A 72,089-nucleotide genomic window follows, 5' to 3' on the forward strand; every position below is an offset into this window, starting at 1 on the left:
GAATGGCAGCAACCGAACAAATTTACTTTCAACCAAAGACATCACAGTGTTAAAGAATACACAGTTTAGCAAATTGGCAGCAACCGAATAAATTTACTAAGCAATCTAAGTGAAATGGCTAATCTAAGTGAAATTACGAGTAAATTTATCATTAAGTTAAATATGGAAAATCTTAAACTTACCTCGTTGCGTAGAGTATGAACCTCATTCTGCAACGATACTATCATCTCACGTAGAGCGGCAACCTCACCACGTAAAGTTGACACCTCCACGCCATGCACCATCGTTATCGCGTAGAGTACCGATCTCCTCACGTAAGGCATTGACCTCATCACGTAACTCATCCCGTGGAGGTGGAGAACAAGGAGATAAATGTCGTGGCCTCTTTACCGGTCACCTATCATGAGGTGATGGTGGAGAAGAGGCTCGATGATGTGACGGGATAGGTGATGGCTCTCGTTCTAGAGGTGTATAGTCGGGCGATCGGGTGATGGCTCTGGGTGAGGTGATGGCTCTCGAATTGGAGGAAGTGGATGCTGCTCATCATCCGTGCCATCAAAAAAACTCTGACTAGCTTGCCACCAATCAGTGGCAAGCTCTTCCTCCGTGGGTGTCAGTCTTTGTAATGGAATGTTGGCCTCCTAACAATATAAAAACTCAAACAAAGTTAAACGTCTACTATTAATAACTTGTTTATATATTATATGAAAGTATTTGTGTTAACTTACATTATTTATTGTCGCATATGGTATTAAGTCTTCCCAATCCAACAGATTTTTCCTCTTCCAGGAAATAGCCCTGGGAATATCATTTGACATTTTTATTGCATATGTACGCATGCTGGGGAAAGCCTCGAATATCCAAATCTACAAAAATATAATAACAAAATTAGTAATTGTTAAATAATTAATTATAATTTTAGAAATATTATAGAAATTCTTACCTTAAAGGCCCAAACAAAGCCTGACAAAGTGTATTTCGACCCATCGCCACGCAAACTTTTGCAGTCATCAAAGGCATAGACAACTTAGTCCAGGTAGCTTTCCATATATACGAACCCCATGGAAACAGATTCCATGCATTCAGGTCCTCTACCAATATTATTAGCTCCCGAGGAATAGGTTGTCTGGCCTCTCTACCTAAAAAGCTGGCATACAAGTAGTAGAAGGCATACTCGGACAACATCGACGTCATCCATCCGAGTGAAACCAGATTTCTTATTAAACAATTTTTTCAGGTCGTCGACGTGTAGGTTCGGCTTCTCCATTGACTCATCCGGAAAAACCTGGGATAACCATGATGGGCGGGCGATATGACGAGTGTACCGGCCTAATCATCGTGTCCGAATCGTAGACCAGTGATTAAGCAGAACTCCTTCCGCCCAAAACAAGTATACGCTGGTGGAAAATGAACCATATCTCTTCCTCACCACGTTGTATACTGTCGGGTAGATTTGATGTCATGGTCTGAAGCCACAAATGGTCAAATTAGCATCTCCACCCGGATGCTGTACTCTCAGCCATGGCCCGAAGCAGGTTTCCTCAAACAATTGTCTTTGTGCAGGTGAAAGCTTCGAAGCAATTGTAGTGGCTAGGCTAACTTTATTCCTTAATGTCAATGAAGCCGAAAAAAATTTCTACAAAAACAATAAACATACCAAGTTAGATATACCAAAAACTACACTGAAGATATACAAAAAACAATAAACATAAAAAGTAGTAGTTTATTCTTGAAACTAAAATTTGCAACACTGTTTTGTCTTTTGGTTGAAATGAAAATCGCAACGAGAGAATGACTGTCGCAACGAGAAATGAAAATCGCAACGAGAGAATCGCAACGCGAAATGAAAATCGCAACGAGAGAATCGCAACGCGAAATGAAAATCGCAATGCGATTTTGGTTTCGCGTTGCGATTCTCTCGTTGCGATTTTCTCGTTGCGATTTTCATTTTTCTCGTTGCAGATAGTCATTTTCACGTTGCGATTTTCATTTATCTCGTTGCGACTCTTCTGCAAATTGAAACTTGAATGGATTGCATTACTTCAACCAAAAGACAGAACAAAGACAAAGACAAATACTAACTTGAAAATCGCAACGAGAGAATAGCAACGCGAAATGAAAATCGCAACGAGAAATCGTAACGCGAAATGAAATCTAAGTGAAATGGTTAATCTATTATTGAAATGACCAGTAAACTTATCATCAGTTTCAATATGAAAAACCTACAATAATGCAAAAATTTCAAAATAAAAATAATTAAAAAACTAACCCTCGGAGGTTGATTTTCCATTTCTGAATATTGTGAGGGATTTCTGACCGTGAATGGTTGTGAGGGATTTCGCCGGAGATGGGGACGGAAATCTTCGGAGATGGGGACGGATTTCGCCGTAGAGAGTGAGAGATGGAGATGGGACTGAGTTGTGATTTTAGGTTTTAGGTTATGAGTTGCGATTACGGGATTTTGTCTTAATATTCGTCTTTGTAATTTGAAAATAAAATACGCGTAGCGATTATAATGGCGCTTTAAAAATCGCGTTGCGATTTACGGATACGCGTTGCGATATACGGATACGCATTGCGATTTACGGATACGCGTTGCGATTTACGGATACACGTTGCGATTTACGGATACGCGTTGCGATTTATGTGTTCGCGTTGCGATTCTGGAAAATCGCAATGCGAATTTGTACTATCGCATTGCGATTGTCAAGAATCGCGTTGCGATTTTGGAAACTGATTTGCGATTCTGGGGATCGCGTTGCGATTTTTATTTCGCGTTGCGATTTTTATTTCGCGTTGCGATTTTGTTGGTCATTTTGGCAAATCCAAAAAAAGTTGGTTAAAATCGTATATTATAAGGCATTTTTGGTCACTGAGGCGATTTTCTCTTTTTTTTTTACCCAAATATACTTTTTAGGATCATTTATAGAATTAACCCTCAAAAGTAAAAACTAGTTATTTAATTAAATAATATTATTTTATTATTTAAATGTATGGATGAAAATGTATTTAATTAATTATATATTTTAAAAACATTTTTAAAAGAATGTATTTTTCATAATATTTTATTTAAATAATCCCAACTTGTGTTGATAATAAAAAATACAATGATTAACCACACAAGTCTTACTTACCGAATAAAGTATTATTAATTAATTAATTAAAATATATAAATGTATTTTAAATATACTCAAAATCTATAAAATTAAATAAAAGAATCTATCTATCATTTTTTAAGGGTTGGAGGGTTTTATTAATTTTGAAGAATTTATGGCGATTGTTCGAAAATTCCAATGATGAGAAGTATTATTTTGAAAAGATGAACAATATACCTCAAAACTAGCCTCATACGATTATCAAAATAGATCAAAGTATTAGCACATCAAACTTTTAAATGATTTTTCAATGATTTTAAGTTGATTTCTTGAAAAATTAATATTAATAGAAGAAAGAAGAATGAAATGCGATCATTTTGATATTGTTGCGAAAGATGATCGATGATGAACGATAATTAACTATGAAGACGATAAAAAAATATAGTGTCAAAAATAAAATTATTTAAAAGGTTAGTGATAAAATTGATAATCTCTTAAAATTTAATGTCCAAAACGACATTTTTAAACAATTAAAATCGTAATAAAAAATCATTTGTTAATGTTATCATTGTGACAAAAAGATCTGTCAAGATCATCTTATGATTAAATTAAACTACTAAACAACATAATTAAAATTAAAACTAAAATATAATACTATAATTGAATAAATTAAAAATTCAATAAATGATATACTATAAATGAGATATGACCTAAAATTAGTTGGTATGTCGTGTAATTTACCCAAAAGTAGAAAGAAAAAGGACAATGCAGTGCAGGAGACGCCTCACTATCTCAGTCGTGAAGAGAAACATGAGTGTTACTGTTTACTCAACCCTCCGCTTCGAGCTCCTCTCGCTCAGTGTCAATTTCCAACTTTTTCTTCTTCTTCGCAGATTTTCATTCCTCGAATCTGAATATGTAAGTAAAAAAGTTTTAAAAAATCCATTTTTATTGCTGTGATCTGTTGTTTTCTTCTTTAAGACGAAGCAGTGTTGAGAGAGTGGCAGAGAGAACAATGGCTCCAAAAGGACGTCTTAAAAAGGTAATTTTTCTCCATGTTTTCCCTTTGATTTCTCTCATGCTTGTTTCCCATCAGTCGTTTATTCATTTTTCATTGAAAAAAGCTTCTTTTTTGTTTGTTTGTTTGTTGCAGAGGGGTAATACAAGAAAGGATGCTGCCATTGATGCTATGAAACCATATGGATTCCCTGTAAAAGTGGTTAAAGAAACCATAAAGGAACTGCTAAATGTGGGGTTTTTGATGTTGTGAATTCTGTTTTGGAGGGGGTTTAGAGAAGAAGAAATTTAACGAAAGTGTGGGTTTGTTTTGTTTTCAGGTTTATGGGGAAGATGGATGGCCCTTCATTGAAGATTCTTCTTACAAGGTTTTGCTTGAAGCCATACTTGAAAAGGTTGTAAAGGTGGAACCTTTCTTCTGCTTTTGCTTATAAAAATTGCATTTTTATAGGAGAAAATAGATTTGTTTAACTAATCTCTGTGCTGATATGATCTTTTCTCATTCCATTGCTGGTATGGTGAGGTTTTTGTTGTTCCATTGACTATGTTGTTTGAAGTTTGAACATGTTCCATTTCATCAAACAGGACTTTGTGTTTTGTGTTCAACTTTCATGCATTTATCTCTAGCGCTGCTTGTGTTATTTTCATGCAAATTATGTGCTTGTTAGGCTATGCCTGAGTCATCTTCCTTTTTTATGAACATATCTTGAGCATTGTTGTTGATGTCATTGATTAGTTTGGATCTTTGTTTGAAAGAGTGATTCCAAGAAACCAGCTGCTGCTGAGATCTCTAGTACCGGGACTGCCCTTGAACCCGCATCATCTGATGTGAATACAGATGGCACAGAGTCCCACACCGGCCATGGCTTGGACTGTGCATCAAATGCTAATGAGGCTATGTGCACATTAAAACCGAGGGATAAATCCGGTAACTGGCTTTCCCTTTCCGTTTATTCTCATCAAAATTTACGGGTTCGGGTCAATGTTTTGAGTGAATCTAATCAGCTAGCAACCTTCAATCCATTTTAGTTATTCACTGTGATTACACCCTTGTTTTCTGAAGAAGGCAAGCATCTCTCACCGGTTGAAGCGGAATGCTCCACTAAAAGCGATGTTCAGTACCCTAGTAGCAGCGGCCACTTCACTCCACCACCACCACTACAAATTGGAAACTTGACGGTGAAGCGCAGGCCTTACCATGGCTGGATTTGCAGTGACGACGAGGAAGATCTCGTGGAGTTGAGACCAGGACCGATAGCAGAAGAAATGGAAAGTTTTCTTAGGAGTTTCACTAAGAACAAAAAAAGATGGGATATGAAACCTGATGATATGTGAAACTGTTTTAAGGTTATATTATCTTAGATATGAATGCTTATATACATGTTCCCTTTTGAAGATAACATTGAAGCTAACCAATAGGTATAGCACAAGGAGAGATGATTAGTAGTGTTATCGAACACTTTCCCATTCTCCAATCTTCCTACATAACGTGATTGTTCCATTTATATACTTACATATATACATTGAACAATCATGCTTCCATACTCGTTGCCAGTTAAAAATCATTGAAATAAAGGAATATTACTTTGTTAAAACTCACGCTTCTATAACAGCTTCACCACTAGGATCGGGTTGTGGTAGAAACTGCAACAAAACATTAGTAATCCTAATACTAACCTAGACCGATCCATTCTCCTCTTCAACAACCCTATTAGCTTTCCCATTTCGTTGTTGCGCAACAATGTCTATGGAGCTCAATTTAGTTTAGGGTTCATGATTTATGGTTTAAATTTTGGAGTTTAGTTTAAGTCTATGAAGCAATTCGTCTCATAAAGTTATATATATATATATATACTGGTTATAATAATAGTATTTGTTAAAAATCCATTCGATCAATTAACAATGAATGCACACACATACAGGCGAAGCTACTCGAACCCAAGACTTCTTAAGAGAACAATTTCTATTAACTACTAAAATTAATTTATGAGTTTAGTTATATATAAATAGGTAGATAGATAAAAAAAATAGAAAAATATATAAAACCGAGATGTCAAATTTGCTTATATAAAACCCATTCGAATAAATTGCTAGAACGATGCAATTAGAGCATGCCTCTTCAGGAATAGAAGATAATATCACTCTTTGTAAAAAAAAAAACTTACACAAATCTTCAGGTGTGCGATTTATCCATTCCTCTCTTTCAAAGTCGGAGAAGGTACGTAGTGAAGGAAGGGGAAGACTGACTCGACAAAGGATTAAACAGTTGAGTTTCGAGATCGAGGTCACATTTTTTTTTGCTCAGCAAAAATAGGAACACCCTGACTAACCCCAACATAACTAGCCATATTGTCAGGGCCGGTCCAATGAATTTTAATGCTCTGGGCGAGATAATAATTTTATGCCCCTATACTTGTACCGTATTTCTTGTTTTTGTTTTTTTCGTTTTCTATTTCGGGCACCCGATGGTTGTTTTTGAGGTAACATATTTAAAAGTAATCAATAAAACAAATATAGTAGCAAGTAAATAATAAAACATATATATTAGCAAGGAAAGATACAACCTGACCGATGACCGAAGTTTATGTTGTTGACTTGTTCTTTCTCACAATCAACTGATCTGGAAAATTAATGATGAAATCAAAATAATAAGAAGGAATCACTCTAAAAAATGTCTTGAACGAAAATATTTAGCCACTGTTTTTTTACATCAAACTAAGTTTGCCACTACACAATCAAAATTCAAACAATCAAACTATAAGCACTAGATTTGTTAAACAAAGTGAACCAAATTCATAAAGCTTTGATTCGAGATGAAATGGGAACTTAATACATTTTAAGCCTAAGTTTTACGTTTTTTCTACAACTAAAACTGCATTGCAGAAAACCTATTTCTATTTTACCTTAACTTCCCTGAATAAAGAAATGCAAATAGAAATCAAAAGTCATTGATGTAAATAAAGAAAACAAAAGAGGCTTGCTTTTGAATATTCAAAAAGAAAAACCCATCACCCAAATATTCCAGATTGGTGTATTCTCAATACTTTTCACCCAAAGAAAAAGAATGCAACTTTTTTTTTCAGACTAGTAATATCATCGAAAGAATACCCATTAACTCATTTTGTCCAAAAACTCCAACGAAAACCCAACGATTATGTATTTTTTTTTTAAAAAATAAAGCTAGAAAGAGAGAAGGAAACCTAGAGATGGGTAATCCTTTACAAAGTTCAGTGCTGCAAGACAAGGCTCCTTTGTGGAGCCAAGAATATGACCAAATATATGTGCAAAATTGATGCCCCTCAAAATATTGTTGCCCTGAGCTAAGGCCCAGGTGGCACAAATATTGGGGTCGGCCTGCATATTGTGAAATAACATCACATGCTATACATTCAAACACAAAAAAGACCATACCACAGACTTACAATGGAATTCAACCTGCTATCTTACCAATTTGCTTTAAACATAACATTTCCTTTTGAACTGATTTTAGCAAGGTGATCGGCCATGTTGTTGCTTAATCTTGGCGTGAACTCAAACCTAACACCCCTTATTTTCATCACCATCCCATCAATTTCTTCAAAAGTTGCTCCCCACCTCCAAGGTCGATTGGAATAAGATTGTATCCAATTTAAAACTACTGAAGAATCAGATTCTATGATTAACTTAGCCTCCCCCAACCAATTAGAATCGCAAAAATAATTCTAAGGAAAATTTAATTGCTAACAGCTCTGCAAATTCAACATTAACCTCGGAGACAAGCCCGAAAAACATTGCTACCACGTGCCCTCAGAATTTCTTAACACTCCACCACAACCCGCTGCCTCTTTTGTAGCAGACCCGTCCATATTAAACTTTATTTGTCCCAATCCCGGAGGATGCCAGATTAACTTTTGTCTGTTCTTCACAAGTTTCAACACTAGATCCCAGACTAACCCACCAACGTTTCTCATCAAGATCATTAAACTCCTTGAGTGCCTTACACCAAAGCTCTTATTTTAACTAGACATATAACATCTTTAAGTTTTGCTCTTTTATCCCTGAAAACAAATTCATTTCTGACCAACCAAAGACTCCACAACGCTGCTGTAAAGCTAACATGCCATGCTAATATTCTTGAATCAGACCATTGAACCTGGAACCAAAATTCAAACAACTCATCTATAGTTAACGCGTTACATCCTCTAGTTTGCCATCATATGCAAAAAGAATTCCAGAAATATGCCATATAGATACAAGAGACAAACAAATGATCTGAATCTTCTTTTGCAACGCCACACCATGGGCATAAACATTGATTCCCGACTAATGTAATTCCTCTGCTTTTAAGGAACGCTTTTGATGGCACCATATTCTGTTTTAGCATCTATAGAAAGTATTTCACCTTCGGGGGAACCTTAAGACTCCAGATTTTATCAAATTTGGGTTGGTTGGCTTCTACGATGTTATCATTACTAAGCAGTAATTCTGTCAATTTTTTAACCGAAAAACTTCCCATCCTTCTCATTTTTTGAATGAAACTCATATACCTCATTAAAAACCCCTTCTAAACCTAGTAAGGGGAAAAGAGTGCCCAACCTATATTAATCAAAGATCAATGACATCGTTTTTAACATTCTGAACAATGATGTCAGGACAAACCGACTCAAAAAACAAAGAACCACCCGAATTTAAAGCTAGTTGGCTAATACATGAGCAACTTGATTACACTCTCTAGGAGTATATAAAATACAAAAATGAGGATGATCCTGATTAAACCCATCTTTCTCATGAATCCAAATAATACGGTCAGCCACACCGGGTTTGATTTTAGCTATGTCTACTTCTCCTTTAATTTCATTGACTATGCTTCTTTCCCTATCCAATAGCTGCATGTCGAATATAACTTATGTATCTTGCCACTCCCCTTCGCTTAGCACCTCAAAAACCGTCCGAAATTTTCTTGACACTAGCCTATAAATTCGAGGGAACCTATTCATCAATGATTTCTCACCTAACCAAATGTCCTCCCAGAACCATGTTGTTTTCCCATCTCCCACTTGCCATCTAAAGGAATCACCACTCATCCATATTGATATCTCTGCACTCTTTAAATTGTTAATAATCTCCATCCATGTAATGGAAGCATCCTTGATTTTATCTTTACTCACCATCCAAGGCAGCCCATCCGATCCATATTTATAACTTATAACTGATCTCCTCAAAGCATCTCTTTCATTTGCAAACCTCCACCCCCATTTTGCTAATAAGGCCTTATTTTTTGCCCTCAGATCAATTATTCCTGCCCCTCCTTTCTTTTTCGGTTTACACATCCTTCCCCAGTTTACTCTTGACATCTTATTATTCGTTCTATCTGAGCCCCAAAGAAAACCTCTTCTAATTTTATCAATCTTCAATAATACTACTTTTGGGACATGAAATAACGACATATAATACAATGGCAGCATAGATAAAATAGAATTAATTAGTACTACTCTCCCAGCAAAGGATAAAAATTTGCCTTTTCAACTCGACAATTTTGTTCTACATTTATCAATTATCAGATCCCACACTGAAACTATTCTCGGATCAACTCCCAAAGGAATGCCCAAATATTTAAATGGTAACTTGCTCGTAGTACATCCACACAAAACTGCTAATGGACAGACTAAATCCTCTTCAAGCCCACCCCTACTAGACATGACTGTCTAAAATTTATTATTAGCCCCTGAACCCAACTCAAAACATCTTAAGATTCTCTTTACATTTCTGAGACTTCCTCGATATGGTCGGAGAAATAAAATTGTATCGTTCGCAAATTGCAGGTGCAAGATAATTACATTTGGAGCTACATTATGAATGCCTTCTATGTAACCTTTACTCACTACATATTCCAACAGTAGATGAAGAACCTTTATGACCATCAAAAATATGAAGGGAGATAATAGATCTCACTGCCTTAATCCCCTATGCATTTTGAACTCTTTTGTAGGAGAACCATTTAGCAAAACGGAGGCTCTTACTGTTGAAATATATTTCCATATCCACCCTCTCCACTTGCTTCTAAACCCCATTTGATGCTAAACCAAATCTAGGAACTCCCAACAAACATAGTCATAGGCCTTTGCGAAATCCAATTTTAAAATCAATCCTCCTCTCCCAGCTGCCTCCTTACACAAATAGTGAATGATCTTGTTTACCACCAAAATACCATAAAAAATATACCTTCTCGATAAAAACGCACATTGAGTCTCGCTAATTACTTTCCCTATCACTCGTTTTAGTCTTCTAGCCAGTACTTTCGCTATTATTTTATATAAACTGCTTACCAAAGAAATAAGCCTATATTCTGAAATTTCGCAAGGACTATCACTTTCGGAATCAACGCTAAAAAAAGAAGTATTAACATTCTTTCCCAAATCTGAAAAAACGCTAAATTGTCTTAATTAGATCACCTTTTACCCATTCCATGATTTTTTTAAATAAAAAATAGCATATTAAATCCATCAGGACCGTGCTTTGAACTCATCACAGCTCCACACAACTTCTTTAATTTCTTCAATTGAGATTAGAGCTTCCAACTCTTTAACATCTGCCATTGACACTTGCTTGAAAGAGAGGTTAATCACCGTATTCCACTGTTTCTTTTTGCTTTTAAAATGACTGCTAAAAAAATTAAAAACTTTTTCCCTCAATTTTGAAGGGTCAATTTCGTTTGTCTCCCCTAGATTTACACCTGAAATAAATCTCTTTTTACTTCTTAACTTTACAGCTTTGTGAAAGAATGCAGAGTTTTCATCCCCAAGTTTCAGCCACTTCATCCTAGATTTTTGTCTCCATATCTCCTCTTTTTCTCTCAGCATATCCCACAGCCTTCTTGTGCACTCTACTACCTCCTTCCTCTCTCGATCATCCAATCCATATATATCTCATTTTCTATCTAATTTATTTATCCTATGCTCCATTCCTTTAACTACATTATCAACATTCCAATAACTGTCTTTATTCCATTATTACAGAGCACCCTTCACCCTTCTAAGCTTTGCACTCAAATCTTTATTATGTGAAAGATCAAGCTCTAATGTATCCTTAATGACCTCAATACAACTCTTCTGATCAATCAAACTATTAATCAGCTTGAAAGGTCTTGGCCCCTAATCTATCAACTCCTTGCCCAATAAAATAGGTATATGGTCGAGACGGTTATCAGTTAACCCCACAGCGTTGCTTCACTGTTTTCATCTAACCAGTCATCCTCCACAAAAGACTCTATCTATCTGACTTCTCATGTTTCTCGGTCTAAACCAAGTAAATTTCCTCCATGCTAGTGGCATATCCAACATATTGCAATTATCTATGAACTGATTGAAAGTTTCGATCTCGACCTTACTAAAATGACATCCACTTCTCTCACTTCGATTTCTAATAGTATTAAAATCTCCAGCCATGAACCATTTATTATTTCTTTTCTTTTCCATCACTATCTCATTCCATAAGGTGTATTGGTCTCTAACTTCACAAGGAGTATAAACATTAACTATTGAAACAACCAAATCATCAAATGTACACTTCCCACTTATCAGTATGAGTCTATCATTAGTAATGATGCCTTCCACCTTGAATCTATTTTTATCCCAAACCAACAGTAAACCCCCAGATTTTCCCACTGTTTTTGAAAACCTAAAATCAAAATCATCATCACTCCAAATGCTCCCTATTTCAACTTCATTAAACTCCTCTTTCTTTGTTTCTTAAATCAATATAAATTTAATCTTATGAACCCTAATTATCCTCCTAAGTTCAGAAAATTTAACAGCATAACCCATACCCCTTATATTCCAGGATAAAATCTTCATCCCAAAACTTCCCCTCCAATTTCAATTAAAAGTCGATAGATTGAGATTGGGATACGCCTTTTGATTCCTCTGCTGCTACAATTTCCCAAACTAAAATCTCTTTTAGACCTTCAAACTCTATTCCCAACTCTCTTCCAATTTGCAGTGTTTTCTTTGCTTCCCTCTTTAATCTCTGCCATCTAGCTTGAAGATTGGAATCTGATAGAGACCTTCCTTCTAGTTCAGTCTAGTCTTCCTCGCACTCTATATCTTCTTCTTATTTTTCTTTGCACGGCTATTTCTGCTATTCTTTATAATGTTAGTAAACCGTCTTGAATGCATTGTAAAGAAACATATCTTTTATTTTTCCCGACCTTTGCTCTTGGATTCTGTCTGTTTTTATTCGATTTAAAATCCTCACTCAAATACATTGGGTCATTTAACATCTGGTCCAGATCATCCCCTTCGTTCCCTATTTTGGACTTTCCTCTAATTTGATCTGCTAGCAACCCATCCACTTGATCTTCCTCCATCTTGTTAATATTTTTAACAATTATAATTTTAAGGCTCATACACATAGTATCCTCCACTACCCTAGTATCAGATGTTTCATCCCAAATAGATAAATTTCTATAATTATCATCTTCTTCCAAATTGACACGTATTTGATCATTTAAATACTTTCTGGCAGTAACTTTGACTCCCTCCACGTTTTTCACCTCATCATTACTTCTCTTCTGCATATTCCCACTGCCATCATCATTTGTTCTTAGCCCCATAATTGCTTCTTCTCCAATATTCCTTTCCCCCACATCCTCACCCGATAAGCAATCGCCTCCTGATATATTTCCCATACATTGTAATTGGAATTCGTCTTCCTCAAGCCACCTTTCTATAGTATATTCCTCCGATGAAGACCAACTTTTTTCGGCCGAAGATAGAGAGTCACTGGCCATCTCAAACTCTTTTTTATCTCTCTTTCAAACTATTGTTACATTGTTGCCAATAATCTGTTCTAGAATTCTAACTTTAAATAAATCTCGACCCACTTCCAAATCGAGCACATAATCAATGGACTCTTTCCTATCTGTTGCAATAAGATCTGTCACCTCGTCTCATCCCATCTCTTGCAAAGCATTTTCTTCCATCGCTAAGAATTCACCTCATTGTTCTGCTATCCTCTTAAACGTAACATGGTTCCAACAATGCAGGCACACTCCAAATAATTTGATCCACGTTACTCTTTTTGAGACGATCTATACGATTCTGTCCAAGCTTGTGCATCCAAGAAGACTTCCTTAAGATACAACCAGCTATTCTCCTTCAGGATCCTGTGTAACTCATTGTCCTCGATCTCTATTAAGAAGTCTCTCCCTCCCAGAAATTTAGTTCTTATTTCTCCTAGGCCTCCAGCCTATAATATATCTTCCACTTGACTCGAAGAACAAACCGTCACCAACGTCCCTACCAAGCATTTTTGAAGCTTTCGTACAACGTTCTCATCTACTTCCCCCTGAATAATTTTACTGCTTCTCATTGCTTGCTCCTCCGTGCTAGCTCCAGAAATACTATTCTTTTCTTGTCCTACCGATGATACAACTTTGGAATCTGATGGCGTATACAATTTCCTACTTTGGCTCTTATCTCTGTACCTAGCTTCTTTGACTGTTAACCGGTATCCGAGAATCCATAAACCATTTAACCTAAAAGCTTCTCTATCTGCATCGTTTCTGTTGGAGAAACTGACAAAACCAAAACGATTCCCTGCTCTATCATACTTCATCACTATGAACGAGCTCATCACATCTCCATGCCTACCAAAGAATTGCCTCAATCCTCTCCAATGGTATCTCGGTGGAATATTCTGAACAAACAAATTTGATGTTTCGCCTTCCTTCCTCTCCATTACCTCGAAGATTTGGTTAATCAATTAAACAGTAAGATTGTTGTTTGTAGAGCATTGACCAGAAAATTAAGGGTACCAACCAAAAGAACTCCCCCAAAATCTTCTTCCTCGTATCTCTCCGGTAAATCCAACTATACAAAGAATTCTCCTGATACATTATAAAGACAACGTTTGTCACTGTCCTTTATCTCTGCTAAGAGTAAACAAGCAGGAAAATTGAGTTTTCGATCCATGAGAAATCTTGCCAATACCGACAGACTGCGAACATACGAATACGATCACGAACTGATTGTGTCTTATCTACAATACATCTCACAAGATCTCCGGAAAGATTAGCCCATAATTCTTCTCTCCGGAAAGATTAGCCCATAATTCTTCTTGCATAGGAAACATGATGTAGTATAAAATATTTGCTTCACAAGAGGTTTTGACTCTCTCCTAACATAGTCCTTTATATGTAGTGTGATAAAAGAAACCTAATTTAATTAAAGTTAGGAGGAATAGAAAGACTTATTTTTTCTCAAAAAATAGGAAATAACATAATATTTTTAAAGTATATTTAAACAAAGTAAACCCTTTTATTTGTTACTTTATGTTTAATTACTCTATAATTTTCTTTTCTCATCCTTTATTTTAGTAAAAAGAACATGAGTTGAAGTTACATAGGTATTCTATACTGGTATAAGAGTATGTGGTTCAAATTTAGTAAAAAATGAACTTAAAATCGAGGATGAATTAAAGAAATAAGGAAACCGTGAAAAGTTGAGGGACTGAATTGAAAAATAGAAAACTTTTTAATAAAAATAGGAATTTGGATGACATAGGTATTCTACACGGTTTAGGAGTACGTGGTTCAAATTTAGTAAAAATGACTTAAAATGAATGAGGAATTAAATGAATAAGGATATCAAGGACTAAATCGTAAAACTATCAAAATACTTAACCAAATTTTCAATCTTTCAAGTGACTCAACAACTCAACTTGAACTCAAAAACTGACGATAATTCGAGTTAACTCAAATAACTCAAATTTTTTTTCTGAGTCTAGTTCTGCCCACCCTTCATCCTCTTCACACCAAACATCAATATTCAGATCAAACAAAAACATATAAATCATATAAAAAGTATGATCAAATCCACCATAAAACTTTATATCTCCATAGACCGGGCCTATCATACTGCAACATTAAGAGACACTCATAAAGGCACTAAGAGGTATAAGAATAATACGCCTAAATTCACAGTTCACGAGCATAAAAACATACAGACACCTCGCATCCGTAGAATAAGTTTCAAAAGAAAACAATAAAACTACAAATAAACAGTATCATTTTTGTACAATCTCCAAAGTTATCAGAATTTCATAATCGAAGAAATACCATTGTATGCCCAAGAAAATAATGCCATCATAATCCTCTTCATAGTTCACACAAAACTTCAATATTCGGATCAAACAAAAAACAAATATAAAGCACGGAAAAAGTATGATTAGATCCACCACAAAACTCTATATCTCAATAAATTGGGGTTATCACATTGTAGCATTAAGAGATACTCATAAAGGCACTAAGAGACATTAAGATGTGCTTTGATACCATGTTAGTTTTTCAAGAACTTTTCAGCTTTTATATTCTTTTATTAATTCTTGAAGAGTTACAAACGTTAAGCAACAATATCTATTATATAGCTACGTTCCCATGCAGTCCAATCATGTAACGTAATACAATATTAATTTGACTGACTCAACCACCCAACACCTCACGCTAACAACCTGCGCACGCCACCATAATAATTTGCATGCATTCTCACTTAGTCCACAACCTCCAATCTCATCGGCAACAATGACAACTTGGCCTCACTCAACGACAAGGAGGTTTGGAAAATTTATGTTGACACCTTATCGAAATGGGTGGTGAACATGTAGAAGGTACAAGCGAGTGTGTTGGAACGAAGTAAGGACCCTGGTCGTCATTCATCACTGTCGTCGGTCACCGTTACTAGAACCTTAGACTGTGTCGTTTGAACATTTTTCACTTCATCAAACAAGACATTATGTTTTGTATTCAACTTTCATGCATTCATGTGAATTATGTGCATGATTAGGCTACGCCTGAGCCATCTTCCATTTTTAAATAACATATCTTAGGTATTGTTGTTAATATCATCGACTATTTTTTATATTTATTTTTTATCGAAGTAAACAGGAGAAGAAACAAGTGAACGTTAAACCCAACAAGCATCTACTTGACCGCAAGTTCACCCAATGAATAGTCCACCTGACAAACTGCCACCAGAACACTACCTGTGAACGTTAAACCCGACAAAAAACAAAGCTACAAATCGTGACACTAATGTGATTTGACGAATCCAACGATCACCTCGATAGTAAGGGAGACGACGACAAACAACGTATATGCCAAGGGCGCTAACGACCATGGCATGGAAGGGATAAAATAAGGCTAGAGTTAGAGATCTTAAGGTTTAGTTTAGGGATTTAAGTTTCTTCTTATATAATTTTAGAAAAATTAGAGTTTTTTAAATATAAAAATATTTTTAAATTTATATTTAAATAAAAAATTTAAAATTACAATAATACGACACATGTCACTTAACATAATTTTAACGGCAATTACAATTGAGACATTTAAATGGTAATGTTTGTAATATTAGACACTTGAAATGACCGAAATAAATTTAACACTTCATTAATACAACTTTATTTTTTGGTAATGTAACACCCTAATCCGATCCAACCCGAAAGCCGATGGACTATGATGTCACACAGAGCCACCTAAGTGACCAACTTTTTTTTTAAAACATTAGATCAAAGAAAAATAATAAATCATCCAAATACCATATGCAACAAAATAATAGTAGTTTAAATACGGGAGCTCCCCGACATAAGTCTCCCAATACGATATAAACAAAATATAGAAATCCGATCCAACCCGAAAGCCGATGGACTATGATGTCACACAGAGCCACCTAAGTGACCAACCTTTTTTTTTTGAAAACATTAGATCAAAGAAAAATAATAAATCATCCAAATACCATATGCAAACAAAATAATAGTAGTTTAAATACGGGGAGCTCCCCGACATAAGTCTCCCAATACGAATATAAACAAAATATAGAGTTACTACTCAAATACACATAAGGTTCTATGACGTGCTCCTCAAACTGGCACTAAGGACATGCGCACGAAAACACATTCCACACGTTGAGCTCACAAGCTCAGTGCCACATAAATAATCCTACTATACTACATGCATCCAATACATAACCATGATACAATATGGTCATGAATGATTGTAAACACTTAAGCTATCATGGTGTAGTTCAGGGTTACTTAGTCTCGCAAAACTCACACCCGTCTTTACTTACTACCACACTTAAGGAAGACTTGGGTCTCATAGCATCAATGTCTCATTAAAATCGGGTTAAGTCCAGGTCACAAAGAGTAGGGACTTACTCGGCTAATCTACTTCTCTAGAGTACTCGGGACGTGTCCGGGTCACATAGCATCGGTACAACATCCAACTAGCAATTAGAGTGCCTAAGCACTTATTTGGAATTATCCCGATAATCCTTACACAATCAACTATCATCATTAAGTAACTCGGGTGTCCTCATCATTTCCCGAGCATCAAACAAGGGCATAAGTCTTATGGAATCTTACCTCATTAAGATCTTATGTTATCACACATTGATTATAGTTTTCTATCGTAATCTTATTAACAAATAACTCTTAACTCCTCTCGGGTCACTTGAGTTAATTTCCATAATTTTTATCCTACTTGTTCCAATTCTACCCATTAGTATCTATACTGATCCTTCAGTATCGATACCCATATCCTGATCTCGATACCTTATGCGAGTCTCGAAATAAAAAATGGCTACTGGAATTTGGGTCTTTATACCAAGCTTGTCGGGTCTCAAGACTGTGGCCTTGGTATCGATACCCATGAACGAGTATTGAGACCGTTGCCCACAAAACCCATAAATTGAAGAACATTCTCGATACTATTCTTCCAGTATCGAGACCGAACCTGTAGAACACATTGTTTTGTCACGAAAAAGCCTAAATTTCTATCCCAAAACCCCTAGAGGGGTCCTCAATTGATGTTTAATGATTATTAAATCCACAAGGGGCAATAAAGGGCTACTACTCTACACAAGAACACAACAGAACCCATTTTCATGCTTTGAATCCCCACCCAAGTGCACACAAAGGTTCTTACACATAACATGCATCAAAACTTCACATTTTGAATTACAAATAGTAAAGGAAGGTTAGAAATGTGTTACCTTGCTATTAAGAGTTGTAAAAACAATCCCAAGTTCACCTAAGAGTCTCTTTTCCTTTGCTTTGACTCTTCGAGCTTTGACCAACTTCTCTCACTAGAACAAACAAAGCAAGAGAGTTATTAACTCTCTCAAAGGCTTGGAAACGTTAGAAGTAAAGTTTTTAAGGTTTGGAAACGTTCTATAGTTATCCCTAAGCTCTAAAACTCAAAACCCTCCTAAAACCCAACCTTGGCCACCATGGCTAAACCTCAAGGTTGTGAGCTCAATATGTAGCTCTTGAACAAGTTTCCACCTTTAGATTTCTCACAACCAAAGAAAGAAGAAGAAAGGAAGAAGACGACAAAGGATAGTGAAGAAAAATAGATTGAAGGACTTATTCCCAATTTGGTGAATGCCTCTGTCGTGACTTCATCAAACAATTAAGGGAATTCAGCCTTTGAAATCTCTTATAGCCCATTTGGATCAAGGAATTTAGCATTCCCAGCAGGCATATTTGTTTCCTGATGAAGGATACCCATGTTTGGTTGGGGTATGGTTCCCAAGTGAGGGTAATGTTATAATACCAACAGTAAATTTTAGTGTTTTATTCCTGGGAATATTATTCCTACATGTGTGTTAGGTTTTATTTTATTCCCGTGCTAAGGGCTAAAATACCCCTCTTTTCCATCTTGCCTCTGCGCGATATCTTCTTCTCCCTCGTGCTATGAAAAATTCATCATTTCCCAGTGCGATTCATCATTTGCTTTCTCTCTGCTTACCTCTATTCAAACACATTGTAAAGGTACATTATCTTCCTTCTCCGTTTCTCTCTATCATTTTTCATGTTCTTTCTTCTGTTTCTGTCGTTCTAATTTCAATCAAATCATTTTTTTTGGGAAACTATTAAGTCTTGAAATACCCTCACTTTTAGTGCATGATTGTTTCATTTGCTTCATCTGTGGTGTGTTTCATTTGTTTACTTTTGTGATTTTGATAAGGTTGTTATCTCAATTCTCTCTCTTTGTTTTGTGTGTATCTTGGTCCTCGATTTATTGTACTTTTTAACCCTAAACTCTTTTGTTGATTTGTTATTTAGATGAATGTGGAGAGGCTTACGAAAATGGCTGGTGCGGTCCGCACCGGTGGGAAGGGTAACATGAGGAGGTATGTTCATGGTTTGAATCTTCCTTGGTAGGTTAGCTATAGTGTTTAGATTTTTGTGAATATTCAAGCTGTAGGAGTTTTTGGAGTGGCTATTAACTGGGACAGACGAAATATTTTATGTTAAAAGGGAAGAATTTATACAATTTTAGGGGCAAAATAGATTATTAATAGAAAATACAAAGAAAATATCTAAATTAGATTAGAATTTGAAATTTTTAGGGGTCGACTGCCCCGCCAGCCCCACTTGGCCCATCCCTAGCTATGTACTGTGTCTGGGATTGTAGAAAGATTAATAGGCATTACATTAGTTTTAATGATGTGATTTCATGAACAAGAAGAGCATCCTAGTGTTTTGATCAGTGTGATTTGGCTTCGATTGGTTGGGGGCAGAATGAGACATTGATTGTTGACTCCATGATGCATTTTTATGTTAATCTTAACATTGGTATAAAAATATAGACTTGAAGAAGGAGTTTCTATCTTGGCTTCAAAGATGCAACTTTGAATTGAATAAATGTGAATGCTAAGCTAACTCCAACATTGCACAGTTTAATACTTTAATTGTAGAGAAATTAATGAGCTTTTTTCTCATTTCATATAAAGGTATTCAATCCTGATTTCAATTGACTTTGGAAGAAACCTCCACCATCTCTCCAGAGTTGCCTTCTTCTTGAGATTCAAATGGACCCTTAATTGTACTTTGTATATCAAGCCCATAAAGAATTCTCCTTGATTAATCTAGGATATGAATTATATGTTGATTTCAGAATTCTCCTTAATTGTTAAGTGTGATTGAAGTTTTTATATATGTGTTGACATTGTAATTTATGGAGGGAATCCCCAATGTTATATATTTTGTTATGCTTCTGAACACTGGCTGATGGCAGTGATGTATAGACAGATTAGCTAAAATGGGTATTTTAGTCTAAGCATTGTTAATATAGGGTTTAACATGCCACCTATTTACAGTCTAGATCGTCAATTGCTGTTATGAACTCTGTGATGGTTTCTAGTGATCTGATTAAAGGTAGTTGAATTCTTGAAGACGAAAAGACATGGATATAAATATTACTATTATGGTTAATGGCATGAGAAATGGAAATACTTTCATGGTTATCCTATGCTATTTCTTAGAAAAATTATACACATACACGTATTGAATTTACTATTTTGGTTTTTCTTCTGGCTTTTTTCGATTGCATAATCTCTCATTTCTTCCTCTCAATCCTCTCTATATTAGTAAGTTAGAGGTTTAGGAAATCCATACCTGGAGTTATAGTAGCACACTTAATTGCTATATTATACCTACAATTACATATCAAAAGCAATTAATACCAAAGAGAAGGCATCAAATGTTGCATACAAATACAAACATACGAACACTGATTTTAAAGCCATACTTAAGAGTAGCTTCAGCACTTGCGACTGTAACTTCATCATTCGTGGCATCACGATTAAGAAGACCAAGGTCAAAATACTTTATATCCAACTCCAAGAAGGGAAAAATTAGTTGAGAACATTCATAAACCAAAAAAAGGTATGAGAAAATGGAAGGAAAAAAAAAAGCAAAACAAAACTGAAATAGAAAACAAGGAAAACCACCTACTCCTTTTGTGGTTATTATATGTATACGCTATTGAAAATGATACTGCTATGAGCAGTATGTCTATTATTAAGTTACTAATGCAATGAATACATATATTATTCCAATGCCATCTAAGATAAAGGGAAATGTTATAGAGTAATGCAAGAATCTTAGGGCAGCAGATGCATAGTATAATCAATCAAACATGTGCCTTATATCACAAGACTATTATTTTCTTACTTATTTGAATTAATTATATTTTTGTAATATAAATTCATGAGATAAATAATAGTGATAAAGTATGCAGAATTAAGTATAAATATAAAAGATAAATAAATAAATTATTGTATATAGAAGATATAATAAATATTATATCTTAGTTAATAAAAATAATTTACATCTTTTTATTATTATGAATATCTATGATAAATTATTGTATATAGAAGAATGTAAACCTTGTCGATTGAAAAATACAAGAAACCTTCCAGTGAATGTGTCACGTATGAACTGAAGCTAGTTTCTACAATGTAAACATTAGTTAAATGTTGATGTAATTTACATAAATTACGTAAAATTTAATATTAATTAAATTAAAATAATACATGATATATTTAAATACTCAAGTAATATATTATCAACAAATATAATTTTTATATAAATAATTTTTATTTAAATATTTAGAATTTTACTTGTTAAAAATATAGAACAAGGACAATTTGGTAAAATATACATTCCAATAATCTTTTATTCCTTCAATCAAACACGGTAATCTTACATTCCTGCCAAACCAACCAAACACAATAATATAACATTCACAGTAATCCTATTCCCTGGTAATCTTTTATTCCCACTGACAATCTTACATTTCGTGAACCAAACATATCCTTAGGGGTAAATTGCACTCCTAGTCCACCTTATTTGATGCAAATTTTAAAAATACATTTTAAAGCCTTATTGGGCTCAAACCCAAACTAGAACACCCATACATTGATCCCAAACTCTTAAATGGTCTCTCCTTAGTCCATTTAAACCCATTCGAGTTTTACCCGAAACTACTAACCCATAAATCGAGGCGTTACATGTAATGTTTGTAATATTAGACATTTAAATTGATTTTAACTTTATCTTTTACAATTTCATTAATCTGAAATAAATTGTACCATCATTAATACATATAGGTTATATAGCATTGGAAATGAATAAAGTAGATGTAGTGACCTCTCATACTGTATCCGAGCTCCGGAGGAAGCCTTAAAGTTTGATTTCACCAAAATTATGTTGAAAAAAACAAATGAAAATGTTTCATCTTAATAGTCACTATTAATTTAGCATAATGAATTAAGAATAAGATTAAGATTTGCAAGAAACAATGGGAGGGAACTCCATCACCACCTAAAATTCCCAATCCCTAATCACCTGTAACAATTGCCAGGAAATACCTTCTGGTTATTGTATCATGGGGGTACGATCTTTGGAACTTAATTTGCAGTTTGAGTAGGTGTGGTTCGTTTTAAGCTACATATTTGAGAGGGACGTCTCGTTTGAAAGGAAGGCTCAGTTGATGATGATGATGATGATGATCTGATTTCAATGCTTCCTGGTTTTGTCTGCTAAGAGAGCATGGTTTTAATGTTGATTGCATAACTTTTGAAACAAACCCTCTACATGTCACTGGTTCAAGAAATAGTTCCTCCACATTTAAATTTTCACTGTCATCTATAGGAGCTAACACTTGAGAAAAGTAAGGGTCCTCAAAATTTAGCCTAAATCTTTTTGTTTTATAGGGCTGAGAAAATTGAGCCTCCGCATTTGCGTTTTTCCTTGGAGACATAAGCTCAACCTCAACCATGTTTACATCGTTATACAACTTTGGATTCTTAAGTTCTGAGAATTGTTCCACTTTAATAACTAGTCTTCTACGAGTTGTCATGCTAGGACGAACAAGATTGCCCCTTCGAGTATGATAATTCCTCCATTGATGAGCTAAACTTCGGAGCCTCCATAACAAGAACATCGTTAGATAAAATAACTGAATATTTATTTTAGTCAATATTTGGGTCCTAACATTTAACAACTAAATGAATAACTAAGCATTTTATATGGTGACCATTGTTTTTTTTAAAAAAAGAAAAGAAAATAATATGAAATCCATCTAACTAATTTTCAATGGTCACGTTTAATAAAATTTAGAATTTCTCCATTTTCACATTGCATACAAATTCTTAAAAAAAATCTTTTATTCTAATTAAATGCATATAAAGCCAAAATTTGATTGATTACATCTTTTTCATTTATATCCGTACATCGAATACAGATTTAGTAAAAAGAGTCATATTTTTAAACCTAATCTTAACATGTATTTACTTGTATCCATCTCATTTTTATCCGTATATGCCGAATAATAGTGTAGTGAAAAGAGTTATATTTCTTAAACCTAAGGTCTTAACTGGTATTTATTTATTTAGTATGTGATACACCTCCAGCTAGACACTAGTTGGTTTAAACTATTAACATGTTCATTTCCTGCAAAACAAATAGATATAATTACATTAATATATTAATAAATAAATATTAATATTAATTAATATTAAAAAAATCATAAAAGGAACAAATTAATAATATGAAAATTAAAACAACATAAAAAAGAGAACAAATTAATGAAAAATGGTCTCAAGCATAAAAAAAAGCAGCATGCGAACACCTCGCATCCTCGGAATAAATTTCAAAAGCAAACAACAAAACTCTAAACAAATAATATCTTTTTTGTAGAGTATCCAAAGTAAACATGAAAAAAGGATGATCAGATCCACCACAAAATTCTATATCTGCATAGATTGGGGTTATCACATTGTAGTATTAGCAGATACTCATAAAGGCACTAAGAGGCATTAAGAGGTGCTCTGATACCATGTTAGTTTTTCAAGAGCATTTTAAATTTTATATTCTTTTATTCATTCATGAAGAGGTACAAACTTTAAGCAATAATATATATTATATAACCATATTTTTATGTAGTCCACTCCAATCATGTAACAGAAGACAATTGTAATTGGCTGACTCAACCACCCTTACGCTAACAACCTACACATGCCACTAAAACAATTTGCATGCATTCACACTTAGCAATCCATAACTTCCAATCTCATCAGCCACAACAGCGACTTGGCCTCACTTAGCGGCGATGAGGTTTGGAGAATTTATGGTGGTAGCTTTATCGAGAGGGGTAGTGAACACGTAGAGGGTGTGAGCGAGTATGTTGGAGCGAAGAAGGACCATGGCTGCTACTCATCACCATCGTTAGAACCTTGGACTGTGTTGTTTGAATATTTTTCACTTCATCAATCAGGACATTATGTTCTTTATTCAACTTTCATGCATTTATCTCTATTGCTGCTTGTGCTACTTTCATGCGAATTATGTGCTTGATTAGGCTATGCCCTAGCCATCTTCCATTTCTAATGAACATATATTAGGCATTATTGTTGATATCATCGATTATTTTTTTTCCTTTATCGAAGTAAATAGAAGAAGGAACAAGTGAACGTTAAACCCGATAAGCATCTACCTGACCGTACCTTCACCCATTGAACAATCCACATGAGGAACTGCCACTAGAACATTTCTGGTGAACATTAAACCTGACAAACAACAAAGCTACAAATCGTGGCACTAACGTGATTCAACGACTCCGACGATCAACTAGATAGTAAGGAAGACGTCAATGGACTTTGACTGAGGTTTATTTTTTTGCCACTTTTCTTGTTTAATTGCTAGCTGTTTGTTCAAGTTTTATAATAAATTGGGTGATTTTACATGTTTTTTTGTGCAGGACGATAGTTTATGGGAAATGTGCTAAAAAGGGCAAAAACTATACTTTTTGTTCTAGAATCAAGACTGGAACAATGGGCATGAAATCGGGCATGAAATGCTGATGTGCCAGTGAGTCAGTAGCTTCTAGAAGGTCCAGTCAGCATCCAGTCAACAAGCTTCTGGAAGACGTGCGGACGGCTGAGCAATTCAAATTCAAGAAATTAGATTTATCTTTTAGAATTAAAATCAAACATTTTTAGGATTTATCTTTTGTAATTTATTTGATTTATTTTCAGTATTTTTAGGGTTTTAAAGGCTATAAATACCCACCTCGGGTAAGCCATTTGGATAATTCAATATCTCGAATCATCAGAATTCTCTTGTTCTTTCTTTCTTGTTTCTAGTTTTAGTAAACTTCTTCATTTACCTTCTCTGTTATTCTTCTTTTAAAGTTTTTATTTTTAAAATGCTAAGTATGAATTTTGTCATGCTTTGTTAATTTTCCTTTTTAGCCACGGGTAAAAGATATGACTCAATTCTGACGAGAGAATTGAATAGCATTTCAATAACTTTAAATTTTTCTATCATTCTCTGCGTTTATTTTTATAAAATCAAAAAAAATTCAAAACTAAAGATTGACTTCAGTCTTGATTATTGTCACGATTATATTCGTGGGAAGAATGATCGACTCAAAGCACATTCGACTTCAAGCACATTCGACTTCATAGGAACACAATTTAACAAGATTACTTTGTTAAGTGGGAATTGAGATCGGGGAAGCGATTATTAAAACATCTTGTCCGAGTTGGTTGCAAATGCGCTTGGATCTTGATCATTATCAAGATTGCTTTGGTTTGATTAATTTCAAAATCGAAATCGAAGATTGACTTGGGTATTCAGTGTACAACTTAGTCGCATGGATTGCCCATGCTTGATGTTGTAACCGACGTAAATCCCGAAGGGTAAATCCATTTCGATGATCCGAAGAATTTGAGTCAGAATTATTACCCAAGGCTGCCTAAATCAACTGAATTTTTAGATTTTATTTTCTTTAATTTACCTTTCTATATTTTCTTTATTTATTTTTCTTCTTTAATTTCTTTACAATCTTTCTTTCAATTTTATTTTTAATTCTCAAACCGTCAAATCCCTCTATCTTATTTACTTTTCAGGTAAATCACACCTAGGCCATAATCAAAGACGAAAAATTCATCAGTCTCGTTATTCCCTGTGAGATCGACCCTACTTCTCATATACTATTCAATTTAATTTCCTTTATTTATTTTTTTATTCGAGAAGGAAGAATATTATTTGACTTAAAAAACGATGCACGTCAAATTGGTGTTGTTTCCAAGGACTAACGACAAGAACTAATATTTTTATTGAGTTTTTTTATTTATGACCAGGAAGAATCTGGGAGAACTGAACCAGATGATGAGCTATCAATATGAGGTTGCAATCACAAGAAAATCAATCTTTCCAAATAGAGCTAAACCCGCGCGTAAATGTGAGTTTAGTCACTCTCCGAAGTGGAACATAAATCAACCCTGAAGACCCAAAAAATAGGAGAATGCGCATAATGATAATGAAGTGGAAGCGCCAAATCCCAAAAGTTTAGGTAAATTATCTGTGCCTACCCCTTCTTTATTTCCTGCCAAAATCGATACTTCTACTTCTTCCCCATCACACGAAACCGTGCCTCCCTTTCCTTCAAGATTGGTAAAACACAATAAAAGAATCAAGGAGAGGGAAATTATGGAGATTTTCGAAAAAAAATCAAGTTAATATACCACTCCCCGAAGTTATCCGCCAGATCCCAAAATATGCACGATTCTTGAAAGAACTTTGCACCACAAAGAGGCGATTGGTTGGTCGCGAGGAAATAAGTCTAAGTGTGAACGTTTCGACAATCCTGAAAATTCCACCAAAAATGAAGGATTAAGGTATGTTCGCCATATCATGTGAAATCGATAATTTTAAAATTAAACGTACAATGTGTGACTTAGGAGCTTCGATTAATGTAATGAAATTTTATATTTATAAAATTCTTACTAACGAACCTTTGAAAGAAACTCAAGTGACCATACAGTTGGCAGATTGTTCGGCATTTACTCGGAAGGTATGCTAAAAAAATGTTTTAGTAAAGATAGAAACTCTTATTTTTCCTGCCGATTTTTATATAATCGATATGGAAGAAAATAAGATGGATGCTTGTTCTGAAATTCTATTGGGTCGACCCTTCCTAAGCACGACAAGTACAAAGATCGATGTAAGAAGCGATATTCTTACAATGAAGCTTGAAGAAGCGATATTCTTACAATGAAGCTTGATGTGAGGTCATTGAATTTAATGTTTATAAGGATATGAAGTACACAAATCAAGTTAAACAAATTGATTCGGTTGATATGATCGACCCTTTAGTTGACAAATTTATTGAGACTATTTTTTCTTATAATTTGTGCAGGGACCTTGAGCTTTGTCATAAAAAGGATAATAAAGGGAGTTTGAAAAAATTCTTTCGATTAATTCTAGTTCAACTTTACCTTCTAAAAATAAAATGTTACCTTCTGTTGTTCAGGCACCCGAATTAGAACTAAAACAGTTGCTAGAACACTTGAAATATGCCTAGAACCAAATAAAAACGTGTCATGAATACATAGTTATTAAAAACTAAAAAAGAAAAGAAAATGAAATATGTGATATAAAAAAACTAAAGAAAAAAAGAGAAAATTCGATGACAATAACCAACACTAAAATTGATATCGTCGCTTATCAACTAATGATGAAGAGAAAAGTTAAACGATTATTAAAATTTTTAGAACGAATATAAATATTATACATAATTTTTCTATAAAACTAATGGAAGTTTTTGACTTATATCGTACAAGTTTTAATCTTATTTTCCCCAGTACTATTTTATGATTGGGTCTTTGTGGTTGATGGATGTTTAGTTCTCTCATTAATTAACCTTATACTTTGGACTTTTAGTTTTATGATGCTCATAATTATTGACAGAAAAATACTTCATGTATAAAATTAAAAAAATCATTTATATAACATTGAAGAATTTAATATAATACATATAGCAAAGTTACAATTAGCCCTATCAAATAATAACCCATATGCATAAAATGGATTGAGAAAACAATACCCAAAAACATGAATTTGGGCTTAATTGACCCAAAATCAAAATTGTCACTTAAACATGAAACGTAAAATACCCAGAAAAACAGATTTGGGCTATAACTGGCTTCTTCTTCAAAAAGGGCCTCCTTGTGAGCAAGACAGGATATGGAAAGTTCTCACTAAGAAGTAAACTTTGCCTAAAATAAAGATCTTTGGTTGGAGAGTGTGTTATGAAGTCATCCCCTCAGGTGAAACATTGAAGAATGCTCGTCTTTCTGAAGAAATTTGCCCCCTTTGCGAAGGAGCTCTGAAAACTGCGTCACATGCTCTTAAAGATTGTCTAAAGACGTGTTTCATTCTGTTGATTTCAGGCCTCAAAACTTTTTCTTGTTGATTGGCAAGGGGCTTCTTACAAGGACTGGTTGGAATGGCCCACATCACAATTGGACCTGGTTGGCCTTTCAAGGCTCCTGGTGCTTCTTTGGAACGTTTGGAATCGAAGAAACAAATGATTGCATGATGAAGATAGAAGTATGATGGCTACTGCATGGGAACTTTGTGTTGAATAGTCCGAAGCCAATTCAAGCTGAAGTTGTACCACTCCCCCACTGATTTCAAAAAGGCCAACCAATGGATCCATCCTAAGTCAAATGCGATCAAGATCAATGTTGATGGGGCTTTCAGTGCCACCAATGTCACAAAGGCAATTGCCATTGTGGCAAGAGACTCCAATGGAATGGTAGTGAGAGGCATGTGCTGTCAAATTGACCGTTTAATCCTCAGAAGTGGTAGCTTTCACCGAAGGGTTAATGTTTACAATCGAGAGCGGATGGATGGACGCGATTATAGAAGGTGATACAATCTTCATTGTGAATAGATTTTCAAATCGATGAGAAGACGTCTCAACCATCGGATTATTGCTCAACGAGACATATAAGATACTTGCCAGTTATCGATACCTCAAAGTGATTTATGTCAATCGTGAAGCCTATCGAGTTGTCCATTCTTTGATCCAATGAACTTTGTCGAAATCCAATCTGTTATGATTTTATTATGTCGAACCCGAATGTATTAAGTCGAATATAATCATTGACCCTATTTGAATCTAATGAAATTCTTCCTTAAAAAAAAAAGTTATTCCCTTCCTTGGTAACAAACGGCGTCGTTCAAGTCTCCACCACCGCTTCAGTAGCTACAAAGCGTAGCCGTTTAGTTCACCTTTCGAAACCCATCTTCTTCTCGACGCCATTATAGCAGGAAAATAAAGCTCGACGCTTCCACTCTCACAAACAAAGAAGACCGTAAAACTAAAATGAGGTTCCAATTCGAATTGACGGAATCGACTGAGGACGATTCTCGAAGATCCTCAACACCTAAAGAAGAGCTCCATTGGGTCCCGCTTAAAAACCACCCGGTTTTCACCTCCGCCGACGGAGGAGAACGACCGTCGCCGTTTCTGCACCAACTCGAGGTGGTAAGAATCTTCTAGCTTGGGACGGAGCCTCAAGACTTTATTATTGGGACTCTAATACGCAATGCCTCCATCAAATCTCCACTCGCTTGGGCGACCCCGACCCTACCTCCGTCGTAGCTGCCTCTCCCTCAAAAGTATATTCTGAAGCTTAACATAAGATAAGAAAATTAGGGACATTGTTTACTTAGCTTGCTGATTTTACCACTGAAATGTTGTTTAAATTTTTAAAATTTTTATGTTTGTGTAGAAGGAGATTGAATTTGAAGAGACGATTAGGTTTTATAGATTTTGGATGGTTATCTCTCTTTGGCTTTTTTATAAAAGGGAATAGGGAAAAGAAAAACAGAACTATAATAGAAAGAGAATGAATTTGAATCGAATTAGTATATATATGAAAGTAAGTAAAATCACGCATTTTGGAATTTAAAAGGATTACATTTTTTATTCTCTTCAAATTCTGTTTCCTCTGTATGACTAAACTTGCCTTTTTGTTCCTGAAAACCTTTTAAATTTGCAAAGCATAGGAATTTAAGAACCTTGGCATGCTTAGAAATCTGATAGGCAATGGTTGCCATTACGCAATGTGTATGGTCATAAGATTCTTCCTGTACGCTTGACTTGTTATGTTTATTAAAGTTGAATGATGTATATGTTTACAGTGTTTGAATGCAAATGACGAAATGGTGATAATATATAGGTGTTGCGAGTGGCAGCTGAATTTTGTGGTTAATAAAATCTCTGTCAACAGGAATGAATCAGCTTTGCTCCTAGCCGGTTCAGATGATCTATGTATCATGTATCTTTATGGGTGTTCTTCTACTAAAGACAATGCTACCATTTGCAGGTAATTGTGTGAACTAACTGGTTTATGTATTATGCATGCTGGATTTTGTTTCTTCTGTATTATGACCAACTGAGGATCTTGTTGATTGTAGCTACATGTTTTGTAAGTTGATATGTTTGAACTCCAATTAATATACATAACACATCTAGATTGTAGTTTGTAGAACCTCTCGCTCACACAAAGGTTTGTACTCTGCTTGTGGTCCGTCTCTCTGTTTCCTCGGATGTTTCCACCTAAAGGTTGACATTTTGTAATGCAGGACTGTTTCAATTGGTTCACAAGTTTATTCTAGTGAAAGCAGTGCAATACGCATCCTTCAAGTGTCATGGCATCCCTATTGTGACTCTCATGTTGGAATTCTCTCTTCTGATTCAGTTTTCAGGTATATAAAAATCATACTGTTATGTTCAGTTTGCATTAATTGATTACGCTCTGGGGTCTGCTGATCATATATTACTTCCTCTGAGATTATACATTGGCTTAGGAGCAGAGGTAAAAATTTGCAATAAAACTTATAAGAAATGAGGATAAATTTATTTTAAGGAATCGAGGCTTATTTAATATATGGGATTATGGATGCTGTCATCATTGTCCATTTATATTTATTATATTTGGTTCATTTCTTTCTAGCTTCACAAGATTTCAATCCCATTTGAAATTCTCTCTCTCTCTCTCTCTCTCTCTCTCGTGGGGTGTGTTTGAGTTTGCAGATATAGCATGTAAGTATTTTTATAGTTTGTTACATCTGTCACATTCCTTCATTGGTTATATTATTCCACGTCTTGGAATGCATTTTTATGGTAGTCCTGTTAAAAAATATATATGCATGGTAATCGAGTTTGATTAAACTATGTGTTAACTTCTTATTTTCACTCCTCTGCAGACTCTTTGATTTATCCTCTGATGTGGTGCAACCAGAACAAGAGTATTATCTGCAGCCTGTTGAACCTGGTAGATCTAGGAATGCCACATCAATCTGTCCTGTTGACTTTTCTTTCGGGGGTGACCACCTGTGGGACAGGTTTAGTGTAAGTTCAATTTATTCTAGCATGTGAAGTATTTTTATTGCTGTTGCTGTGTTGTTTTGAGTAATTGCATAATTGGCGGTGACTTAATTCAGGGAAATCATATTACTTGATTTTTCCTGTCCTGATCAATGACTATTTTCTATCTTCCTTCGAGTTCAGTTGCTGAACTAACTAGGGATTGATGGGTTGATGTTTCTTAGCTTTATTGATGAATCTGTCTATAATTCTGCCCTGCTGGTGTGTGCAGTGTGCAAAACCTTACAAATCTTATTATACAGTATAAATGTGGCTAAATGATTTGTTGCCTCATTGGTCTTGCTTCTCTGTACTTAATGAAATTGCTACCACACTTTCTCTTTTGATTTTAATAACTTCTATGATATCATTTTCTTATTGCTAAGCTTGTTACATCTTGGAATTAATTACCATTTACATACTGTGGCAATTATTGAATATAACTTTTATCATTTTAAATCATTTAGGTTTTGTATTATTCAGCGATGGATCTATTTACATTCTCTGTCCAGTTGTTCCGTTTGGGAGGTATTCAATATTTTTTAATTTTTTTTTTCTTTTTCTTGTTTTACTTATTTAAACCATCTTCTTAAACGCTGCTGTGCTTCTAAATTCATTTGAACTATGTCAGTACTGATGTTACTGTTGACACTTGCTATACTTCGCTTCAAATAAATATAGATACTTGGAAATTAATGGGGTTAAATCATGTGTTTCGTCATGTTTGACGCCTGCCATAGGTCATGGGGCTGTATGTTTTAATCGTTTCTTCATGTTGATGTTGTTAAGTTGATACGGGCCTATGGCTGCTGATCATTTCTATCGTATGCCATCTGTGGCCTAGAAATTTATCTCATGCTTTCTCTCACATCTTGCTATTATATAACAATGCCGTTGCCTAAGAAAAGTTTGATGTTATTTGCTACTTTCTCTTGTTATATTTAATTTTGTTACATTGATTGATCTATTTCTAAGCAGTGTTTATAAATGGGAATCAATATTGGAGATATATAGCGATGCTCATACTTTTGGATTGAACTCGGCCAATTCAGCAGCTGTTTGTAATTCTAATATGGCAATCTCGTGGTTAGAAGAAACTTTTACCGAGCTAGCTCAACAAACAGCAGATTCGGAAAACCCTTCTACCATAAAAGCTCATTCTCATGCTTTATTTGATGCATCACTTGCTCTGCAGGTATGTGAAATAGTGTAATTGTACCCAATCTAAGGGATGCATTTAGTTTTGACCAGATATTCTCATTTTGTTTGGATATGCAATTTATTCTTTCAAAGAATGAGCAATTTAGGTCGATCTCTGTATCATAGCATGAAAATTTCACCGAGAATATTGTAAGGCTTTGTTATATGATCATTTCCATATCAATTAACCTTTTGATCTGATAACCTTTTCCAGAGGCCATGTATGCTGTGCTGGAGAGGATGAAGCTCTAGCAGTTAGGGGTGCCGAATGTGAAGGCCGTGCAGTCAGTTTTATTTATAATTTAGTCAGCCAAGACTCGATTCTGGTGACTGCCTGGAGTGGTGGGAAACTGCAAATAGATGCCCTAGCTGATGAAATCCAGCCAGTCGGGGTAACTGGTAGTGCACCACGTCTTCGTGTCGATTCCCATGATCATGTTCGTGGGATTGCTATGATCTGTGAATCAATCGCTACCGAGCATTCCATTGTGAAGCTTGATCAACCACTTGATAACAGTGTTTGGTTGGGTCATCCACCTCCATTGTTGAGACAGGCGATTGTGGATTTGGCTTTGCTAAGGAGGACCGAAGGCAGTTCTCTTATCACAATGTTTGCGGATCCACTTATGCCCGAAAGAATATATCCTCTTCATGAGGGAGGGGTAGATTCGATAGTCTTGCATTTTCTCCCTTTTACATCCCAGATCAATTGGAAGGATGAGAATATCAAAACTCCCTCTGTGCATCCTGTACTGAGTACATGCCAGGGAGAGACCTCTTCACCTTCTCCTCTTTTTGGCTTCACCTCACTGTCTGATTCATTCGGATATTGGTGGGTTGTGTTAGTTCAACTGAAGAATGTGTTGTGCTCGAGATGAAAACTTGGAATTTGTTGCTTCCCATTCAAATCGACCAAGAGAAGCCCGTTAGCTTGGAAGAGAAAAATACTCCAGATATCATAAGCAAAGAACTCCTCAGTGGTCCAAAGTCGGTTCTGGTTCCTCAAGCCTCGCCTAATCTGCGTTCTATCTCTGCAGATTCTATCGAGGGTCGATCTGCTCTTCATCAGTACTTCAAGCTTTTCCATGAAAATTATGTCGAGTATGTGCATAAGGTGAGAATGCTTCATTTAATTGATATCCATTTACTGGCATCCAAGCAAAGCCTATGTGCGTGTTTAGTTCGGGGAATGTGGGATTCCCTCGGGAATAGAATCCACATTTCCCTTTTTGGTTAGCCAGTAATCTCATTCCCGATTATGTTTTATTACCAACAGTGGATTTTTTGGGATATATTACTGGGAATGTCATTACTCAGGTATTGGATTACCGGCGATTTGGACTAAAATCCCTTAAATTTTTTTCTTCAAAAATATCTTTCTTCTGTCATTGAATAATAAAAATTCTACGAAGGTTAACTTATAAATTTATCCTTAAACTATTTTAGATTTACAAAAAAAATCTATAATTAAAATTTTATATAAAGTTTAGGATTAAAATAAAATTTTACTCTTTCATTAAATTTTTTTATATTTTCAATTTTGTAAAAACAATTATATAAATTTTATAAATTTAAATTTTTTAAAGAAAATATATAAATATCTTATAGTAATATTATAGTAGAATTTAACTTGTTAAAAAAACAAATATATAATAAAATAATTTAGTTAAATATATATTCTAATAAATTTTTATTCTTTTAACCAATTTTACGTTCATGCTAAACTAACCAAACACAAAATACAACATTCTTAGTAATCTTATTCCCTGACAATCTTTTATTCCCACTGATAATATTACATTCCGTGAATCAAAAACACCCTAAATGTTGAAAAGGTTCTTGCTCATATGTAAAAGACTTTTCTTTTTCCTCGTAATGGGAATTGAAAGTCTCAGTTTTATTTTTCTTGAGGCTGATGTTTTCACGGTTTATTGTTGACATATCATTTTTCTTCTTGATTCTAAAACCTGCTTTGCCTATGTCATCTTGGAAAGCTGAAGAATTTATATTAAAAAGCCACCGTCTTTATCATTGATTTATTCTTTTCTTGACTTCTATAGGTGTACTTTGAGCTGAAACATCATGGACCTCGGTTGGTGAGAATCATAGACGACCAGCGCGCTCAGTTGAACGAGGCACAAAAGAAGATGTTGAGAGTTGAGGCGAAACAGTCTATGTTGAACGAGAGGATTGATCGTGCAGTCCAGCGACACAATTTTTTGGAACAGCGATTGCAACATCAGTGAGGACTGCCCGGGGTACAAAAGAAACCATTGTCCAGAGCAGAACAAGAATTTATGTCTGAACTCGGTAATCAAAATTTCATACATCACAATATATTTTACTTAGCATAGCATGTTGATAAACACCGTTTCTCGTTCAACAATTTGTTTGATCATTACGCAGATGAATTCACATGAGTCGAACTTGATGCTTTAAAATCTTCAGTACATTAAAAGCAACGACTTAGAAGGTATACACAATATTCAAAAGACAGCGTAGCGAACCAGCGAAGGAAAATGCCCGGTCGGAACAATTTGCAGGATACCCAAATCTCCTCGAGAAACTCTCACTGCTCAATAGCGAGAGTACAAAAAAGGTCGAACTCGTTGAATCGGCATTAAAGGCCAGAGACAGCAGCTGAAACAAAACACCATTGAAAAGTTTTGTTCTCTAAGAGAGAGCTTTTCAGGCTGGGGAGTTGACACATTTATGTATTATTACAAGACCAATTAATGCATTACTTTTATCTTATCATCCACTCAAATCCATGGTTTTTTTTAGCATCTCAGTGGAAAACAGAATTTCTGACTGCAAGTGTGGAGAAATCTGAAAAAGTTGGTTTTACCAATGACAGAAAATAACGGCAAAGAAAAAATTGAATACATAAAGTTACATTCACTAAACTCTATTTGTTGCACACCATCCAAAATTTATTACCCCTCTTCTTCTAACACCTTTATCTTTACATTGGCTAAGAAGATGATGCATTTCGACACCTCACGTTGATCGGGTACCGCTTCTGCGTTCTCGTGGTCGGAAAGAAAACTAGCTTATCCTCCTCGGCAGGTTCCCAACTGTTTAGAAAACAAAAAGGTTACTTGAACAGCAAGTTTGCATCTAAATATGGAAGATGTCACGAGCAAAAACAATTGGTTACCTGAACCGAGTTACTAGGTGGTGCAAGAATACAGAGAGTTCTACTCTGGCGAGCTCATAACCCGGGCACAGTCGAGGCCCTCCTCCAAATGGTGTGTAGACGTTTGCGGGGCAGCTTATCCCCGAGTTATTCTGTTTCAAATCGTTTGTCGCTCATTAGTAAAGGTTCCCAGGCACGGTTGATCCATGGACATATACGAAAATGGGGAAAACTTACCTGCCATCTCCATGGATTGAAAGTGCGAGCAAGTTTGAACTTATCGGGGTCGAGATGTACGGCTCGAAATGATGCGAAAACCTTCCAACCTTTTGGGATTGTGTAGCCTGATTGAATGAGTCCGGTCAGTAAAGACAAAGGTAGCCTTAAGTTTATATTAACATGGTTATTATTAGACTGTGGTAATCAAAGCGTATCCCTGACCTTTTATGTTGATATCTGTCATTGCTCGTCGGAAAACTCCACTGATTATGTTTGCAACCCGTAACGTCTCGTTAACGATCTGAAACACATTCAAGATCAATGTCATGATTAGAAAAGAATCGAATTTCAGTTGTTCTTTGAAGTCAACGATTCGAACTTACACATTGAGTGAATGTCATCGACTTGTAATCACTCCATTGTAAAGCCTCAGATTCATTTTTTTTGGCCCTAATCCCCTCGTGCTCTTCCTGCCACCATTGAAGATAATAACCTCATTAATCGCATTCCAAAAGACAGAAAAGAATTAGGCACAAATATGTGTATGACATATACTTGAATGTGTCAAGCACCAATATTAAAGTAATTCCATGGGCCATGTGGTATTCTCATTAGCCCAAATGATTCAAAGACCCATGGGCCATGTAGTGTTCACATGATCCCAAATGCCCTTAAATGGTCCCACAAAACCCTTGCTCAAAGAAAAATCATACGTCAAGGATTCAAACCATCACGTGGATCCACATAAATGAGGGTTTTTAATATATATATAAAAAAGAAGCAATCCTAGGAATCAAAAAGTTTCTAGCTTTTTTTAACTTATAGGGTTAGTGACCCTAGCTTTTCAAAACTTTTTCACCACCGTCCGATGGTCCTTTCCCTTGAAATCAGCACCCTCATTTCCCAAGGTCCCACCTAGGAACCAAAGGTCAAACTACACCCTATTGTGCACGATAGCATCCCAATTACCCAAAAATGCCCTTCGGAATCTGCGAAGCGTGGGGGAGAAGGGCTCTATGGTCATTTCAGGAAAGACAAAATGGTCAAAGAACAAGAGTCATCAGAGACTCTGACAAATGGGTCAGACTTTTCGTCTTTTTCTTTAAAATTATTTTTAATAAGATTACATTTAGTAATAAATTAAATTTTAAATAAAAAACAATTGCTATACCAAAACTTTTATCAGTCCATCAATTGATAATAACTATATAAAGTCCATGGGATCACATGATGGGAACAATTAAAAGAAAAGGGATTATAATAACAAAAAAACAAAAATTCCCGTATCAAACTCACGTGTGGCAAAGTATGTTTTCCCAAGTACATCTTCGTTCATATAAACATATAAATACCCTATTTAAAGTAAGGAGGGGCCATGTGAATTTATCATCCCACCCATCCATCTGTTAATGGTTCTTGAGGATGAAAAAGAAAAGCAAGGGCCAATTTGGATGATTATTGTTATCGAGGTCCCACAATGAAAGTTTTGAGGTCAAAAGATGATGTTGGTCCCTTGACTTTATTCAAACTAAAGACTTGGTTTCTAAAATCCATTATGTTATAATTGATTCTTACCTTTCCCTACGTTAACTAGATAGCTAAAATATATGGATCTGATGAGTTTCGACTCCATCTTATAGTATCTTTTATTCGAGTCCACAACGAGTTTTGTGGATGAGATATTTGAGGTTAGATATAACTGAACATAGGATAAAATCTCAAATTCACACACAAGAGGGACTGAAACCATAATTGAACCAAAAATTAAAAAAAAAAAAAGCCTACCCTGAGTTGAGCCAAAGCAAGAGGAGTCTGAGTCAAGAACATGACAGCAAGAGTCATGATGGTGGAAGTAGTTTCGTAGCCAGCAACAAGCAAAGCCACCAAGAAATCAACGATCTGTTCATCCGAGAAGTTGTCATCCCCCGCCAGTAATGCTGCCAACATGTCATTCCTCTTCTCCCCTCCCTCGTACTCCCTCCTCCTCTCCCTCACTATCAAGCTCAACGCCTCCGCCACCTTGGTCCGTGCCTGAAATTACCCCAATCCCATTCATAAACCCAACATTCCCATACAATTCAGGATAACCAAATGCTATTTACTTACTTTGATTGCTCGACGGTAAGTGGTGGAAAAGAGAGGGAAAGGAACAGTGAAGAAGCCTTCAATAACAAGCACGTATTCTCTTCTTAAACTTTCACTCCATTCACCCGGATCAAAACTCATCAGCTGCTTCACTGTTAACTCGAACGTTATCTATAAAAATAATGAATTAAAAAGAGATTATAATAATGAATATTATGCTTTAAAGTTTGAAACAAAATGATTTCAGCCGTATACTTTTTGGTTTCCAGGGAATCTGAGTCACCACCGCCATTTTTAACGTGTTTATAATCATTGATATCTCAACTACCGAGTCAACTCGGAACTATATAAAGTACTGTTTTTTTTACCTTCTTGGATTCTTCCATGAGGAAGACACGGTCGGTCCATGAGTCCATGTTGAGCCGGACTAACCGGTCTATGTCGACCAAGAGATGATCCCGGATTATTGACGAGTTAGCGAAACTCATGGTGAGGGAATGCATTCTTTTATGGAGGCGTCCTTTCATTAACAGCAACGAGTGTTTCCCGAGCAAATTCGATATCGAACCGGGGTAACTGCAGTCGAACAGCTTCCCTTCGTTCTGCAAGATGAACCGGTTGGTTTCCGGGTCGGCTGAGAAAACAGTCGGTTCGCCAAATACATGTGTGGTGAAGATCGAACCATATCGGCTCACCCTCTCGTCGATGAAGGGCTCAGGGTTTTCAGTCTTGTAAGCGGCTATAAGCTGTAGTGTCTCGCCGACGAAAGGTAAACCCAAATTTCCCGGCGGCAAACGGAGGCGCCGGATACGGGAGGCGCGGAAGAGGAGGAAGAAGACGGCGGAGATGATGGCGGTAATGAACAGATAGTGGAGAAAGAAAGCCATGAAAAAAAAAGATCCCTTTTTTTAATATGAAAACACGAATTCAAAAAGGTTTTTTTTCTTGAAAGGAGAACAAATGGTGAGTTTATAAAGGAGGAGAGAGTGAAAGGGAAGATAGTAAGAGGAAGCACACGAGGGGTGGTTCCTCATACCGGTAAGAATCTAAAGAGGTGGGGATGAAAAGGAAGACGTTTTTCCCGAAATATCACCGATAATTAGTATATTTATCGATCTAACATCGGTTAGATTATATTTTTTGATCTAACACTCGTAGCAGTAAAGCGCGGTCCTTGCACCGCGCTATACGCTGACTGGGTTACACGTGGCTATAGCGTGCCCCTGCTCCGCGCTATACCTATTTATCTGACACTAGGGTATAGAGCGGTGCAGGGGGCACGCTATAGCTTTAATTACCCGGTCGTTCACACCCCCACCCTTTCCTATAAATACCTCATCCTCAATCATTTTATCACACCAAATTCTCTTAAATTCTCAAATTCTCTCAAATACTCTCTCGTTTAAGGTATATTTTATAATATTTTTAATATTCTGTATTTAATTTATTTAAGTATTTTACTTTATTTAATATTTTACTAATATAAATTTTTTAGAGATGTATAATGAAAGGCAGTCTACTTCGCTTGGATGGAAATCATATATCTTGACACTTTGCTGATACGGTACCATTTTAACGTTTTAATTTAATTTAAATTATTAGTAATAATTTGTTGATTTATTTAATGCATGATTATTAGATTAAGAATTAATTTTTGTAATTATTTATTTTTAGGAGAAGGACCGTATATTATATCATTTTATTAGGAATATTAAGTTAGTGATACATAGCTGTGTCTTGTCGTATTTAGTAGAAGCTGGATTTGGTTACATAGGTAGATATCAGGGTCACTATAAGATAGAACTAGACTTTATTTCTGCCTTAGTAGAGCGGTGGAGGCCGGAGACCCACACATTCCATCTTCCGTGCGGAGAGTGCACGATCACGCTTGAGGATGTTTCTATGCACCTGGGGGTTCCGGTGGATGGAGATATGATATCAGAGATAGCTTCCGGTTCTTGGACTACTTTGTGCCGGGAAAATCTAGGACGTGTCCCAGAAAGTTTTATCGGATGTAGGATACCGTTAAATTGGTTAGATGCCAATTTTCAGTAGTTGAGCGCAGACGTCTCTAAGGATGAGGTTAAGATGTATGCACGGGCATGCATATTGCAGTTGATAGGAGGGTTGTTAATGCCGGACAAATCGCGCAACCTAGTTCACTGCATGTGGTTGCGACATCTTAGCGACTTTCGTCTTGTCGGATCATTCAGTTGGGGCTCGACAGTTTTGGCTTTACTGTACAGGGAGATGTATGGAGCCACTAACTACAGGAGTAATGCTATCGGCGGATGTCTCCTGCTGCTGCAATCTTGGGCATGGTATCGATAGCCCTTTTTATGTCCCGTTGTGAAGAACCTATTCGTATTTCCACTACTTCTGAGGTAATTATAAAACTAATTTTGAATATTAATAATTTTATACAGCGTATAATAATTTTTTTCCTGAATAGGTGGTCTACTGATAGGAAAAATCATCAGGAGCTACCTGATGATTTAGAAAAAATTAGGGTGCTCATCGATCAGCAGGCTGGCACACAGGTATGAATTTTAATGTTTAAAAATCGATTTTAGATTATAGTTATATAATTAGATTATTATTTTGATAAAAAATTATATAATATTTGTTTTAGTTTGAATGGGTTCCATATTGTACTGATGATGTGAGGGCGGTGATCCCACCTGAGTTGAGGGGCCCATCAGATGTTTGGATGGCGATGGTCCCTCTGATCTGTTATGCGACCGTCGAGTGGCACTCTACTGATCGCGTGCTCCGGCAGTTTGGTTGTTTTCAACCAATTCCGGAAGCACCTTGTAATATGGACGAGTTACATAGCTTAGATAGACGCGGCAAGACAAATACGGATTGTTTGGTGAGGCATCATGAGTGGGTCGTGTTGTGGGAGGATTGACATCGGCGCCTTCCCCGTAGAGAGCCCATTTTTTATGACCTCTTGATGTATGCTGACGGTTATTATGAGTGGTTCAACAGTAATGGGAAAAAGTTTCTATTTCCCGAGGATGCACAAGGGCATACCTTTCTGCGACGTCGACAGAGACGTGATCCAACACAGCACCATCGTCCCCCGACTCGTGGACGGAGAACAGGTGCTTCCGGTTCATCCTCAGCTGTACCAGCAGGATCTTCACAGCAGCCACCGCAGCCATATATGATACCGTCATCGTTTTTCCATTACCAGATACCGCCGCCGCCTTCACCTGGTTTTATGACCCCGCCGCCGCCACCGTCACAGATGACCCCTCTTGGAGGCTATTATGGGTCTATGTTTGCAGATCTAACTTGGGGTCATATGCTGGATATTTGGGGGTTCAGCCTCATCACCCATGGCCGCAGCACAGACACCTCCTGTACAGTTTCACACTCAACGATGTCTGGGTTTTATGAGTTTTCCCAGTTTTCGCAGGCCGGTGGGATAGTCAGTCATACACCTCCAGGGTCTTTATTCTATGGAGGTGTTTCATCGTCATCAGCTCCTCATCAACCTAATGTACCTGCTCAGGACGACAATGATGATGATGACAGTGAGGAGTCAGAACCAGTGATACGAAGAAATCCTCCTCGAGACCGACAGCCACCGCCTTGCGGAACACATTTGCGTCGCAGACATCGATAGATTTTTTTTATTTATATTTGTATTTACTTTATTTTGTTAAATTGTAATTTTTTTTATTTCTCATTTAATACTTACTTTATTTTGTTAATTTGTTGGATTTTTTTAATGTATTCAGTTCATTTTGTTTATTACAATTTATAGTTATTGTAATTTGATTATCATTACCATTTAATTATTGTAAGTTTGTTGTATTTAAAATTATATCAAATACCAATTGTTATTAGTTTAATAAAATTTAATGATTGTGTTCGTTTTTTAATCTCATCATCGATTATCGAATGACATTAACTTGAAGTAATGCAAATTAAAGTACAAGAATTATTATTTGATAAACAAATACATCATTTCCTCATCAATTATTACTTGATGACAACAGGATACTTCAGAGCTTGAATAAACCCGCAGTCGCACGTTCTGTCCCTTAGATTTACTCTTAACGACATAGCTTTAATCCCTTGAAGAGGTCGCGGTAACTCTATGACACGAAACATTTTATGCCTTCTAGAGAAGCTTGTTACAGACATTCCATTTGATGCAGCAATTTTTTTTCTGTAGATCTGCAACTAATCTAGGGTGATAGACATGACCGCCTTGCATCCAGGTTTGAGCTTGTCCCCCGAGCTTCGCAAAAAGCGCCCCCAAACAAAAATATATAGTTTTTACCAAAGCCGCTATAGGTAAGTGACGTGCACCCTTTAGGGTTGAATTGATTGCCTCAGCCAAGTTGGTCGTCATGTGTCCATATCGATATCCACCATCATATGCGTTCGTCCACATTTCTTTATCGATGAGGCTAATGTAATCGTATCTTTCCTCGTTCTTCGCCCGCAAATCTTGAAGCATTGATTCAAACGTTCGAGGAAGAAGTTCGTAACCTGATCAAAAAATGTATAACTTACTAACCTGATCAAAAGGATCGAAAGAAAACAAACTACATCAGTTTCACTTACCCATGCGCACAAGTAATTGACGCTCATCATTCTTCTTGTATCTTCCATGGTAGTTCGCAGCAATGTATCGAAGACAATACCTATGTTGGACAAAGGGTGGTTGCCACATTGGACCCAAAGACTCTATTGCTGCTTTGATCCCAGCTCCGCGATCAGAAATGACACAGATTTTTTCCCTCGTGATAACATGTGCACGTAAATTTCGGAGGAAAAAAGCCCAAGAATCTGTATCTTCTCCTTCGACAAGAGCAAAAGAAACTGGAAGAATGTTGCAATTTCCATCTTGGACAACTGCCAATAATAAAACTTTCTTGTATTTTCCATACAAGAAAGTCCCGTCGATCTGGACCATAGGCTTGCAGTATTTGACAGTATTAACGCATTGTGGGTAAGTCCAAAAAACCCGGTAGAATAGGCATCGATCGCGGAGAACTTGATCATTATGGTATGCATAGAGGTTTTGAAGTCCACAATTATCCTAGGATTCAACCTCCGCACCACCTAAACAGCCTGGAAGTTCGTTGTAAGATGCATCCCATTCGCCATGAAGTTTGACAATGGCATTTTGTTTTGCCAACCAAGCTTTTTTTATAGGAGACAGTGTACCCATACTGTGATTGTATAGCTGAAATCAACACTGCAACAGCTATATGAGAGCTTGCTTTTACCATGGGCATGATGGCTTGACATATCACTTCAGAGTCCAAGTTGGGATGATCTTGGTTAACCCCTCCAGGACAACATGTGTGAGGACCGTTGTATACTGTTAGTTCCCATATGTTGTTTTTCCTCTTCATTTTTGATATGCGAACCATCCATTTGCATCCATTTTCGCGTCGGGCACAGTAGCATACATATTTTTCGGTCGTCGATCGGTTTACTCTGGACTAAACAGAATTATGGATATTGTAATTTTTTATAGCCATCACCGCTTCTTCTTTGCTTGAAAACTCCATGCCTAAAGATAACTCACCATTATTTATTAATGAGTAATATCCATAGTCACCGAGATGAGGCATATTCGCAAATTCTGGCCCGTACATTGCATCATAATCAGCTTCATACATGGGTACAGGAGGGTCAGTTTGTGCCACATTTCCTGGAACTTCATCATCATCGGAGTTGAATTGCGGTGATTCTGGGTGAATGAATAGTCCAGTCTCAGCACCATCCGCACCAAGCTCACGAAGTGGTTCTTCTGGTGGAAATGATGGTTCCTCCATGCTCTCCACATTTAGGTTGAAGAACATACTACTTGCATGCCTTCCCCTTGAACTGGAAGGCATATCGACATTGAGATCGAAAAAGCTCACAGTCGAATGCCTCCCCCTGGAGCTTGAAGCCATCGTGTCAAATGAAAACTGCACAGATGGTTGCGTCGATGGCATCTCCATATGGTAAAAGAAATTTGTAGATGAATGTCTTCCCCTTGAACTGGAAGCGGTGTTGCCATACGGATTGTTCGTGGACCCATCTCGTACATATCGTAAGAAGTTACAGATGAATGTCTCCCCATTATGACATTAAAATCATTACACATTACTGTAGTCGGGCTGTAAACTTGATCAACTTGTTCAGTCAGCCCATAGTGGGAGCTTAATGATTGACCTCGAACAGCACACACTTGAACAAAATGTGCATACATCTCAATAGCGGCATCTGAATAATTACTTTGAGCTTCAATCATCATTTTAACATCATCATTGTTCGAAAGTTCGAACGCTGTATAAGTTAATGGCAACAATGATGTTGGAAATTTGTACTGCAACGACGACATTCTTCTACTACTTCCAACATGAATCTTCCTCGAAATCTTCGTTATCATCTCCTCAAGAGTTATGTTTCTCTTGAATGACATTTTAACACGCTCATTTGATATGAAAACAACGCCGGATAATATTATATTTCTCTCGAATTTCACCATCATAATAAACAATAGTTGAAAGTCGCGCCATTCTTTGAGTTTAAAAGTGTGGTAATATTATATCTGCAAAAAAAAATAACTGAAACAAACCTGATTAAATAAATTATATATGAACGAAAATATAACACAATAATTTTTTACACATCAACGTAAATAATTTAAATAATATAATTAAAAATAATTAGTATAATATTTTTTCAAATGACACAGATTAAATAATAAGTATAATTAAAAAAATTATAAAAAAATTACCTTATAACGAAAAATCGCACGGACTTCTAAATTAATTATGAGAAGATTGCCAAAATTATTGACTCGTTGACGGAATTATTGTATTAATTTATAAGTTGAGAGGAGAGATGTGAGGAACATAACCGGGGGAGAAGGGTATATATAGTCATACAAGGCGCGGTACCTGCACCGCAGTATATGTAATAATGGTATAGCGCGGATCAGGGTCCGTACTAAATATAATTGTCTACACAGATATAGCGTGGTTCAGGGGGCACGCTATACCCCACGTGTAACCCAGTCAACAATTAGTGCGGTGCAGGGCGCGCGCTATATCCCACGTGGTGCCAAATCAGCGTATAGCGCGGGTTAGGGGTGCACTTTACTGCTACGGGTGTTAGATCAGAAAATATAATCTGACCGGTGTTAGATCGGTAAATATACCGATCACCGGTGATATTTCAGGAAAAACGCCGAAAAAGAAAGAAAATTAATTATTTTGGGGATATTTCCATAACTGACACCTTTCTTTTCCTGTAAATTTAAGTTTCACAGGGTTTTCCCCTAATTTCCAAATTATTATTGTATAAATTATGTCTATTTTTTATTTTATAATGATTATTAAATTAAAATTTATTATTTCTTAATGTAGTAATATTGATATTATTATGGTAATGAATCATGAAGAAAATGCTGGTAACATCTTTAAAATTATTTCTAGTGTGAGGTATATTTGGGTTACAAATCATTTTATTAGTTTCTTTTCCATAGTGATTAAATCTAAGCAAACTCTAATAATATTACCAAATTCTGTTCATTTTTTAAATGGAAAGAATTTTATGATGAAATAAGGGCAAATCTATCTTTTTAAAATGTCAAGTTATTTTTTATGATAATGTTATTAAAATAATATATTTTTTATGATTTTAGAATGATGCTTCATTTAATAATTTATATGTATTTTATATTAATATAAGATTAGTTATCTTATATAATACATTAAAAATTAAAATTGTAAAAAATTATTTTGAAAACCAAAATAATTATAATTTGCTTTTTAAAAAAAAATAAAATAAAAAATGATAAACATTAAAAAGCTCAATTCATGATTTTATCTTCTATGATCAAGTGGGATTGTCAGCAACTATGGAAACTTTGATGTAAAAATAAATTTGTTTTCTTCTCCTTTTAGGGAGGTTTTATCTTTTCTCATAATAAAGTTTTTTTAGGAATCTGAGTAAAGAAATGATAAGGATCAAAGAAAGAAGATGAATTTATGGATAAAGTCCAATAGAAAAGAAAAAGAAAAAAATATAGAAAGTAGCAAATTGTAATTGCCAAAGTGTTGGACAACGTTCTCTCTCTCTCTCTCTCTCTTTTCTATTAATTTGCTATAAAATTTGTCTCGAGTATTCACAAATGGGTGTTTTTAGGTTAAATTCTTCCATTATTTTTTGTAGTAGGTAGGTACAAGTTATAAAATCTAATTCATATATTCTATTTTATTTTTTTATATATTTTATTTTTTTATTTTTTATATAATAAAACATTTAGATCAAATCCAGGTTGGAGTCGATATTAAACTATGAGAGGGTAAGTTGTTTAATTTTAAAATAAATGGGATCTTTAAAATTGAACAGATCATAAAATTTAAAGGAGATATGGTTTTATTTCATTAATTTTAAAATTGAAGAGTCTTAAAGAGTAATCAAACCATAAAAATTAGAAGTTAAAATGAAATAATCCTAAAATATAATTAAATAACAAATTTTGAAAGGGACAATGACTTAATTTTAATGATTTGAAAAATAATAATGACCTAAAATCAATTAAACCATCAAAATTGGGGGCAATCACCCTGCCACCTCCCACTTAGATTCTTCCTTGCTTAAGGCATACTAAAATATTAATGCTAATAGAAATTATACAACGGTTACAAAATCTGAAACTCTATGATGCATAGTAATTTAAAATATGATTAAAATAATATTAAGAGTTTATAGACTAAATACAAATAAAAGCTCTATGAATATAACATGAATCAACTTACCTCAATAGTTAAAAGAATCGTTAGATAATATACTATGATAATGATGTTGGAACTCCTGCAGCGATGGTATTCCATGAACAACATTATATAAGGGCAAATCAACCATGATTTCTTAATGGATTAATTACTCTTTTGGTCTATATTCATTTTCCTTTCATTCAAATTTGTCCTTTTAAGGTCTAATGGGTCCAATTCTCTTGTGACCAAGTCTAACTTACCTAACTAATTCAATTATTCACTTAATTTAAGGCTTCGTTTGGGAAGGATTCTCTAAACAAGTTTCTCTAACACATTTTTTAACGCAAAAGCATTGGTTTTCTAGTTTTTTTAGTCAACAATCTCTTTTCAAACGTGAATTTTTGACTAAAAATGAGTGTAACACCCTCTTCCCCTATCGTACCGAATACGAGTCAAAGATATCGCATCAAACATTTTTTTTGAAGATCGGTAAAATTTAATTTCTTTAAAAATCATTAAATTTAACCTTAATCGTTAAAAATATTTAATCGAGTAAAATCAAAATATAATCTTTTAACATATGAATCAAATCCAATTTCAGGAAACAACATGATAGTACAACACTGTTTCATACAAAGAATGAAACTGCCTAAATAAAAATTCATCTTTATGCTCATAAAAATATAACTTTACTATAACATACATTAAAATCCATATTTCTAACTATATATATACCTACTATAGTCCACACATAATCTATAACAAATCATTTAACCATTATAGACATATCAAAGCTTTTCTAACCCATTTTTAAAATATAACCATATTAAAATATTACGGACTTTTTTTATATATATACATGTCAACTAGAATTCAAAACAACAGTAGGATGTCATTACTGATATCGGTAAGTGGTCTTCGATTGTTGTTTTCAATATAAGTTCCTTACTCCACTAGCTTTCCTTTACCTACGTGTGAAAATCATCACACGCAAAATATACACTTGGTAAGACATTAATAATAATAAAATATAATATCAATGGATATAAAATCTCATGTAAAACTTAATATAATAATTTCATATAAAATATACTTATTAAAGTCTTTTCCTTTTTTATAAAACACATTTATCATATGAATGGCATTTAGCCAAATCCAACTAATCAATATTAGATTGGCTTTCAATTAAACCAATCAACTTGTAAACAATAATTCTGTTATAAAGCAATTTACGTCAAATCAAAGTACTTAACTGAAACATTAGATTTCATTCAAAGCATATGACCTGTAATTTTCAATTTCACACAAGTATATCCTAATGTATATTAAATGAGAATGCAATGTACATGAGTCTCGTCGAATATGAGTAGCATGCACTCGAAAATGCCTTCGTAGAGAAATTGCACTTGAAAGTGTCTCGTAAATAAATTTGCACCATAGGTGCCACATATAGATATACAGGTTTTGTAGAACACAACGTCACTATAGTGATAATCAGAATGGTAGTGCACAACATCAAAACATCATGAACCACGTAATGCACACATAGTGCCACATATAATGTACACGAATGTACCTCGTAAAATATACGAATGTACCATATAATCACTCTACCTCATGACATGCTAATTGTACCTACAACTCTCAATGCACATACAATGAGATTTTGATATTAATTTCATGTATCATTCACTTATCAAAAGTATTCATAGATACCATCGTATCAAAATCTCATATAAAAGTACATTAGACATTTCATACCGAAATCATCCATAACCATGTAGTAAAATATCATATAAAATGTATTGAGTAGTTCGTACCCAAAATCATCCATAAACCATTTAGTAAAATATCATATAAAAATGTATTGGGTAATTCATACCCAAAATCATCTGAATACAATTTTGTAAAACAATATGAAAATAAATCAAAATACGATTGAAATATTTTTGTAACACCCCAAAAATTGGACTAGTGACTGAAATGAAAGTTTTTGAAATTTAGTGACTAATTTAAGAAAAATGGAAAAGTTAAGGGATTTAAATAAGAAACTTTTGGTATTGGATTAAATAGTAAATATGGAAGGAGTGAAGGGTATTATGGTAATTTTAGCTTAAAGGATATTTTTATCTCCTTTATTAAGAGATAACACGTGGGATTTGAGAGAAATATTCAGAAGTTTATTTCTTCTTGCTTTCTTCTTCTTCTTCTCGTTTGCTTCAGCTCCAAAGGTAAGTTGAATTCAGCTGTTGATTTCTTGAATTTCTAAGTCGATTTAGATTCTTTGGTATAATATAAGCTTAAGGAAAGCTTATATAAGCTTAAAACATCAAGAATAGAGAATTAGAAAGGAAATTGTAATAAGGGTGTAGAAATAAATTGTTTGTATGAAGAGGTTTTTGAAGTTCTATTAATGAATTTGACTTGTCATTAGAAGGATTAAGAAGTTTAAAGCATTATAAATGAATTTAGAAATCATGGAAAGTTTGGTAAAATTCTTAAATTCAAGATTTATTGTTGAGTTAATCGATCGACGAAATAGCCAAGAGTGGGTGAATTGAATTTAAAATTTTGGTGCAAGCTTTTGCATAAAATAGAAAAGATTTGTACAACGATTTAGAGTGGTTCGACTTTCTCAACCAAAGTCTACGTCCACTACCTTAGCTATCCACACTAAGGATTTTCACAAATTCACTAATTTGTCTTTCTTTTGAGGACAAAGAGTAACCTTACAAATCCCTCAAGAATTATACCCCAAATTCTTGAGAACACTTTCTCCTAAAGAGAAAATTACAAATTGCAAACTTAACAGAAAAACCTCACAAGGCAAGATGTTTGCACAATTCTAGAACAAAGAAAGAACACTCAAGAATAATACAATTGAGCACAAATAGTGTTCTTGAAAGCAAAATGAATATTGAATGGAAAATAGGTTTGAAAATCTCAAACAGTAAGGTTTGATGCTTTCTCTTTGATTCTCTCTCAATTCTTGTTTCTTATTATTGATCAATGGCTCCTGAGCTTGTTTAAATACACCTTGGATCACTTTGAATGTTGGGGATCATTGGTGAAGTTAACAAAGCCGTTATGGTGTAATTATCATTTAAAAAATCTGTTGGGAGCGTAGGTGTATCGGTACACTCAGTGTAAAATTCAAATATTTCGACCGTTAGTTGACCTAGTGTATCAATATATCCCAGGTTTATCGATACACTAATTACATTCGATGTTTCTCGGAGCCAGGAGTGTATCGATGCATCTACTGTGTATCAGTACACAAAATGCATTCGATGTTTGGTGTGTATCGATACATTCAAGAGTGTATCGGTACATTCCTTTGTAAAAATTATTTTTGGCCCGATTATGTTCAAAATACTTTGTAAAAATTGTTTCAAAAATATTTTAAGATTAAAAAATAATTTTACACTTTAGTATGGATTAAAATGACATTAGAAAACTTGGAGTAATATTTTGATATTCGAATAATTTACCCGAATATTAATTTTGAAATCGAATATAAAATCTTAAAATTCAATAGGATTTTATTTGTTATATCGAAACATCAAAATGTTTTCAACAATTATAGTAAGTTATGAAAGATGATGAGGTGTTATAGTGATCTATGATGGTTTAAGTATGTATAGTTGAGTTTAAAAGCATGAAGAGAGCCAAATAAGTAGAGCCAAATTCAATAGGACTTTATTTGTTATATCGAAACATCAAAACGTTTTCAACAATCTCCCCTTTTTGATATAACAAAACATTTAAGTAATTTTAAGATTTTCTTTGAAAATCATTTTTGAATTCAATTTGAAATCAATTTTGAAAATTACTCCCCCTTACTTTATTATTCTCCCCCTTTTTGTTAAATCAAAAAGACTCTATAAAACATTTTTAAACAATGTTTTTGAGAAAATAGCCAATATATTTATAGATATAGCTTAAGCTACTAAGATCACAATCAAGAGAAAGATTAGCCATTAGTTCCAAAATCAATATTAAAAAATAATGTGTAATGGTAATTGGTCATATTCTACTACAATGGAAATGATGCAAAAATGAATAAACATTAAATTCAAAATAATCAAACCAAATTCAAACAATCAAAACCAAATATATATATATAAACATTCAAGTTCAAACATCCAAAACATATCAATCCAAAAACATCCAAAAAGTTTTAACAATTGAGTTATAAATCGATCTAAGAAAACAAAGTAAAAAAGAAGGTCTAATATTCCATTGGTGGATCAGAGGTGATAAATGTGCCCATATGTTAGCCACATCTCATGTAAGCGCATCGACCCTTTCATCCATAGCATCAAATCGATGATTTATCGCTTCGTTGTTAGCAGTTAAATGAGACTCGATGGATGCAAACCTCATGTCAAGAGACTCCATAAACGACCGAAAGTATGGAGGCATCTGACTCTCTTGCTGTACCGTCTCATCCTCGGGTACGAGATCATCTATATCTCACATGAGTTCTTCAAGCTCTGGATCATCGTCCGCAGCCGATGCCGGAGGAGCTCGTGAAGAGCTAGCACCCAGTGTTTTCTCAGTGGATCGAACCCATTGATCCTTTTCCCCGGACCATCCCAATTTCTTCAAGGTTGTGAAATTTATTTGGTTCTTAAGGGGGATGGCTACATCAAGCGTGACCCTAAGTCCGGATTTGATAAATAAATTACTAAAGAGACAACCGTAAACTAAGGTTTATATATATTTAGACGGGACATTGTTCACGGTTTCTACTAGCTCACCAAAAAAGATCTGTAGCAAATTTATTTTCTTTTTATATTGGATACAATGTATCTACCATAAATCTAAAACTCTAAGGGTGGAGTACCTACTCTGGATGGTCTAAACCACCAATAGATGATCAAGTGAAGAAAACGCTCATGATGAGTCAGCAAGGTACTTGCACTAGCCTTAGCTTTATAAGGTGTAGCCACAATTTATTTTTCATTATCTAAACTCTCATTATCGAAACCAATGGTATTATCGATTGTGTCGGAGTCGATATAAACTAATTCACCTAAGAGATAGATCGAATTCCTATGGTGGCAGTTCGAGACTCGTTTTAGACACAACCCGCATTGGAATAGAAAATGCTGACAAGTTGGTGATAAACGATGGGTTTGAGGTGAAAGAGTTTATCAAATTTCCAAGATTTAAGGGTATGAAGATATTCGAATTTCATATCGACTATAGCTTGGATTGAGGGAATATGCTATTCCCGGATTTTATATGACTCGAATGAATTAACGAACCTATGGTAGAGATCTTCTCGATGACCAGGCTGGTTAAAGCAAGAATTAAGAATAGTCATTTTGGAAGCATTTGGGTTTGGATTTTGAGGTGGAATAGGAGGTCGGTTTTGAGGTTGGTTTGAAGACCGACTAGACGAAGACCTAGGGCGTTTTGAATGAGACATGGTTTTTAATCGGAATGGTTAAGGGTACCTGCAATTTTAAAACATATTTATGAAACACAATCAATCCCAAAACTCAATATGAGTCCGCAATATTCAAGGTTCTCTAAAATAATTCTAATGGGAAAATTTGAAAAACTATTTTTGAAAACAATGTTTGAAATTGAATATTTAGTTTTCAAAACAACATAATTAAATAAAAAACATCAAATTTTAAAATCAAAACATTTTTTATTTCAAAATTAAAAACAAATTTGACAAATTTGTGTTTTTGATGAAATTAGTTGTAGAATCTAGTTTAGAAACATAATATGAGTAATGTCCGACATTTAATTCAACCTAGAACTAATTAAAGCTAGTACTATGTTCAAAATCATTAAAATATGGGTTTTAGAAAAAAATTACCTTGAAAAATTGGGATTGAGTGGAATGTAGTGTTGATTGCATGAATTTGTTGATCATAGCAGGTTTAGGATTTGAAAACTTGTTGATTTCCGACTTAAATCGTTGGTTTTGAAGCAAATTTGAGAGTAGAGTGAGGGAGTTCGAATGGCGAATTGTTTCGGTTTTTAGGATTTTTGATAAAATGAAGATTTTGGGAATTATAAGCCTAAAACCCGACGAGTGTATCGGTACACTCTTCAGTGTATCGATACACATTCAAGGAATGCATTGTACACTTTCATGGTGTATCAATACATGGCGAGGATGTATCGATACATAGTATCGATACACTGTGCGCAAAAATGTCAAAATATGTATTTAAACACTTAAAATGCTAAATTAATTAGCTCTAGTTGTATTGGCAACTCATAGATTGAAAATTAACAATGTTCAATCAATCAAATCTATCCTTAAATTTTATTTGAACATATTATTAATTTTCACTAAAGATCATAAACTCCCCCTAACTATTAGCAAAAAATGTAATCAAAAATGTTATTTTATAAGCATTTTTCATATCTAATTAAAAGTGCTAAAATCATTTTAAACACTAAGTGAAGATAGGTCAGTTAAACCTAATTCTCTTCTAAGTGTCCAAAATTTTTCTTTATCTAAAGTTTTTGTAAAAATATCCGCTATTTGATGCAAAGTATCAACATATTCTAGAACTATATCTCCTTTTGTGACATGATCTCTAATGAAATGATATCTAATTTCAATGTGTTTAGTTCTAGAGTATTGGATGGGATTTTTAGTGAGACAAATATCACTAGTATTGTCACACTTGATAGGTATGATACTAACTTCAATTCCATAATCTAAAAGTTGTTGTTTCATCCATAAAATTTGGTGTAAAGTGTTGGAATTTTTGGGTTTAAAGAATGGATTCTGGGTTGGTAGTATCGGTACTGGTTGAATGAGTACCGATACTACAAGGCAAATTATGAGGAAATTATGCATTGGGTATCGGTACATGTATGAACAGTATCGATATCATAAGAAAGGAGTATCGATACCAATGTGAGGGTATCGATACCAGGGAACATCGAAGTTAATTTTGGTATCGATAATGGGGTAGGGTATCGGTACCCTAGCATAGAAGTATCGGTACTGTGATGGTAGTACCGATACTACTTAAGCTGAGAAGTGGAAATTGGTGTTTTATTTAGTTTGTTTCGATAAGAGTCTTTGCAAGTAATTTGAATTACAATATTTATTGGATTGTGTATTCATGTAGATATCGATCGAGAGCAAAGTCCGGACAAGTTGACAAGTAATAGTCATCGAGGAAAATATAAGAGATCGATATTAACTAGTGAGGCCAGGTGAGTTCATATTAGTTAGTATATGATGAATGGAAATAAGACTTGCGATAAGTCTATTTCCTATATTAGAATGCATGAATTTATAATTACAAACATGTGTTTGATATGAGTGTATGATATATGTTATTGTAAATGTTACATGATTGTTGTGAATACATGTTATGTGAATATGATATAAACCATGTGATAATGAACTATGTGACAATATATGAAATGGTATAAGTATGTGATTTTAAGGTATATGAATATATGTTTATGAGATAAGCCATGTGCTAATGAGCTATATGAAAATAAGTGATGTGATTACATGATCACAAAAGACAAGCCATATGATGTGAATGATATGATAAGAAGCTATGTGATAAGAAGCTATGTGCTTATGTGATATGAATATGTGAATGTGTGATAACATAAAAAATAATGCCCATGTTATGTTTATGAGAGCTAGGGGTATAGTTGGCATGCCAAGAGTCGAAGATTCTATGTGGTCCTTCAGGACATATATGTAATCCTTTGGAACATATATGTAGTACTTCGGTACACTTATTTGGTCATTGGAATATGTATATGGTTCTTAAGGAGTGATCCTTCAGGACATATGTGATATGTGGTCCTTCGGACATAATGGTCCTTCAGGATAAATTCTAAGTGCCCCTAGTGGGAATTATACGAGCTGTAGTGACAGCATATGTGCACAACCTCTATGTACTCACATACCTTAAGTTCTCAGAAGTATACACGGGCTTTAAAGAGAATAAATAAATAAATTGGATGTGATACTATGTGTTGATTTGTGAAATGTATGATAAGATGTGCATAAAGGTTAAGGATAAGATTACATGAGTAAAAGAATGAATGGAAATAATATTGATAATAATAAAAATGTGAATGATGATAATATTAGCATATATATATATATATATATATATATATATATATATATATATGTATTTGTTACATGAAAGGACATATGAATTTTGTATGATATGATAGAATTATATGTTCATGCATTATTAGGAATTAAAGTTACCTTAAATGTTTTTAAAGGCCTCACTAAGTCATCAACTTAGGTGTGAATGTTTCACACGTAGGTTCTGAGAAGAAATAAAAAGAGAGGAGCAAAGCGATGATAGGCAAGGCAAGACAGGTCAGCTTCTCTTTCCCGATTATCAGATCAGAAAAGTCTTTTATTAATATGTATTTGGATATCTGAAATTGTAGTTGCATGTAAGATAAAGGATTTAAAATATATAAGCTCTGATAAATTTTGTAAACTATTTTATTGGAATAATATGAAGTTTTATTTAATATTAGTGAGAAATTCTAATTATTATATACAAGTAAAGGTTTTGAAAAGTCAATGTGACACCTCAGACTTGGATACGGGTCGGATACGGGTTGGGGGTATTACAATTTTTCTTTCCAACTCATTCGAGATTGACTCATCGCAAGTCTTCCTCAAATCATATATATAAAATAAGTAAAAATGCACTCAACTAGTAATGCATCACTAGCAAACTTTTATTTTCGATATAACTTCACTCTGACACTTTTTGCCTTGACTTTAAGCTTGCTTGTATCTGCTTTTGATCACGATCTTTACAAACACATTTTCAAATCATGTACAATTTCAAATCATATGTTAGTATCATACTAACACTGGCACATACAAACACATAAATTTATATAAAAAAATTCTTAATACTAATTCTTTCTCACCACATCAAGGTTGACCTTAATACTTCAAAATGACATTTCAAGTCTTTTTTTATTCATATTCACCAATAGTTCACATAACATTTTCAAACTTCACATTTCAACCATCAAGATGAATTCTTTTAAAATTCATCTAAACTTTTCCAAAATATTCAAAATGATCCCTTTCCATTTTACTTTAAATTCAAGCACCTAATAACATAATTAAACATTCTAACATTTAATTCAATCATAGTACATCAACTTTTGCACAATTACTACTTAAATCTCCAATTTCTCCACATTTTTGATTTGGTCCTTATACTTATACAAACTTCTAAATTGGTCCAAACAATATTCGAAAGCTCGTAGAATCAATCAAATATCATTTCTAAGCTTAGAGAAATTTTTCTATAATTTTCCCTATTTTTCCTCTATAAGCTAAATCCCTAGGGTTAGGGTTTTCATGATTTCTACTTTGATTAAAGCATGAATTCAACTTCTAAACAACATTTTCAAGCTTCTACAAACAAACTCCTATCAAAATTAATCAAATTCCATTTCTCACCAAACCCTAGCTAGGCCAAATCATCCTTTAAGATTTCTAATTGTTTTCAATCAACTTTCAAGCTTGAAAATGATTCTAAAACATCAATAACAACAAAATCCATCCTTAAATCATCAAAATCCAACTTCTCCTTCATCCATCAATTCTATGAACTTTGTGATTTAAGCATGAAAAGCATAAACAAATTACACCAAATGATAGAGAATTTCATGTAGATTAATTTTTTATTCCATGTTTTCATTCAAAATCCAAGTAATTTAGGTTGAAAATAAAAAAAAATAAAGTTTTCACCAAGCAAGCTTGAAGATGAACCAAATTTTCTTGAAATTTCTCTTAAAAAATTTGTTACACTTGTCTTAAAATTAACTTAAATGAGTAAAAAAATTCACTTCATGAGAAATGACAATTCTACCTTAAAAATTCATGATAATTACCATGTCACATCATGATTTCATCATCCTTACATCATCAAGTCAAATATGAACAAATATTTTCTTATTTCTAACTTTGTCCTTGTCATTTTTCAAAAATTACAATCTGTCATTTTAATCCTACGTCCCAATTGAACATGAAAAATCAATTTTTTACTTATTTAAATTCTACTTATTTAAAACATGGAAATTACATTATTAAACTTTTACTATCACCCTTCAAAATTTCCTAAATTTTTTATTCGATCCAATTATCCGAATATTTTATCGAGCTTTATCACTTTATAGTTTTTAATACAAACTTTAGATCAAAAATATGAAACCCAAGAAAATATCATTCTTGGGGGTGAACTATTCATTTACGGGATAAAATATATTTTGAAGGAAATTACCACTTTAATTCCTAAACTATTCATAGATTTATACTTTGACCACTAAACTTTTAAAAATTACATCTTAATCATAAACAAAATTTTTGGGATATTACACTGTTATTTGGGAGTGTTTCTACATTTCAAATGAAGTTTTAGGCAAAAAAAAAAAAAATTCCATACGAAATCACATACATCTCAGGTGAACTTCCTTATGTTAACTCGAGAATCGAGACTATTACATCATGTTCTTTAACGTTGCCTCAAACCTAACCTATATATTATATAATATGGATATAGCACAAAAATAACTAAATACAACATAAAACACAAATTGATAAACATGAAAGAAAAGATAATATATTTTATTCAAAATGAGCAAAGATGTCAAAAACACAAAATGTTTTATTCAAAATGAAAAAAAAATGATAAAAGCACACCATGCTTTATTCAAAATGAAAGAAATGATTAAAACACAAAATGAGAACAATGATATATCAAAATCAATATAACACGGATTATTAATATATTAAAATTTTTATAGAAGCTTTTTTTAAGAAAAAATTTAATTAGGTATATTTGATAATCATTTTAATAATTTTTAATTTATTGAAAATTAATAATTTTTAATTTATTGAGAATTAATAATTTTAGTATTTTAATTTTTTAGATATATTTGTTAAGGTGGCAAACGGATCATTCGGTTCATGTCACTTCGGTTCGGGTCATTTCAGTTTAGACTTAATTTGGGTCAGGTTTGGGTCAGATCGGGTTTCAGTTTTATTTGGGTCTATAGTAAGTCGGGTCGGGTCATTTTGAGTTTCGATTTTATCGGGTCTATAGTAAGTCGGGTCGGTTCGGGTATCATATCAGGTTAATATCATATTGGTTGATTTTGGGTCGGATAAAATCGGATAGGTTGATTTTCGGATTAGGTCAATATCCGATTAATTATTTTCTGTTTGGACCAACTTTAGATCTTCAGGTTAATTCAGGTTGAGTTGGGTATAAGTCAAATCAAGTATATATAGAATTATTGATATATATTTTTTAAAAAAAGATCGGGTTTAGGTAAATTAAATTCAGGTTAATTTTGGTGCATGTTATTTTCGGTTCGGTTGCTTTTGGTTCTGATTGCTTTTGGTTCGGATTACTTTCAGTTCGGTTATATTTGAGTCAAATTCAATTCGAGTTACTATCGGTTTGGCTAAAATTTGGATCAGTTTCGCTTTGATTCGATTTTTTCGGGTTTCGGGTCAAATTTGGGTCATCATGTTCAGGTCTATTTCGGGTTTCGGTTCAGGTAATCGGGTTCGGGTCAAATTTTTCAGTTCTATATATTTGATAATCTAAAATTAAATATATTTGTTAAAAAAATTCAATGAAAACGTGTGAAATTGTTAAATAGATTATGACATACTTTTAATATGTACCGGAGAATATTTTCTTACACTTCCAATATTATTTTGGGTTAGCTACAAGATTTATTACTTCTGTTTGTGTTTTGTCCCATTTTCTTCAGTGATTTTATTTTTATTTAAAAAAAATATGATCATCATGAGTTAACTGATATTAAATATTTTGGTATAATTATATATTTAGTCCCTATTATTTATATATTCTCTCAATTTAATCTTATTTTTAATAAATTAAAATAAATTTAATCGATCAATTGAATGATGCCATATGTCACTAGTGCCACGTGCATACCACATGTCACCATTCGGTTGAAGCACAAATCAAGTGGCCCGAGGTCGAATCCTTTTGACCCCAATTTGCTTTGCTCTGTTTTCTTTCGATAAGAGGGTGATACGTGTCACCTTCTAATTGGTGGAAAATAAATACATTAAATTAAAATAAACTTAAACCCTCAAATCAAATGGTGACACATGACAGCAATGACACATGGAATGATTCGATTGGAAGATTAAATTTATTTTAATTTATTAAAAGTATGACTAAATTGAAATAAAATGTAAATAACATGAACCAAATATGTGATTATATCAAAATATTACGTCACCTAGTCTGTTAAGTGTTAACTGCAATTAACCCGTGATGACCACATCTTAATTAAATAAAAACGAAAGTGACTACATATTATGTTTTTTAAAATCAATGAGGAAAAGTGAACAAAACACAAACATACGTGATCAATCATGTAGTTAACCCTATTATTTTGTTTAACTAATGATATTTAATTTATTATTTAACTAATCTAAATCAGGTATTATAAAGACACGTTACGAGACTATCAATAATCAATTAATTTAAGAATTTTGTACTTTTTATTCCTACTCCGTTATTTAACTATAGTTGTAGGTGATTTAATCCAGTAACCATTAGGAATTAAGAAAACATCAGTTTCAATGATGAGATTAATATGAAAATTAAAAAGGCAAATGTCTCAAGAGTGTATATTCCCCAACCATGACCAAATAAGACTCATACCATTCACAGCCCATAAAAGCAAGGATACAAATCATTCCACAAAGAGAAAAAGGGAATGGAGAGTGTATTTAGACAATATACATTTAGCCACCATAAAACTCCTTTTCCATGATGCATGTGTTCTCTTGGCCCACCAAGAACTTACTAGAAAAACAAGCCTTTAATTTTATTGAGTTTCTTGTTACCATTATTCTAAAATAAATAATCTTTTACAAAGATCAAAATAAATTTAAATTATAATTAGTAATTTGATGAAATTTGAATAAAATTATTTTGGATAGTCAGAGTGACAATAAAGTAGAATATGCACGCTGAAGATGTAGCTACTCAAACTTAAATTCTCCAAAAAAATAATAATATTGTTTAGCACCAAGATCACTAATAAATTAAACACTTTTAATAAGCTAAATTAGTTGATTAATTAAAAACAATAATAACCTAAAGAAACCCTACATTATTTTAAAGGTTTTAGTGGAAAGTAATATAGTCATTATTCCTCCACATTGTCCCAACAATTTCAAATATTATCTTTCTCTTCATCTCATAATAGATTAATCCTTTTAGAATTTGTAAGTATTTTTCTTTTTCGATATTCAAAACATAAATTCTCTCTTTATGAATAGAATATATTTTCTCAGTGTATTTATCGCTTATTGATTTTAAATTATAAATTTTATAACACTTTATTATTATTATTATTAATTACTTAATTTATATATTAAGAGGGTTTTCCCTAAAATCACTAAAAGCCTTTTCTTTCTTGAATTATCATCGGCAGAGAATACTTAATAACCAACAAATGAAGCTTCTGAGCAAGCTTAGAAACACTTTGCTAATTTAGGGACTTACCTACAGTTTAAGGGAATAATTTTCTACTTCTATTGTTTTTTTCTCTCAAACAAGAAGGTCGATGATATCATGTCATCAACCACATGGTCCCCCATGAAGGACACTAAGCCCTCTACCCAGTACCCACTAGACAAACCCATAAAATAATGATTCTCAAACAGGAACCCACAACTCTTTGTTTTATATGTTACTATTATCATTTTGTTTTGTTTTTTTATATCCCTTTAATATGAAACTTTCTTTTGATTGAGAAAAGGAAATAATGTAAACACTTTTAGGAGAACAATGATTAATGAATATATTAATGACAAATTAAAATAGAAGGATCAAATTTTAAATTTCATTCTAATATGATAAAAATAATAATTAAAGTAAACTATTTCAGATATCATAGAATTATAGATATTGTATCGATTTTATCATTGAACTTTAAATTAATTGGATTATATTACTGGACTTTGATTTTAATTTTAATCATAACATTGTGCAGTGAAACTAGGGACGGAACCAGAACTTAATCTTAACAGAGGCCGAAATTTTTTAACAACTTTAAGTTTTATATATAGTTTTTTGTTATTTATTTATTTTAAAAAATATAAATTATAACATCAAATATGCATATTAGTTATATCATTTCTATGAAATAACAAGTAGAAAATTAGAAATAAAATTAAACTAAATAATAATAAAAAATACTATTTTAAAAGGGTTAAAAACATAATTATCACATAATCATGATAATATATGTTGCCCCTTTAAATGTCGAAATGCATCCACGAGTAGTATTGTATTAAATGTAATTAAATTAAATAAAGATCAAACAACTCTAATTAATAAATATATCAATGCTTAATTGTTTAATTATAAACATTGATACTCAATTAAATATGGACCAATTTAATAATTCTCATACAATCGCACTAGACTGAGCTTACTTTTGTTATAAAGTTGATGATTTTATTGTAATATTTCATGTTAGAAGAACGAAGACATTACAACTTATTACTTTGTAATTTTTTAGAGTAAATTAGACGTTTAATACTTAAATTATTATTTTTATTTTATTTTTATACCAAAGCTTTATATATTTTTTAAATCATATTTAATATTTAATTTATGTTTCAAAATATTATGTTACATCATAAATGAAAAAAATCATATCAACAATTCTTTTAATTTTTTAACGGCGGGTACATGGACGCATGCACTTAACGTCAAGTGAATACCCGTTATTTTAGATAAATTATTAAATATAGTTGAATATAGTAAGGGGATAAAAACGCTAATAAGTGAATAACCCACTAATTTCTTCTTCATGATTTGTGGTAAGTGAATGTGTAAAATGGAAAGAGAAGAGAAGCCATCATCGAAGCAGCAGCCATCATCGGAGAAGCAGGAAAACCTAAAGGAGCAAACAACTACAGAGGTCGTTTCCTTGTTCATCGACAACGTTCCACCATCATTTCATTGGAAAGGAATCTAGCAGGGTTTTGGAAGACATGGCGCCTTATCGGATATATATGTGGCCGAAAAAATTAAGTAAAGAAACACAAGATTTGCTTTAGTGAGAGCAGAAAGTGAGGAGGATGCGTTAAGAATGATCGAAAGATTGAACGGTCACAAGCTTCATGGCTACAGAATTTCAGTGAAGCTCTCTAGAGATTACATCAAATACGCAAGAAGAAGCAGCCAAGCCTCGGCTTTTAAGTTGAAAAACTTAGAATTTTCGTCCACTTTCGAGATCAGTCGAGAACTCTCTTTTGAAAATCGGACTGGATCGGTCGGTTCAATCGGAATCGTTGTTTTGTTCAGTTCAATCTAAACCGATTGAACCACTATTAGTGAACCAACCAGAATTGTTGAACCGTTCGAACCGAATCGATTGAAAACCGGAAAAAATTAGAAAAATTGGGATTTTTATTTTTATTTTTAAAAAAAATTAAACCAAACAACGTCGTTTGTTAAACGAGCCAAGTCGAACTGAGTATTGTTGAGCTCGACTCGAACTTGAAAACTTTAAAAGTAAGCTCAACTCAACTCAAACTCACAAGCTAAAAATTATTAAGTTCAACTCAAACTCGAAATATAATATTGAAACTTGAACTAAAAAATGCTTGAACTCAAAAAAAAAATTAAAAGCTCGATTGAAACCTAAAATTCGAGCTTGATTGAAGTGAAAGAATAGTTCACTCAATGCTCACCCAATGCTCACCAAAAGGCTCCATGATTTTGAATGCCAAATTACCTCTATTATTTATAGAAGTTAGTTGTGATGCGCTTCTATGTTTCTTAGCAATGTGAGATTGTTTTGTTCTCATATTTTCTCTTTAGATTTTTTGGATGCTCTTCTATGTTTCTTAGCCATGTGAGATTATTTTAAAAAAAAATTAAACCAAACAATATCATTTTGTTATGATTTTTTTAACTTCAAATTTATTTTTTAATTATAGTTATATAATTATATTTATTATTTAATATGTTTTACTTTAAATATTATTTGTAGTTAATTTGAATCATTTTGTTTCACTTGATTTTATGGTTTTTAACTTATATATGTTATGACTTGCTTTGAATATAACTTGTAATATAAAAAATTATTTTTTATTAAATATTTTTGATATTTTTATTTAATTTTTTAAATAATTATGACGTCGTCCGGCTCTTCCGACCGATCCAACTGGTTTGATCTGTTGAACCAATAAATCGTAGCATGACCGGTTCGCTAACCGATCCGATTCTGAAAACCATGGTCGAGAACCAAATATTCCAAAGCTAGAAGCAAAAAAGATCATTCAAAGCCACACTAGGAAGAAGACATCTGGAGGTTAAGAAGACGCCTGGTAGCTACCATGACTTCGGTGTGCAACGTGAGAAGCATTGAAAGTAGATTGCAAAAATAGGGTTTAGGCGAGATAAAGGTGCAGAGAATGGGAGGGAAGATATTCTTATTAACTATTGAAGATGAGGATCTATATCTAACTTTAGAGGATCTACAATGGTCGTATCTTAATGAGATTTTTGTAGAAGTCAGCCACTGGTCAGAAAAATTAAGTCGAGTGCAGATAGTTACTTGGCTGGAAATCTCTGGGTTGCCACTACAGTGTTGGATTGGTACCACTTTAAAGAAAATTGTAGAACTATGGGGAAATTTTGAAGCGTACGGGGAATCTTGAACCAGAGTGTAGACTGTGAGAAGATTTCTATTCTGATCACTACCTCGTTAAGGGGAAAGATTAATGAGGTGGTTGAGATGGTGGTGGGGAATATTAGGTTCGAAGTCTGAGGAATAGAATTAGTATTGACTGGAAATATAAACAGTAATTAAAAGGAATAAATTCGTAAATCGTTTAGTGGTAAAAATCACTGTCTTAGAAACGAATTCGCTCCGATGTGTGTAATCGTTGCAGTAGGCGGACCGTCTCCCGAGGTTAACACGGTCGCTCCGAATTCCGTACATCCGAAATCGGAGTGGACTGCTGGTGGTATTGCTCTTCTGATTGGAAAGCACTCAGAGAGAACTCACAGAGAGAACTGTAGAAAACACTTTTGTAAGTGAATTGTGAATGTTTGAGAGTGAGTTGAGAATATAGCCCTCTATTTATAGGCTAGAAATAGGATTAAAATCGTCCATAAAATTTCAGGATTAAATACCACGACCACGACCACGAGCCGAGCCGAGTCGAGACGGACGGACGGCGGCGGCGCGCGAGAGTGTCTCTTATTCTCTATCACTCAACAAGGAAGTAGGAAAGCCAAGCCTTAAATATCATTCCCAATAGTATTTTTAATACTATGTGAGATTGAAGATTACCAACAGTTTATTCGGAGAACGAGACTTCAAAAGTATCCACCGAGGAGTCCTCCCGTTCGGAGCCATCGAAAAAGAGCTTAGTCGAGAACCGACAATCAACTCCAGTTTCAACTAATTGTAAATGACGTTCGGATTGGCATAGACAAATGCAAAGGAAACACGGGGCTTATGATGGTGTAAGGCGAGGATGTTAGTAATTGGCATGGATTTAAATAGCGTTTATGGTCGTATTTTTTGATGCGTCACTTTATTGTGATTGCGGACATAAGAAATATCATTACGGGTGTCACAGTAATGAATTATTTTAAATTTACACAAATTACCTTAAAACATAGTAATTATAATTATAATGAATCATTTTTAATAGATTTTTAAATATTTTTCAAGTGAAAATGATATATATATATATATATAGTTTAACTAAATAGAAGACTTTAAAAATTCGGTAATAGGATAAGATAATTAATTAATGATAACATTGGGAATACATTATTATTTAAATGATTAAAATTAGGATTAAGTTAAATAAAAATAAAAATTATATTCTAAACTAATGATTAAATTATAAATTCTAAAAAGTAGTAGGGATGACATTTACTATATCACTTAAAAAATTAAAAATGGGAAATAAGAATGTGAGTGGATTATGTTTTAAGTCCAATAAACCTTAAAATATTTTAATCCTAAACTCTACCAACAACCCCACCTGTCGTTCTCTTCTTTCTCCCTCTTTCTTCGTATTTTCTTCTCCAATAGTGTCTACTCTACTATATTTATCGGTGGTGGAGAGAATTAGATAAAGAAATGAAAATTTTTGTTTTTCTTGATTTCTTACCTTCTTAAATGGAATCCGAAAGCATGTTCCATTGCTGCTCAATTTCTTCTCCGGTTTGATCTTTGCGTGAATGGTTAGTCTTTCTGGATGTGCACTCTATTTTTTATATTTGGTTTTTAAGTTTACAAATCTTTTTTTATTTCTTCTTTCTCTGTTTTTGTTGGAGAGTTTTGCGTTTTTTTATTGAGAATTTCAGTTTTTTTTGTTCTTTTTTATTTTTTTTATAATAACGGTTGAAAAACGGTAATATCGTCATGCTATCGGTGCTATTCACCGTTACCTATTAAATTGTAGATGCGACGGATCGCTATCGACGTGATTCCACTACCCACAACTAAATTCAACAATATCAATTTCGGATGGTGGCGCGACCGTGAAATAACAATTGCTATAGCGTTAGTGGTCCGCTATTTGAAACCCTATTATGGGTACTAGAGTAATCATAGAAGAGAATGGAAAAAATGAGAATCACATGGGGATCCGGGAACTAGGTGCAGAGATGGAAGAAAGATCGTTAGGAAGAAACTCAGCTTCCTTTCGGAGGGTAATAGAGAAGGAGGAAGGAGACAATGTTATTGGAAGTGAGAAAACAATAAATGATCTTAACAAAAGTAGCTTGGAGCATGTCTACACATCACCAAAGCTTATAAGAAAACAGGTCGCTTGGGGAATTGGAGTTAGTGGGCTGCCATATTACCAACAAACCTGATGGTGCAGCGTGGGAATTAATGTGAAGTTTAACGAACAAAGGGTCTCATGCAAGGAGTTGGGCCACAGGTCCAAAATTAACGATTCTGCTCTAGTGGAAGTCCCAATTGAAGTCGACCCAATTCTAGTAAACCCATGCTCACAAAAGGCCATTGAAGAGCTAGAGGTTATGGGCTTACATAAAGGTAGCACTACTATAAATGGGATTGTTGTGACGTTAATAGAGGCGTTTTGAGAGAAAATGCCATTAAGTTTTACACATATCATGGCGATTAAACACAAAACGCCACAAAATAATAAAATTTGTGGCGTTTTTAAAAACTTGGCAATAGTCTAATCGCTTGTGACTTTTTTTACACAAATGCCACAACAAGATCCATAATTTGTGGCATTTTTTAATAAACGCCGAAACATCTCATCGTTTGTGCTTTTTTAATAAATGCCATTGCCTAGACCATAAAATGGTACAATTGGCAGCATTTAAAAAAAAGTCGTAATAGACTAATCATTTGTAGCTAATGAGGAGGTATTCTTTTTTTTTTATAATTATGATAATTCACATAGTAATGAACATTTTTCCTATTATTTATTAATTTTTTGTAAGTACTCATTTGTTTTCTATATTGTAGGAAATGACCTCCAATAATCGAGTTGGACGGATAAAGCTCTTCAAACTGACACACACAAAAAATGGCTCTCCTATGACTCATGAAGCTGTATAAATCATGTTATATTTATTGGACATAAAATTTGAATTATGTTATACTTATATTTATATTATAACATTTTTATTTTAAATATCGTTTGAATTTATTCTAAATTCTTAATTGATTCTTACAAAGTTGAGTGATAAAAAGATAGAGTATGAAGCTACGATTTTATCTCATGGTTCCATTAATGCATACGAGATTGAAAATCAAGTTATTGTTGAAGTTTTTGGTCCCGGAAGATATGGTTGAGTTCGTTGTCAGGGTCATTCGTTATCCCATCCAAATATTTTGGATCATGTTCATCTAAGTACATGTCATCACATATATAGTCTTTTCAATCAGAAGTTATTCGATTTAAAAAGCAATTGACTAAAGTGGATGAAAAATTTGCTCAAATGAAAGCTGAAGTTGAAGTGAGAGAAGCAAATGACAAGCAAGAGAAGTAGAACGATAGCCGAGAGAAACATATAGAGAAGCAAGAGAAGCAATAAAGAAGTAGAAAGAGAAGCAGAGAAATAAGTAGAAAGAGAAGCAAAGAGAGAAACTGAGAGAAAAGCAAGCAGAGTGAGAAGCAACATATCAGAAAAAATATGACGAACTTCAAAAACAACTTGAAGCTACGAGGCAGATGATGCTTCAATATCAATTGCGAAGTTCACCACCCTAGGTGATTTCTTAGGTTCATGCTCTATTTACTCTAGTTGTTAAACTATATTACATTTCCCTTGAATGTTGAACTACATTGCATTTCACTTAACTATTGAACTACATTACTTGAATGTTTGTAAACTTCGATTTATTTATGTTTAGTTTTTTTATTTAATTTGAGTCGTATCAAGGTTGTTATGAATATTGTTACAAGATATAATTTGGGCAATAAAGAACACAAATTAAACTTTTTAAATAAGTCACGACTAGAGACATTTATGAAAGAAAAACACCACTACATGACTACACATTTTGCGCCGTTTGTTTTACAAACGCTGCTATAATTCTTAACCTATTGTGACATTTGTAAAAGAAATGTTGCTATATTTTGTAACCTATTGCGGAGTTTGTAAAAGAAACGTTACTATATTTCGTAACCTATTGCGGCGTTTGTAAAAGAAACACATATATAATCCGTAACCTATTGCAACGTTGGTAAAAGAAACCCCACTAAAAGCCTAACCTGTTGCGACGTTTGTATAAGAAACGCCGCTAAAAACCCTAACATTTTATCTCACTAAATGTCCTAACATATTGCGGCGTTTTTCATTTATAAACGCCACTAATGTTTGCGATGCTCGTTTTACCGGCATATTTAGCGGCACTTTTTTCAACCGAAAGATTTTTTGCGACGCTTATAAACGCCGCTATAAGGCTAAAAAAATATCGCCGTTGAACAGTTCTACTATAGTTTAGCCTATGTGTGAATGAGTCTCAAACATATCTGGGCTGCGTTGAGTCGGAAATCCATAAAGTGTTAATACAGGAAAGTGGGGAGGATGAGGTGGCAAACTAGATCACAAACTCAAATGACAAATATTTTCATAAAGAAGAGTTTAGTGAGATTATAGTTCAAAGAGGATGTAAAAACATTCAAGAGGATAGTTTTGCATTAGAGCTTTCAGAGTGGGATTTAAAGAAGCCTCAAGTCGGTGCATATAAAGAAAACACTCCTTTGGTTTCCCAGAAAGTGAATCCAAAAGCCCCTAAAAATAAAAAAATCTGGAAACAATCGAAGAGGGTCGAAGAAGGGAGACAGACTTTCGAAAGAAACTGAAACGAAAATCTCTTCTCCAAGTCAACATGCAAAGCTGGGAGAAAGGTCTACAGGAAGAAGGAGAAATAATATCGCTGGGTGAAGAGTTGGGGATAAACTTTCGAGGTAATAATCGATTTGGTCAAAGTTACAGCAATTCCTTCAGAGGGCGATAAAGATTATTTCCTGGAGTACAAGAGTCTCGGGTAGGAGGTGAAAGTATCGGCAGCAAGAAGATTGATGAAGTCTCAAAGGGCAGAGGTGTTGTTTCTTCAAGAAACCAAGAAGGTTTCGATGGAGGATGAGTTCATAAGGAAGTTATGTTTAGATGATGATTTCGAGTTCCTAGTTACAAAGGCGGAAGGTAAATTATGAGGAATCGCATAATTTGGGGCAAGAGCAAATTTAAACTGGAGAAGGGAATTCCTTTGCAAGAATCGGAGAAAGTTTGCCCTTGGTGTGCTTTGGAGTTGGAAGACGCTAAACACCTCTGTGTTTTGCAAGTAAGAGAATTTCTTCTGGATAGCTTTTTGGAGTTGGTGATCGATTTGGTCAATCTCGGTTGCTGTAGCCTTTTGGAGCTTATGGCTCGCTCGTAATGACAAGATTTTTAACGCTAAAGCTTCGACGGTTGAAGATTTGTTATTCTACTCTGAAATACGTGCATTTATTTGGATTAAAACGATAAACGATAATCTATTACTGTCAGAAGAAGATTGATGGCAAGACCCAGTGAAGTGTTTGTTCTCCAGGCATCCCCTTTTTGACTCATTCGAATGGTGTCCCTCTTCTATAGGAGGTGCAAAATTCAAACATAGACGGTGTTTCGAATCGTGTTAAAACAGGCTGCGGTGGAGTTCTACGAAATTCGTGTTAAAATTTAAGGGAATAAAAAAAAGTTGCATACTCATTTTACTGAAGAGAAGAATTTAAAATTTTTTGGACCTTTATTTTTAAATTTTAGGATATGTCATTGGACGTGTATCAAAATGAAACTTAAAATAAATATAAGGTTTAAAAAAAATAAAGTGTAGATATCAAAATGGAATAAAAATAATAATTTAGATGTTAAATTAATACTTTAGTCAATTTTTTAACAATACTCAAACTAAAATTTTGAATTATAATAGGGTTGAGGCCCTGTTATCCCCCAATGGCCCTTCGGCCTTGAGTGAAACCATCAATATCGTGATGATACGATCATATTCTTTCTCGTCAACTTTAATTTGTTTATCGATTTCATCATTAAACTCTAAAATGTTTATGTTTAATTACTGATTTTTTTAGTGTCGTTTTAGGTTAGTAACCCCATCATTAGTTACAACTGCAATAAGAATAGTACGAAAAAACATTTGCATTTCAATCTTTTTTTCTTTTTATTGGATTGAATTTTCATGAAATTCACTTAAAACTAACCAAAACTATTTTAAAGATTCAAACATGTTAATATTTTGATCTCTTTTGATGAGTTACTTGTGATGCAGGTTCAAAATAACACTTTCATCATTTGAATTTTTAATTAAACATCTAAAACCCTTTAATTTCGAGAAAGCCCTCAAACACTTACGGATTTTTTATGTTTAATTTTAAAAGTTTTAAGTAAGTTTTGAAAAAAATGATGTGACAACTAATAGAATGACAAAGAATGATGTGACAACTTTATTACTGTTTTAGATGTCATGAGTGATGGCGAGAAATTTAGGTAAAATAATCTAACTTTAAGAAAAAAGATGAGGTGAAATAAAAAAGTTATTTTATGAGCTTTTGCATTAGCACACATTAACACCGTGCCGACATCAACGTATCATATTATCTTATTGTTAATGGGTTAATAATTATGTATTATAATTAAAACCAAAAATAAAAACTTAATGATATAATCCAATCAATTTAAAGTTCGTCGTTGAAATTTAGACAAGCTCTAATATAAAATGGCATCCAGTGTAATTTACCTCTGATAATATTAAATTATACATGCTGGATTTTGGGAATCCAAACCCACAATACATGTGTCATAGTATCCTATTGTTATTTTTTATGCACTAACTATTGAAAAGTCGGCCAACAAGTGGCCAAGTTGGCCACATTATTTTCGGTGGAATTAATGCATCGAAAGGTGCATTGCAATTTTTTATTAAATGGTATAATTTAATTTAGTCCTTGCACTTTAGGATATTTATAAATTAGTCCTTAAGCTTCAATTATAAATACCTTAGATCATTTAGCTTCAAAATCATCCCCAAACATTCTAGCTTTCTTCCAATACTAGAGAGAATTTAGAGAGTTTCTTGAGAGTTGTTTTCTCCTTTTTATCAAGAGAGAATTATCATTGTTTTCTCCTTGGTAGATCGAGAGAGGTTGTAATTCCTATTTTCTCATAGTGAAATTCTTCTACCGTTGCCCGTGGTTTTTACCCTAAATTTTTAGAGGTTTTCTACGTAAATTTTGTGTCTCTTTTATCTTCATTTTTATTTTCTCAAATTATCAGTTGCGATTTTGCTCTATCCGATAGCCGTCTTCCACAAAATTGGTATCCGAATCAGATTTGAGTGTGTAATATATGTTTATTGTCTTTGTGGTTGCCACAAAAGGTGGATCCTCCAACATAAGAAAGTAAGAAGGTATTACCTATTCTTTGAGGGTTATAGAGAACTATTCACGATAGTGAAATAGTGGGAGCTATCTAGAAGCTATGGCTACAAAATTTGATATTGAAAAGTTCAATGGGAGAAATTTCTCATTGTGGAAATTGAAGATGAAGGCTATCCTGAGGAAAGACGGTTGTATAGTAGCTATCAGCGAAAGACCGGTAGATTTCACAGACGAAAACAAATGGATCGAAATGGACGGGAATGCTATGGCAAACTTTCAAGTAGCATTAGCAGATGAAGTATTGTCAAGCATCGAGGAGAAGAAGACAACTAAGGAGATATGGGATTATCTCACCAAATTGTACGAGGCCACATCGTTGCACAATAAAATTTTTCTTAAGAGGAAATTGTACACTCTCCGGATGCCGGAATCTACTTCAGTGACGGAGCACTTAAACACGCTGAACACTTTATTTTCTCAGCTTACATCTTTAAGATGTACAATAGGAGAACAAGAACGTGCTGAACTTCTACTTCAAAGTCTACCTGATTCGTATGATCAACTCATCATCAACTTGACAAACAGTAATGTCACAAGTTTAGTCTTCGATGACGTTGCAGCTGCTGTTCTACAAGAAGAAAATCGGCGCAAGAACAAGGGAGACAGACAAGTAAATCTGCAACAAGCAGTAGCGTTAACAACGATGAGAGGGAGATCAACAGAACATGGCCAAAGTAGCAATCACAAACATGGTAGATCGAAGTCGAGGAGCAAAAAGAATTTAAAGTGCTACAACTGTGGAAAGAAGGGTCACTTGAAGAAGGATTGTTGGAGTCTAAATAAAAACTCCAATCCACAAGGCAATACCGTAAACATTTCAGATGATGGAGATGTTTTATGCTATGAAGCGTCAACCACCGTGGAAGGTAGAAAAAGATTTACAGATATATGACTCATTGATTCGGGAGCGACATATCACATGACCTCAAGAAGATAATGGTTCCATCATTATGAATCTGTCTCAGGAGGATCTGTGTATAGTTGCAATGATCATGCCTTAGAGATCGTTGGCGTTAGAACCATCAAATTGAAGATGTATGTTGGAACAATTAAAGTTGTTCGAGATGTGCATGCGTGAAAGGCCTGAAGAAAAATTTATTATCCTACGGATTGTTGGATAATAATGCAAGCAAGATTGAAACACAGAATGGAATCATGAAGGTGTTCCGTGGAGCGCTTGTGGTGCTGAAAGGCGAAAAGATAACAACAAACTTGTACATGCTTAAGGGGGATACTTTGCTAGAAACAGAAGCCTCTGTTGCCTCATATAGTTCGGATTCTGTAATGTTGTGGCATCAAAAACTTGGACACATGTCAGAACAAAGAATGAAAGTCCTTGTAGAGAAAAAGCTACTTCCAGGCTTAACAAAGTTATCACTTTCTTTGTGTGAGCATTGAATAACAAGTAAGTAACACCAGTTAAAATTCAACACGTCAAATTCTAGAGGTAAAAGTGTCTAGAATTGGTTCACTCTGATGTATGGCAAGCACCAGTTACATCCCTAGGCGG

General features: G+C 34.1%; 3 protein-coding genes and 1 pseudogene across 5 annotated transcripts; 2 read left to right on the forward strand and 2 right to left on the reverse strand.

Annotated features, from left to right (window-relative positions):
* Positions 1-3,905: 3,905 nt before the first annotated feature.
* Positions 3,906-5,459, forward strand: LOC120206241. Its single transcript, XM_039205954.1, has 5 exons — positions 3,906-4,137; positions 4,249-4,344; positions 4,433-4,507; positions 4,869-5,040; positions 5,176-5,459. Exons 1-5 carry the CDS (start codon positions 4,111-4,113, stop codon positions 5,445-5,447), a joined length of 642 nt encoding a protein of 213 aa, XP_039061885.1. The 5' UTR covers positions 3,906-4,110; the 3' UTR covers positions 5,448-5,459.
* Positions 5,460-13,337: 7,878 nt separating this feature from the next.
* LOC120206245 (RNA binding protein fox-1 homolog 1-like) lies at positions 13,338-13,829 on the reverse strand. Its single transcript, XM_039205955.1, has one exon. The coding sequence runs from the start codon at positions 13,827-13,829 to the stop codon at positions 13,338-13,340; it is 492 nt and encodes a 163-aa protein (XP_039061886.1).
* Positions 13,830-24,704: 10,875 nt separating this feature from the next.
* LOC120206255 (cytochrome P450 90A1-like) lies at positions 24,705-38,699 on the reverse strand. 3 transcript variants are annotated; one of them, XM_039205964.1, is made up of 8 exons: positions 38,173-38,699; positions 37,826-37,975; positions 37,505-37,750; positions 36,103-36,189; positions 35,942-36,020; positions 35,738-35,844; positions 35,502-35,652; positions 24,705-24,716 (listed from the first exon to the last, which is right to left on the reverse strand). In XM_039205964.1, the coding sequence occupies exons 1-7, from the start codon at positions 38,689-38,691 to the stop codon at positions 35,518-35,520; spliced, it is 1,323 nt and encodes a 440-aa protein (XP_039061895.1). In that variant the 5' UTR covers positions 38,692-38,699; the 3' UTR covers positions 24,705-24,716; positions 35,502-35,517. The 3 variants fall into 3 exon arrangements, with proteins under 3 accessions (XP_039061895.1, XP_039061894.1, XP_039061893.1); XM_039205963.1 differs by lacking the exon at positions 24,705-24,716 and adding an exon at positions 35,278-35,438 and having other exon boundaries at positions 35,522-35,652; positions 37,505-37,738; XM_039205962.1 differs by lacking the exon at positions 24,705-24,716 and adding an exon at positions 35,278-35,438 and having other exon boundaries at positions 35,522-35,652.
* Positions 29,113-35,049, forward strand: LOC120206254 (annotated as a pseudogene).
* Positions 38,700-72,089: the final 33,390 nt, after the last annotated feature.

Source organism: Hibiscus syriacus, unplaced genomic scaffold, assembly GCF_006381635.1.
Source record: "Hibiscus syriacus cultivar Baekdansim isolate YM2019G1 unplaced genomic scaffold, ASM638163v2 tig00013565_pilon, whole genome shotgun sequence".
NCBI lineage: Eukaryota > Viridiplantae > Streptophyta > Magnoliopsida > Malvales > Malvaceae > Hibiscus > Hibiscus syriacus.

Bases quoted from the DNA above. Each gene is read 5' to 3' on its own strand.
- LOC120206241 (XM_039205954.1), top strand. From the start codon at position 4,111: ATGGCTCCAAAAGGACGTCTTAAAAAG. The intron at 4,345-4,432 runs GTGGGGTTTTTG...TTTTGTTTTCAG, and splicing joins CCATAAAGGAACTGCTAAAT to GTTTATGGGGAAGATGGATG. The intron at 5,041-5,175 runs GTAACTGGCTTT...TGTTTTCTGAAG, and splicing joins AAAACCGAGGGATAAATCCG to AAGGCAAGCATCTCTCACCG.
- LOC120206245 (XM_039205955.1), bottom strand. From the start codon at position 13,829: ATGGAGAGGAAGGAAGGCGAAACATCAAATTTGTTTGTTCAGAATATT.
- LOC120206255 (XM_039205962.1), bottom strand. From the start codon at position 38,691: ATGGCTTTCTTTCTCCACTATCTGTTCATTACCGCCATCATCTCCGCC. The intron at 37,751-37,825 runs GTAAGTAAATAG...GGGTAATTTCAG, and splicing joins CTTACCGTCGAGCAATCAAA to GCACGGACCAAGGTGGCGGA. The intron at 36,021-36,102 runs GTAAGTTCGAAT...AATGTGTTTCAG, and splicing joins CGATGACATTCACTCAATGT to ATCGTTAACGAGACGTTACG.